Source organism: Ceratosolen solmsi, unplaced genomic scaffold (assembly GCF_000503995.2).
Source record: "Ceratosolen solmsi marchali unplaced genomic scaffold, CerSol_1.0 scaffold7, whole genome shotgun sequence".
In the NCBI taxonomy this organism is placed as follows: Eukaryota; Metazoa; Arthropoda; class Insecta; order Hymenoptera; family Agaonidae; genus Ceratosolen; species Ceratosolen solmsi.
Window position 1 is genome coordinate 11,206,152 of NW_011948413.1, and position 72,089 is coordinate 11,278,240.

General features: G+C 22.4%; 6 protein-coding genes across 6 annotated transcripts; all 6 read left to right on the forward strand.

The window, feature by feature from the left end:
- The first annotated feature begins 5,026 nt into the window (after positions 1-5,026).
- On the forward strand, positions 5,027-6,892 carry LOC105367686 (chymotrypsin-2-like). Its single transcript, XM_011506453.1, has 4 exons — positions 5,027-5,122; positions 5,797-6,045; positions 6,696-6,794; positions 6,887-6,892. Exons 1-4 carry the CDS (start codon positions 5,027-5,029, stop codon positions 6,890-6,892), a joined length of 450 nt encoding a protein of 149 aa, XP_011504755.1.
- Positions 6,893-12,289: 5,397 nt separating this feature from the next.
- LOC105367687 (trypsin I-P1-like) lies at positions 12,290-14,501 on the forward strand. The gene is made up of 4 exons (XM_011506454.1): positions 12,290-12,340; positions 13,224-13,546; positions 13,937-14,185; positions 14,343-14,501. The coding sequence occupies exons 1-4, from the start codon at positions 12,295-12,297 to the stop codon at positions 14,499-14,501; spliced, it is 777 nt and encodes a 258-aa protein (XP_011504756.1). The 5' UTR covers positions 12,290-12,294.
- A 1,966-nt stretch (positions 14,502-16,467) lies between these two features.
- Positions 16,468-18,490, forward strand: LOC105367688 (trypsin-7-like). Its single transcript, XM_011506455.1, has 4 exons — positions 16,468-16,480; positions 17,108-17,433; positions 17,637-17,885; positions 18,310-18,490. The coding sequence occupies exons 1-4, from the start codon at positions 16,468-16,470 to the stop codon at positions 18,451-18,453; spliced, it is 732 nt and encodes a 243-aa protein (XP_011504757.1). The 3' UTR covers positions 18,454-18,490.
- A 190-nt stretch (positions 18,491-18,680) lies between these two features.
- On the forward strand, positions 18,681-24,750 carry LOC105367689 (chymotrypsin-1-like). Its single transcript, XM_011506458.1, has 4 exons — positions 18,681-18,684; positions 23,585-23,910; positions 24,120-24,368; positions 24,607-24,750. Exons 1-4 carry the CDS (start codon positions 18,681-18,683, stop codon positions 24,748-24,750), a joined length of 723 nt encoding a protein of 240 aa, XP_011504760.1.
- A 3,909-nt stretch (positions 24,751-28,659) lies between these two features.
- On the forward strand, positions 28,660-30,515 carry LOC105367462 (trypsin beta-like). Its single transcript, XM_011506181.1, has 4 exons — positions 28,660-28,776; positions 29,301-29,626; positions 29,830-30,078; positions 30,342-30,515. Exons 1-4 carry the CDS (start codon positions 28,731-28,733, stop codon positions 30,477-30,479), a joined length of 759 nt encoding a protein of 252 aa, XP_011504483.1. The 5' UTR covers positions 28,660-28,730; the 3' UTR covers positions 30,480-30,515.
- Positions 30,516-56,898: 26,383 nt separating this feature from the next.
- Positions 56,899-61,397, forward strand: LOC105367691 (chymotrypsin-2-like). The gene is made up of 5 exons (XM_011506460.1): positions 56,899-56,953; positions 58,376-58,692; positions 60,337-60,585; positions 60,668-60,800; positions 61,354-61,397. Exons 1-5 carry the CDS (start codon positions 56,911-56,913, stop codon positions 61,395-61,397), a joined length of 786 nt encoding a protein of 261 aa, XP_011504762.1. The 5' UTR covers positions 56,899-56,910.
- The last annotated feature ends 10,692 nt before the right edge of the window (positions 61,398-72,089 follow it).

Sequence of the window (72,089 nt, forward strand, 5' to 3'; positions counted from 1 at the left end):
CAAATGATAATCTTGTCGATATGTGATTACGATATACTTAACATAATATCCAAAATGGAATATATATAGTAATCAACACGGTGTTATCATAATCCGTATAAAAGTATTTATACGTTTTTAAATTACACTCATCGCATGGAAAATAATAATGCATATGTAATATTTTAATTTTTAATGATGAAAAAAAAAACGGTTGATCATATAAAAACTTGGATGGAGTTTCAAATAAAAATATAAATAGATAAATTTATTATTAGAATAATTAATTAATAATATATCCTCTAAAAATATACCTATTGTATTTAAGTTATTAGATTAAAAATATAAATTCACATCTACATATTAGTTTACATACATGGAATAAACCATATTTTATTGTATAAATATTTTTAAAACGTCTATATGTAAAAGGTATATTTACTTCTTTTATAACTATTTTAATTATAATGATTGAGCTATTTTTAATGTAAAAATAAAAATCTATACTATTGATATTCAAATATAAAATCACTTGAATATTATATTTTGTTATTACGAAGACCATTAATAAATTAACACACCTATAAATATTTTTACACAATATTTAAAAATAATTTTAATTATATATTACAACAAATATATGCACATATATTCAATTATTAAATTAAACATGAAATAATTATATCTTTTATAAATAATTCTGTCTAAATTATATAAAATTTATCAAAAACTTTTATATATTCACTCATAATTTACTTGAAGCATCATAATGTATGTTCTAGTAATAATATTTACAATTATAATATCTTTCAATATAAAAATTGGAAAAATTTTATAATCCACTTCACATCTGAATAAATATCAGTAAATTAAGCATTAAATTATCTAAATTTTATACATTTTATTTTCAAATAACCTGTATTTAAATTGTTCATATAGGGAATGTAATTAAATTTAAATACTTTGAGAATTGCTTTCTCATTATTGTATAACAAATTTATATGAAGAAACAAAACTTGGATAGAATTTAATACTCACAGTGTTTTACGTACAAAAAGTAATATTTCATTCACCCACTACTATCACTTTTATTATGCACTAATCATTTGAGGAATATTAGATATATATTATACTGTTATATGAGAAAAAATTCTAAATAAACATAAAAATATAGTTAAAGAATTTGCCATACTCATAAAAAATATTATCAATGCTTCTGCCTTTTAATTCGGATAAGATATTTTTTATGTACTAAATAGAAACTCATATTCATTGTCACCTTCTATCACTGTCCTTAATTCCTCACTATTCTATTGCGCGTTAGAATTAGCCGCTTGAATGGTATTTCATTGCCTATTACAACTATTCTCTCGTGTTGTCTTCGATTCTTTGAAAATTTCAAATATAACAAATTCTCTTCTAATCTCGACGTCTCAATGTTCGTTGCTCGATAGCAATGCTGTTTCTAATTAATAATTGCGCTTTGATCGATCATCGTGACACTCATTCGATATCATACTTTATGGTCAATAGGTCATTCAGTAAGTTGTTCAGTGAAATTGAGCAAATAAATTTTTAAGTGACAGTATATTAAGTTCCGATGTTTTGATATGACAGCTAAATTGGACATTTTTAATTGTATAAATCACTTATATTATGAAGTCTGTCAACAAAATTAAAAAATTCTTAACTTGATAGAACATGAATATAATTTTTATAATTTAATATAATTATAAAATAAGATGTCATATATATATATATATATATATATATATATATATATATACAATTTTAGGAGAAAACTAATAACATAATAATTCTTATTTAAAATGATAATGATTTTCAGTGTCTATATAATTTACTTGAAATTTTATGAAGTATTCACAAACAAGACAGAACAATGATCACCTTCAGTATAGATAATTGACGTAAAATAAACAGTAATAAGTCATTTAATACTTTTATACGTAGACCTTTTTCTTGTAAAATGTTTACTTTTTATAAATTAATTTGATAAAAATTAGTTCTGTCAAATATGTGAATATACATATTCTGCTATGTGCAAGATTTTGACTCAGATCGCATTTTGCAATAATGATTTTAATATCCTCATAATTACTATCATTTTCTAATTATGTATGTTTTTTACTTTAAATAAATATTTATATTCTCATGTGTGATCACTAAAATCCAATACTCTTATTTAAATTAAAACTAATTTTATTCCGCGTTATTTCTCAGAATGAAATCATATTAACATGATTAGTTGTTTAGGATCAACAACTATTTGCTTATACTTAAATATAGTTAATTATACATATCAAAGTCAACAATTTTTGGAATTGACTATTTCCATTTTGCATCTTCTACTGGTTATACTTTATTTAGTCTCTACAATAATCATTTCATACATTTGTGGGTAAGTCAGGGCTTTATTAATATATATTTATAAAATAAGATTAAAGTGATTCAAATCTGCTCTACGTTAAAATAATCATACATCTATAGATCGCGTTATATCGCATGTATATATCGTATATCTTATTTATTAAATGACTACTTTCGTATATATATATATATATATATATATATATATATGTGTGTGTGTGTGTGTGTGCGTGCGTGCGCGTGTGTGTGTGATCTAATGCATATATAGTAGGTACTTATAATTATATTGCTAATATTCCTACGATAACGAATTTAAATTAATATTCTAATTTAAAAAAAGAGAAACAGTATGTAAAACACTAAAGAATTGTATTATTGAATATATTATTATTACATTATTATTATTGTGATTATATTATTTAAATAACTTCAGAATAGAATTATAATTTTTAATTAAAATTAGAACGATTTTGTATGTCAGAGCCTATAAATTTTAGAATAAACAATTAATATTATGTACCAAAATTTGATTTTATACTAATTTATGTATAGTTTTTATATCTGATTTTTCCTACAATATTCTGTATGTAAACATAATACTTTTATCATATTACGATTGAATGAAATTTAAATATTAACAAAAATTGAAGGCTTGGTAGTATACAAATATTTACTTATTCATTATATATGAATATCCCAAAGATTAATGTAGATTTTATTTTTAAAAATATTAAAAAACAGTATTTATATAAGAATTATTATTTGTCAGTCAACATCTTTCTTATTCTATATAAATCAAATGGCAATATTAAGTTTTTGACTCACTTAAATGGCTTTTCAAGTTGTATTCTACTTATGTTTAGCACTATGTGCTGGTAAGATATTTCTTTACATGTATTATTTATGATTTTTATTTACGTCTTATGTACATACACGTATTTAATAATAATATTATTATTATTAAATAATAATAATAATAATAATAATAATTAATAATAATAATAATTAATAATAATATTATTATTATTAAATAGTAAATAATAATATTCTATTATTATTATATTATAGCATAAAAATTGAAAAAAAAAAAAATTTATTTCATGCAATCAATTGTTTTTTACTGTTATTAAGCGAACTACAATTAGATGAGAAAAAAATTTTTTGTCGCAGTATTTATTAATAATAAATTAATTAAATATCATATACCATTATTAATGCTGGCATATATTGTTCAGATCAATTAAAATTTCTCATAATTTCTCATAATATACATATACTATAATCTCGTGGGACTATATTTAATTTAAAATTTTATTTTACACGTGTAAACAATATTGAATTCAAATAAATTTTTTGTCAGCAATATTATAGTTTTAAAATTTAATATTTATCAAATTTATTAATTTTTTATTATTTTACCATTTATATTTATTTTGCAAATTTTATCTACACAATAGACTATTATTAAAATAATGTATTCTTATTTTCCAGATTAAATTATTTGATAATTTCATTAAGTTATATTTTTATATTAAATCTTAATATTCAAAAGTCTCTTAATATAATAAAAATTTGTTCTAATATAATTGTCTCTTCCATTATATAAAATCTATATAACCAATATCATTAAGAGAAGTATTTATTATTTAATTTTTATAATTACTTCGCGTAATTAGTATACTTCTACTGTTGACGAATGTGTATTAGCATTCTTGTTATTTTCGAAATACATTATAAACTTACGCTACTTCGATTAAATCAATAATTATTGTAAATATATAAATATCGATTGAAAAATCATAACTTATATTTCTAAAACTACATTAAAATGAATTTTTTTAAAAAATTTCTTAATATTTATGTTTAGGATCATGCTAGAATTAAAAATCCATAAGAAATTGTAAATATTTTTCAAGTTTTAACATTGAATGGTTTTTACTTCAGAAAATATGTTTTTAATTTCGTTATTACTAAAAAAAACTTTTAATAATTTACTCAAATGATTTCATTTATAACGTATCCTTTATTTGAAAATGCATTTATATGAGTAATCAATTATAAACTTTATTTTCTTAATAAAACTTTAGCTATTGTATATTTAATCAAGCAATAAAATTTTAAGTTTACATGAAATTTGTATAAAAATTCAACCGTTTAACATACATATGTATTTTCAAAGGAATTGCTGTTCAACGTGAAAAATTATTTTACATGATGCAAAATATTGACTAAGTAACGTACTGTTTATATCTATTGAATGCACTAAGCTCCGATTTAGCTTTTTGATTAACACCAATTAGTATCTGCCCAATTATTAACGTTTATGCACATACACATTGTACTCAATTTGAATTTATTAATGTAACAAAAGCTTTTAATTATAATGCAATATTCATCAATGTATTAATGAAATTATTAAAATTATAAAGGCGTCTTGGGAAAAGATCTACGGATCATCGGAGGCAATGATGGCAACAAAATAGAATTCCCGTATATAGCATCACTCAGAATTGTCCATCAAATCCAACACATATGCGCGGGTATAATTGTAACTAAGAAGCACATACTATCGAGTGCCCATTGTATTTACGGCAAACAAATGTTTTATCGATACATAAGAGTCTATGTGGGAATTGACAATTTATATGATTTTTCGGAAATGCCGTATAGAGTTGAGTCCGTTCACATACACCCGCAATATAATGGAGAAAGAGTAGGAATAAATGGATATCACAATGATATTGTTGTTTACACGGTAAGCATAAAACTATTTATATTTAAATTATTATTATTCTATGTAATTATCTATTTATATACCATTACTTGCGTTACAAAATTTATTTATTAATCTATATTAATTATACAATATTAATGTATTTATTAATGTGATATTAATAATTTATTTATATAATGTATATATAATTTATATATTAATGTTTAGGTAAAAGTAGCCAACGATGTAATTATTGAATGTAGGCTAATTGAGCTTTCAATGTTATTGTTAACGTTTATTCGTAATTCAGCTATGATTGTAAATAAAACTTTCACAAATTTCTTCGATACAATAAGCAATTTAAATATTTCATTGTCAACAAGTATTTTAATTATTGCATACCTAGATTTTTTTTTATCTTATATAATTCATCGGTATTGAAGAAATGAACTTGGTTTTTAAATTTTCTCTTAGTATAAAAATTAGAATATGCTTTTTAAATATTTCGCTTATAATGAAATAAACGTCAATTATTGAAGTTTCAAAGCGCAACGTAAATTGTTTACATTAATATTTTGTGCATTATTCAATCGATTAAAAGATTTTTTCAATTCAATTTAATTATAATAATAATAATAATAATAATAATAATAATAATAATAATAATAATAATTTCCGAAAGATATTATTTTAAGGCTAATAACTCTTCGTTGTAGCTTGAAGAGAACATCGTATTCAATGAATATCAAAATAAGATAAGTCTTCCAGTGAAAAATGTCGGGCCCGCAACGAAAGTTGTAGTAAGTGGCTGGGGTATAACATTCTATCCAACGAAAAGGATCCCAGAACAAATTCAAAAACTTTCATTAATAGCGATGGATCCAGCCAACTGCTATAAGAAATTCAACATAAGTATTGTTGCCGATGAAATATGCACATTCACAAAAGGAGCTGGTGTATGCAATGTAAGCCACCATCTATAAAGTTCGTGCGAATGTAAATTGTTAAAATGAATTTGTCACGTGTTACATATCCAACATTTTTACATGTATAACTTGAGTCATTAAAGCAATGAAAGAGAATTTGTAGAGGTAGAATGAAATAGATATATTAATCTACTTAATCATTTTATTTTAAGTGCAGATTATTATTAATTAAAACGTAGTATATAATTAGCTTACATGAATTACATTGTATAGATTAGTATTAAATCTTATATTTAAATTATATTATATTGTAGACTGAGATATAAAAGTGATTTAATTCAAATATATATAATTTACATAAATTTTGTCAATTGAAACCTAAGCAGGTATATTATTGTTAAGAATATTATTGAATGTCATAGATTGTTGTATTGAAAGAAATGTTACACATTGAACATCTAATTCAATTATTAAATAATTTAATTACTTATATTTCTTGGAAACGAGATTAAACTACATTGCTAATTTAGCGAATAATATTAATTAGCATTACTATATCTTAGTAATATGTCTGAGTAAAGTAATAAACTATAAATTTATTTAAAGGAAATTTTCTCAGATACTGCATTGAAGTTATATGAATAACATGTATTAATTTACTAAATACGCGTTTTTCTTTTATATTACAGGGCGATAGTGGTGGTCCAGTGGTCAGACATGATAAACTCGTGGGTATCGTATCGCATGGTTTTCCCTGTGTCATGGGAATGCCCGATATACATACAAATGTTTATATGCATTTGGATTTTATTAAATCTATTATTGATTTTAATAAAGCTCTTTATTAAAGATATAGTGATTGACAAAATGTAATTGCCAGATTTAAGATCATTTTTTGTTTATGAATATATATATATATATAATTGTTAATAAAAATTAATTAAATGCTGCACGATTCAGTATTACGATTATTATGATATTTTATGTTACCCTGTTTTATGAGATATAATATTTGAAGTTTGAAATACGACTTATAAACTAATAATATTATTTGTTGTACTCTGTAGTATAAATATTATTGTACTAAGAATATCTCATCTCATAATTTTCAGCTTTGTAATATACAAAATAATCAATTTCAATTCAAAAACTATATTTGATTTAATAAATGAACAGAACACTGCCATAAATATTTATAATATTATAAATAAAATTATTTGGATTACGTACCAAATATATATTATTGAGCTCTTAATTTTTTTAAATAAATTAAATACATTGTTATTAATTGATAAATAACTTAAGTATGCTATTAATAAGTGCTAAGATAATTCGTTTTTTATTTTATATCATAAATGTATTTACGCTAGAAATATGTGGCTCTCCATAATTGAATTAACATTTATTGTAATAACTAAAATTTAATAATTTCATAATAAATTAACGTTTTTTCACTAGAACTTCTATATACTAAATAAGTCTTATGAACAGATACAAATTTATTCGAAAATATTTCTTTAAACGTTCGATAAAAGCTCAATAATAATAATAATAATAATAATAATAATAATTAATAAGAAAAATTAATTAAAAAAATTAATTGAGTTTAAATTAAAATAAGAATTTACAAATTCAAAACCTTGGTCAAAGCAATTATAATCATAATAATTAAAGTAAAATGGACTTATATATATTTATTTACTCTAGACAAATACGTCCTTTTTTTAAAAGCAGTTTAACTTTTCTTTTTCAACAAAATTTATGCACATACCATTATTATATTATAAAACTTATCTATATCAAATTTTACAGATTTCACGATATCATTAGCATATGAAGCGTTAATTTAATTCTGTGAAATATTACTATAAATATATCTATATATCTATTTTTACTATTATCTTCAATATAGAATATATTGTAAATATATAATATATGTAAATACATTATTAATAAATAGACAAAATTTAATCAAATTGCCTATAAAATTAAATTTTTATTGAAAATGACTGTATAAAGATTCTATTTTAAATAAGCTAATTGATGTGGCAAAATAAATGACAATGTCATTAAAATTCAATTAACTAAAAATAACATGATTAAGCATTACCAATAATTCTATATATAAATATGTAAATGATTTAAATTCGATTTTTCCATTGTATTTATTTTCTTTATCTATATTTACCTATTTGCATATATTAAATAAATATAAATAATAATCAATATAAATAACATTTTTTAATTTTTTTACATTTTTCCTCTGCAAAAAATTATGTACCCACTAAAAATTTTTAAACTTTTGAAATTTATTCATTACTATTCCATTAAATATTATAAACAATTGTTTACAATAATAATTTGTTGATAAATCACTGAATTTTTTAAAAGAAATTTCCATATTGAATTTATGTAAGTATTAACAGTTACAATATTATACGCTTAATAGCTTTACAAATGTAGTTTATTTTTTAAATTACTTAAACTATAATATGTTTTTTTTTATTTTGAACCAAATTTAGATATAAATTTATTATCTCTATTTACTATTGTTTACAAGCATAAAAATATATCAATATATATTGTCGTTTTATTCTATTTATATGTATATAATACAATTCATTATGTTTATATTCATAAGAAAGTAAATAGATGACTTTTAGTAATTAATGATTATCTAATTTTTATACCATTCATTATATTTTCTTGCAGTGATTAAAATTTTAGTATTATTATTTTGAATAAAATGATACTTAATTATTACGAATTATATGATTTTTACATAACTGAGTTATATATTAAATTTCCTATAACAAATAAATTAATAAAATTATTAAGTACATATAAATAATTATTTATTTTCAAACTTATGTAAGTTATAATTTGCATTTTACATACCATACAAATGAAATAGCATTCATAAGTGCAGCACTTAGTAGCTTTTAAATCAATCTCATGTAAATTTTTCTAAACTACGCATCATGTATATAAAAAAAATAATATTCATATGCTGTTAGACAAATACCTTAAAAACTTGTTATTATATTTAATCAAACAAACTTGAAGTGCAATTTTTCACTTTGTATTTCAATATATTAAAAATTTTAAAAACATTATAAAGATATACTAATTATAAAATTATATTAATTATAAGTTTAAAATAATAATACTCATTTTCATCACGCAAAACTCTTTTGAAACATTATGTTGTTGAGTAATCATAACGTTTTTAGAAACATTTCTAACGTAGTTTCATAAAGTTAGTTGTTTTTCACTATTCTAAAATGCAAAGTTTAAACACGGCTGCTTATTGTTTCAAAGAATTGTAAAATATTTAAATGTTCTATGTTTATTAGTTAATTTTATAATATATTCTGCTTTTTCAGATACAAATTCATAATTCATGGTAATTAAAGAAATATATTATAAAAATATCATTTAATGTGAAATTTATTTTTATGGCAATGTTTTCAAAACGCTTTAATTACCCCGTAAAAATTACTGGCACAGTTTTAAAAAACTTTAAATAATGTTTTGATTTTTTACGTTTTAACAATTGTTTTTCGTAATGGAAGATTACTGCACTGAACTATTTTTAATATATATATATATATATATATACATATATACAATTATAATTTTTTATTTATCCTTGGGTTACTTTCGAATATTCATTTCTGTTTATGAGAGTAATTTAGTATGTAAATTATTTCTAAATAATATGTGAATTATTTAAAAAAAGATACGGCGTAATAACTAAGAGCTAACATTATTATCTTGAATAAAACTTATAGTTTCTTAAAAAATGTATTGAAATAAAATTCTATAATCAATTTAATTATTAAATTTTTTAAAAATAAGTTCTGTAAAAAAAATGACTAAGTTTAAATTATTTACTTATTTTTATTAATAAATATGTACATATTGATATGGATTTCGTAGGAGGAGGATGTCGGAGTAAATATAGAATTATTGGATATTTTTTACTTTTAATTGTTAACTTCGTTCATCTTATAGTCGAAATCAAAGTAAGAAACGTTATAATTACATTTATCTACCATTAAAATGTAAAAGAGTTGGAAAAAATGTATTCAATAATTTTTAAATGTGTTTCTAAATTTTTGAAAAGTAGTAAATAAGTTATGAAAAACATAGTATAGATTTTTTTTATAGTATATTATGATATTAAATCATCTAACGTTATCGATTATTATTATTATTTATTTTATTTTATTTTTTTTTTTTTGTAACTATGAAAATCTATAATATTAATTACATTTTATGGAATTTAATTTTGGATGCATTGAAAAGTAAAAGTACTAATTGCTTGAATAAGAAATGTATATATTTTATTCATATAAATTAAAGTTTTAAAATTATAAAAAACATATCATTTTTAATTAGTAATTCAATCATATAATTCTGATAATTATATGAAATTTATATGAATTTAGCATATAATGTATAGCATATAAGTTTTTCAAGCTCTCAAAGTAGGTTAATTTGGAAAAGCATCAGATTAGGTTTCTAATTTCGTTATAATAATTATCATTTGATTTTTAAAGCAATATGAACTATTCAACAAATTATATTCGCCATAATAGGATTATCGTGAATGGCTGATATGAAATAAAGAGACTGTTAATACAATATTCTAGTGGGATACTAAAGCTTATGTAAAATAATATTTAGCTTTACGAACTTTTAACAGATCATTTCACATTTTAGATCATGAAAAATTTAATTTCTTTTTGGTATTTGTAATACTAATTTTATTAGTTATTTATATTTTATATTTCACATTTAATTTTGCATTTTATAATATTTTCCTTCACCCTTCGTTATAATTTACTTTGCTACATTGTTAAGAAGGTTTATCATATTTAATATTATTAAAATGAATTCCAAGAGAAACAAGCCGATTATTTTTATATTATGAAATCTAGTACTCATTACTTTATCTGAGTAAGTATGTTAAACTAGTTCTATTGTCAATATCTTTTCAAGTTCTTTAAAAACAAAAAAAAACAAAAACAAAAAACAAAAAACATATATATATATATATATAAAGCAATATTGAGACGTTATAGATTCGTATAATCTTACAATTTGAAATTAAAAAAATCATTTATTTTTATATTCATTTCATTCTAATTTTTTAGTAATTATATATTCCGAAAAGATTTAGAATTTTTAACTAAATACTATTTATTTCAAACGTTTCGAAATATATGCAATGAGACTTTTAATGATAATGAATTCCCAGAAATAAAAAGAAATTACTATTTCGTATTTAATTAAATTCACTAAATCATGATAAATGGAACATTAATTTTCACATTTGGTTGAACTACGTGAAATATTCTGGAGAATATTGATTAATTTCTTATAAAGTAGGAAAATATTAGCTAATAATTATATATTAATATATATATATATATATATATATATATATATATATATATAATCTATAATGCTACTTTATACAATTTAAATATATATATATGCTATAACGTATAATGAACCTTATTAATTATAGCACAATATTAAAATTTAGAAATTCCTTAATTCTATTAGAAATGGAAATGAACGCTAACAGTTTTATTAATTGTAAATTCATGAAAATTATACATTTTTGATCTTTGAATAAATGCAGTTGGATAAACGAAAAAAATGTAGTCATATTGCACATCCTCTACTATTTCAATTGAAATGCACAATATATTAATTAAATCTAATATGATAACAAATATAAAAATGACTAAAAAGAAATATAGAATATCTATCTGACTTAATTGTAATACTAAATTGTAGAATTTGTCTGTAATTGTAAAACTAAAATAATTGTAGCATAAAAAAAAACAGCGTCCAAGTAAATCATCGTATATCTTTTGCTATAGAATATATATCTTACATGCGCGTGGAGTGTGTTCGATTAACAAAATTAACATAACAATTAATTCTATTTACTCTTCTAGATATATAGATGGTAAAATAAGTCCATATATTTGTTCAAACAGTGTGTACAATTATATTTATTGTAATATTTTTATATAATCCAACAATTCGAATAGAATAAAATGAATTCTCGCATTACTTTATTTGATAATTACAATAAATTAAATTTCGTTTCGAAATATGAATTCACATTCTGTTCAATATCTATTTACATTATCTTGAGACGTTTGGAAATATATGTAATATGAGGAGTAGAATATAAGTGTCAATTATCTATATAATGTTTATAATGAATTTAGACTATCAGTCTAGTCTTGGCAACCAATCTACATGGATACTAAAATCATTATAGGTGTTTATACGGTATTAATTATTGGTAAGCCACGTAAATTGCAAGTATTCCTAACTATGAAGTCAGTCGGTTAAATAGAATTCTAATGCAAATAAACAAATGTAGAAAAAATTACAAAAATTAAATTAAAATAACTTAGTCGTTTTATATAAATTCAATTATCATTATGATTATATAAAAAAAAAAAAAACATCTCTAGTATAGTTTAAAATTACAATGTATTTATTTATTTAATAAATTAATTTTTTTAAGAAATTTTATCGTTTCATTACTATTTATTATTCTTATTTTCTATTTATTTGTAGTCGTTATATAAACATACGGTTTAAGAAGTTACCAAGTTTAATGTCAATTATTCACTATTTATCATTAATAATCTGTTTATTTACTTTCATTGTATAGTTAGTTTAAAATGAAAAATACAGGTACGGAAGACACTTTAAATTTGTTTCTATAGGAAATCTATAACAGTACATTTTTATTAACATAATAAAAATGTTTTGTTTTTATCTTTCGTAATTATTTTAAAAATTCCAATGAAGTGTAGAATTTCACAATAGTATTAATAGTTATTTAAATACTAGTTGCTAAATAGGTCGAAATAATTAATTTTATCATACAATATTAATACGCATTAAAAGTATTATTAATACATTGCGATAATATCAGTTAATGTGCATGTATGTTTGTGTATTATTATTAAGTATTGAATTACAGTTTCATGTACGTGTATCGAATTTTTAAAATATATTATTACATAATCAAAAATATAATGTTAAATGATACATTCTACTGCAGATGTTCACATGTAGTTCTGTCGCCTGATGATGAACAGTTAATGGGATTTAATTTATATGTTTTAATGCTTAAAAATATTTTCTTCTAATAAGTCTCGTAAAACTTTCAGGAACTCTTGGTAAAAATGTACGAATTATGGGGGGTCAAAGCTTAAGTGTCCGGGAATGCCCTTATTTGGTGTCAATTAGAAATTTGGTGCCTAGCATACATGTTTGTGCCGGTGCTATAATTACTAATAAACACATACTTACGGCCGGTCATTGTTTCTATAGAAGAAAAAAATACGAAAAATTAATTATTAACACTGGAAGTTCAGATTTACCTAATGTTTCTAAAACTCAGTTTACCATTAAAGTTGTAAATGTGCATCCCGAATTTTATGGCAAAATTGATAGTCCAGGTGATTTTCTCAATGATATCGCTGTTATTACAGTAAGTACAGTAATACTTACGTACTAATCGAATGTGTGCACATACATTTATATTTATATGATTATTTTGATTTTATAATATATTCTAAAAACAAAATTCTATTCATTTTAGCAAAAATTTCAATATTATTGCAACAATATGACAATATAAAGAATTCAATTGTATTTCTTTAATTGAAGGTATTATTAATGCAAAAAATAATAATATTATGAAAATAGTAAATTTTTAATAGTGAATATCAAGAAAGGTTTCAGTTGTTTATTAACAAATGAAACTGTATAATGTATTAAATCAAAATGATATTTTAGATAAGAATTTTTAAGTTCTTCGTTAGAAATAAAATTATTTTTAAACATGAACATGAAAATTAATTAATTTTTTCTTTTTTAGATTAACGAATGTATCGAATTTGATGAGTTTCAAAATAAAATAGACCTTCCGACCAATGATATTCTGTTCGACACTACTGTTATGCTAACTGGTTGGGATTTGACCAACAATGAAAGAAAAAAATATTCTGATCGTGTCTTACAAGCTCCAGTGAAAGTCATGAAAATTTCTGACTGTTTAAAATATTTTCCATTTCCTATTCGAAATGATTGCATCTGCACGTATGCGAATGGAATTTCTGCATTAAAAGTTAGTTTATCAATTTTCTTATTAATATTTAAATTAAGGGGCTATAGGAATTAAAATTATTAAATACATCAAAGGGGTTTGAACATAGAGATAAATTTTTTTTAATTTGATGCAAATTAATCCAATTTAATTTCTAATATTTTCAATCGTGTTTTAGGGTGATAGCGGTGGTCCCGTGACTGAAAATAATAAAATCATAGGTATTATATCTTTTAGTAATAGTGACGTGAAGAATATACCTGATGTACATATTAATGTTTATAAACATATGCAATTTATTCGATCGACAATAGATACAAATTTACAGTGTCAATAGAGAAAATATTATAAAATTAATTAGAATAGAATAAATACATTATAATTTAATAGCTAAAACGAAAAAAATTTTTTAATATAGTATATTTAAAAGTGTACTACATTTAAAATGTAAAATGATTAGATAAAAAATATATAATAAAAATATCGTGTTAAATTATGGGCGAGTAATGTTTATATTTTAACACACAAATGTAATCAAATTAATGCCATATCAGTAATATTTTTTATTATAATAAATAAAAAAATGTGTCGAATTGATTTACACATTGTATAACGAATTATAAGGTATGTAAGTAACATTTAAATCTCATTTCGTCATAAGAAATTTACATGAACCGTACTCATAATTCAGAGAGATTTTTTGTTAAAAAAAAAAAAAAAAAAAAAACACTTTAGCATTCCCAGTTTCTTACTCGCAAGTGGTACAATATACGTAAAAAAATAAATAAATTAAATCAAAGGAAAATTTATTTAATTATTATAATACATTTCAATTGTCCAGTCATAAATTAATACATACCGTCCATATTAATTTGTTGATACATTACAATTAGAAATATTCAATAATAATATTCAATTGAAAATTGTTTAAAATAAATATTTTATTATTTGTTTAATCAAATGAGAATGTTACTTTTTTATTTTTCATAATTAATTTTCATATTAACCACTTTATATTAATAAGTATTTTAATTGTTAAATTAATTTAATTATTTTAAAAATTGTCGAAGAGTATATAAATATATTGTTGAAATACTTTTACAAGTATTCTATATTCTTCTACTCTACAAGTACTCTTTACAAGTATTTTACAAGTATTCTAAGAATAATATCATTTAAAAAATTAAATAGTAAAATAGATTTTCCAAATATTTTTGGAAATGATTTTATACTCGAAATTCTTTATAGAAGAATATTTGCATCTAAATATTATGCGAGCATGACTTTTGCATAAGCAATTACTAATAAAAGGTGACTTCTTCTTAGAAATTAAAAAGAAATTATTCAATTTTTAAGTTTTTCAAATTTTTAATTATAGTACATTTCATAATTGTTTAAGTTATTACAGAAACTCAATAAAATAAATATTTAATTATTTGCTTTATGACATACACATTATATTAGAAATTAATTAAATAATTTGTAAAATAATATTATTATTGTATTAAAAGTTTTAAATATAATAGAAACCCTAGAATTATTATTTCTGATTTATTAATTTTTCAATTAAACGTATTAATGTCATGCAAATCATATAAACAAGTTATTTTACTATAATAGAAAACTTACATCACGTTAAAATAAATGATTGATTAAATTATTAAAATCGAATATAATTTAGCTGATTTACTGTGAACAGTATTTTAAAATATTTGGTCAATAAAAAAATATCTTTATTATAAAATGAAAAAAAAAATCCAATCCTTTTTCAATAGATTCCTTAATAATAAAGCATAAATTAAATATTTTAGTATAAATATATCTATTAGTTAAGAGCTATGTGACATGAATAATTACTTATATTCTTATGAAGCGAATGTCATTTCAATCATAATTAAGCATTCCAATAAAAATAATTTTTAATTAGTGATAATAAGGAATAAACATATGATAAATGTATGAACAATATCAAAACTTTATTATAATAATTCATTTTCTCACGGTATTTTTCATAAAGCTTTTTATTTGTACAATATGCACAAGATAAATAATGTAATCTTTCTATAATTAAAAATATCTTTATATTATTTTATTCGTTATTGCATATAATTCAAGTCAAATTGTAGTCGAATATTTGTATTAAATGGTAATGAAAACAACGGATTTTTTCAAATTTTTATTGCTATATTATTAAAATTAATTGATTCAATATAATTTTATACGAACAGCATAATTCACATTAGTTCATTAATATAATTGCTTTACACGATTGAACTTTATTATCTGATTATTTAATGTGCTTAATGACATCTCACAGTAACAATAAACATACGTAAAAGTTTACAACTCTGTTTTAATTTTTTTTTACTCATATTTAGACATTTAGATAATAAAATACTCTTTGATGAAGCTGTTTTAAATAAATATTGAAGTAAGATTCAGACATGTTTCAATAAAGAATTTTGACATCATATAAAGCAAATCATTGTAGGCAACTTTTTATTGTTAACTGACTGACGTACAAATGAGAATTCAAATAATTAATTTACTTTGGATATTTCTATTTGTTGGTATGTAATTTTACCGATATTCCTGTCTGTGGATCTTGCGAAAAATTATAAAAAATCTCGAAGGAAGAAATTATTTTGATTTTAAAATTGGTATAAAAAGAAAAACTGTAACTATAAAGTACGCCTTCGTTATTTTCGAATGGAATAATACAAGCTACATTGAATAATAAATATTTAATTTATTATCCACATTATTTTATTGAAATTATCTGTTTCAAAAATAGAAGCATAGATCATCATCAGTTGAATCATATTTATGTTATTTTTTATAAATCTTTATTAATCAATTGCTATTAGTATAGTTTTCGTTAATCTTATTGCATATCATATTTGATTGGATAATCCTTTTAAAAATTAGTTAAAAATATTTCAGGTGCTTATGGAAAACGAGAAAGAATTGTAAATGGAGCTGTAGTCGACATACGCAATTTGCCATTCATTGTCTCCATAAGATTTAATCCAACGAATATTCATTTATGTGGCGGCATTATACTTAGTCAAAAACACGTACTCACTGTTGCTCATTGTGTTTATGATTTTAAATACGATTGGTCCAACCTAAAAGTATTTGCTGGAACTTCGACTTTGTCTGCGACCGAAGGTACTGCGTATGCGGTAGAAAGTATTCGGTATCATCCACGGTATAACGCTGTACTCGTGGAAATAACTCGTTACCGCTATGATTTGGCCATTCTCAGTGTAAGTTGCTCGTTCATAATCTCAATAATAATGAATTTCATTTGAAAGATGTATGTATTTATTACAAATACTTTTAAATTTAAATGCGCCACGTGCAGTAGAATTTAACAAAAATATTCAATTTTTTATATGCGAATAATTAAAATTACATACGCATTGCTTATATTATAGAATTTTAAGGAAATTTTTTTTCCATCTATTAGGTCGAAGAAGTTATTAATTTTAACGAAGTACAAAAACCAGCTTCTCTTCCAACAAGAGATATTATTCCAGGCGATGATGTTATAATAGCTGGTTGGGGACTACCAACGCCTTTAAAAGGATTTTTTTCTTATAATTTACAAAAAGCTACGGTGAAAGTTGTTACATATAAATACTGTAGAGAAAATTTCCCATTTCCTTTATATAATGAGCAGTTTTGTACATATATGAAGAAAACTAGCGCAAGAGATGTAAGTATTTAAATATTTTCCTATACATAAGCTAACAAATATGTCGAATAAAAATAATTCTATAAAGCTAAAACTTCCATACCTTTTATGAAATGTAAACAATACCTGTAGATAGACAATAGTAATAAACAATTTTCCACATAAGACTGATCATCTTTTCAACACATTTGAATCTAATAGTAAAACGGAATCCGAACGAATCATTGTTTTCTTACAAAAATATTATAAGATTTATTAAATATCAATTAAAAAATATTAAAAACCACTTAATTGAGCTATTATTTTTATTATTTTTACCATATGTAGCAAATTTCACCGATAAATTAATCAATTTTTCTTGATCGTGCCAAACAATTGATCCCTTTGCAGCCGAAATAATGGATCAACCAATTGTGTAAATAATATGTTTTTGGCATATTCACAGGGTGACGACGGAGGACCGGTAATTAGTAATGATACAGTAATTGGCATTATGATTTATAGAAGTTCATCAGTCCATGATGCCTGTGATATTCAAAGCAATCTTTACAAACAAATGGATTTCATAAAATCCGTCCTCCAGCATTAACATCTTTATGTTTAATTTACTATTTAATAATTAATATGTCACATTTATCGCTTCTTTGAAATGTATATAATATTTTTCATAAGTTAAAAAGAAATTGCGATTCACAAAGCACTTTTCTAAACATGGGAAATGTGAACTACTTAGTCATTATGATACAGTGATACTACTACCATACGCTTATTTCATGATTTTTGCAATCGCCCAGTCGTGGAAATCACCGTGACAAAATGAGTATTCGCAATCAAAATATGGACAATACGTACCTATGCATTACAGCGAACATAGCTCAGCTTATCTTGTACATACAGCTGATACGCATTTGTTCAACTAACTTCGAGCTAACGAATTGACGTAACGTTGACGTACATTGTGCCACCAACCGGAATTCACGTTGATTGAACGAAGATACTTGGAACTGCGAGAACTCCACTCTATCATATAAATATTACATGTAAGTGATATCGAGCATAGTAACTCCTACTAACGAAATGATTACACTCTGTATTAAAGTTTTATTACACCGAATGGGAAATTCATTTATAACGACTATGCCTTTTTTAGGGTCATCCGATGAATTTCCACCGACTCTCGAATGTAATTACTTTCTAGCTCTAATTGCGGTATACTCAATTCTATTGTTATTATTATTATTATTCAATTAGAGTAATAATGTTTATACCGTTAATACTGTTATATAAATATATATATATATATATATATATATATATACGCGCGCACATACAACACAAATACTAACTGTTCTAACTAATCGATGTAATAGCAATGTATACCAATTAATTATAAATAAACCGCAATGAATAAAGCTAAACAAATTGTATGAATAACATTTTGCATCAGAAAACATTCTGGATATTCTGGATAAGCACGTTACTCGAATACTACAATAATATATTGGAAAAAAATATATCAACCGTATTTAAAATAGATTGGTTTTTGATTACTCGATGAATTTCCATCATTTTTTTTCACTAATCGAATAATACTGATTTAAAATAAAACCTATACTGATTGAAAAAAATAATAAGCACGAAAAAGTAGGGAACGGTAGTAGATAACGGCTGATGTAGTGCTAATTTTAATTAGAATACAAACTTACAAAACTTGAATTAACAATATATTACAATCAAATGATAATCAATTTACGAAGTCTAAAAAATATTTCAAGTGTACAGTCTTCATAATTAATACAAAATTTATAATTCATAACAGTAAACTAGATTTCTTAGCGATTTATATACGAAGAACAAACACATAGTTATAAAATATATATATATATATATATATATATATATATATATGAAATTTTCTCTAAATGTAAAAATTAGGGGAAAAACAATGGAATTTAATGAGATTTTAAAGTCTAATAGAAAGTGTATACTTGCAGATTTACTTTCATATCTCCTAAACCAAAAATTTCAATACATATTCTCTAACTATAGCAGATATAATTTCATTATCAATACTACAATCCTAATCATCGACATCGGCATTATTATAATTATCACTAATTTCTAAAATTTATACATTTTTAGAATATTTTACACATACATCATTTATACATCATTCGTGCAGTTTTGTTATATTTCATATAAATAATATAAACATTTTTCTTTGTTTGTAGTAATTTATTGTATTGGATAATTAATATAATATATGGTAGAAAGAATTTTGGGACAGAAACTATGAAATTAAAAATGAATTTTTAAAGAGATTGGAGATGAAAAAATGTGCTGCTATGATACTAGAAATTAAAAAATAATCAGTAAATGGATTTTTATTTTTTTTTTTTTTGAATATTAAAAGAATATTATGAAAACAGAAATTAATTATTAAAAAAGATTTTTTGCGTATTATTGGAAATAATTACGTAAAAATGATGTACGCGGTATTACTTGATATTGTGTCTTTCTATGTAATCAATGATTAATTATAAATATTTGCGAAAATAAATAATTAGTGAAACAACAGATTATTTTAATTTTAGGATTATTTTATAAATTAATTCAAGAATCTATATTTTCTTCAAACTTTCACATCAATCAATAACATAATGAACAATCGATTACTACTCCTATTAGTTTGTTCTTAATTGTACATTAAGAATAAAGTTTCTATACATGAACATTCGGAATATTTTAATAATTTTTATGCATAATTTCTGTAGAAATTTATAAAGAAACTTCTATTTTACTTACATTTTCTAAATTTTGCTGTAACAAAAAAATTTTTCTGCATGTAATATGAATATAATGTTATAAAACATAATTTATAGTAATTTACAATTATTATTTACGAATTATTATTATTTTCGGTTTCATCTGAAAGATAAGCAATATAATATATTTCTGTTTAATTAATATACATATAAGGAAAAGATGCATAATTTTATTTTTTTTTAATATTTAATTGCATAAACTTATTTTACAATTTATCGTGAGTAAATCATATATTAACAAATTGATAGGTTTTTTTTTATAAAATTATAATTTTAATTTTTTTTTAAATGTTTTTATATCTCGTGTATTTATATTAATTCATAATTTTCAAATATTACATTTGCTTTCTATCGAATCAAACCTAAATAATCGATCAATATTTATTTCTAATATAATTTTGAAAATATGTATATTTAAATGCCTGCTGATTTTTGAGAAATTTCATTATTGTTGACGAAATTCAAAGTGAAAAATCAATTAATATTCCAGGCATTAATTATTATTGCAAACCATTTTCCTGATAATATTATCGATGTGATCATATTCACTATCGTTTTACTCAATATTGTATATCTATTGATTGGCAATTATATCCAATTATAATTTATCGTAATTGAATTGTCGTAGAAAAATTTTATTCTTATGTATCAGTGCCAATTAGAAATTAATAAAAATCAATATGAATTAGCAACTTCACATTATCCAATGCAATGACAATTTTTATGGAAAATTTTTTTGGCGTATATAAAGAATTTTATTTAACTATTGGATTGATCCAAATTACCAAATACGAATTTTGATATGAGAATTTTGTTATATTTTTACATATTATCATTTGCTTATTTATTTTACTAAGTTTATTCAGCTGACTTTGCCTTATAATCCAATGGTTAACTAAAAACTATTGATTCAGTATGTTTATATCGCAACTAATTTTCATATTTATTTGTTATTAAATAGTTTTCAGATTTAAGTAGATTACTTGGCTTTGTTTGAATTTTTGTAATTTTTTATATAGAATTTTCCTATTCGGAAGAATAATATATACATTTTCATTGGAAAATATTTTACCGTCCAATTACTTTAAATATTTATTGCATGATGAAATTATTTTTTTTGTAATTTTTAATGATGTGACATATATTTTTATCGGTCAATAATAGTTTTTGTTTACTTTATAATAGAAAATGCATTTCGATATAATTACCAGAATAATTCAAATGTTCTCAATTTTTCTGGCCGTATTTGCATAGACTTGAAGGTTCTCCGTTTTATATATATTTTTGTCAATTACTTTATTGATCTTATAAGAGAAAATTATGAAATTTATAAAAAAATATTTTCAGCAACGCTATTTACTTTTATAATACTATTAGAATGATTATCATTTTATAAATATAATTTATTAGAGTTTTATCATTTTTGTTGATATATATTATTATTGTCGAATATTTAAAAAAATTGTTTGTTTGTATTATTAAATTTATATTTCCAAAATATATATCTTATAATTACGACTATAACTAAGCAATGTTTTGCATTTTAAACGTTCAATTACAAATTAAAAAAAAATATTCTTTTTTAATAATAAATATATTCTTAAGTGTATATATATGTATATATATGTATGTATATTATGTGTGCATGTATATATATATATATATATGTATGTATGTATGTATATATATATACATATATATATATTTAATATATATAATATATATTTATATAATATATAATATATAATATATGTACATATTATATACATATATATATATATATATATATATATGTATGTATGTATGTATATATATATACATATATATATATATTTAATATATATAATATATATTTATATAATATATAATATATAATATATGTACATATTATATACATATATATATATATATATATACATCATATATATACAAGATATGTATGTATATGTATGTATATATATGCGTCATTTCATTGTCATAAAAAATTAATTCAACTAATTCTTCATAAATTCATATATGTAATATTTTCTTTTTTCTGTTATTAAATAATGTTATATAATTATATTATATATACATATAATACGTATAATGATTTTATGCTATTTGTAATAAATTGAAATATCTAAATTCATTAACCTGTTGATATTATATATTCATTAATCTGTTTATGAAATTTAGTTCCTACAATTACATTTTTTTATCTGATATTTAAATTGTTTGAATAAATAGAGACTAATGTAAGAATATATAACCGTATATTTTATATATTTTCATGAAATTATTTGAAATAAATATTTATGTAGCATTTAAAGTTAAATTTAAAATTTAAATTAATTTAGCATTTAAAACATTTTAGAAGTTTTTTTACTTGAAAATTTATGTCATATAAAGTACCATATTCCAGTCAATTTCATCTTTTTGACACTATTGTTATCTGTTATTGTTATCAATTATTTAGTAATTGATGGGTGTAAAAATGAAAATTCAAATAATTAATTTACTTTGGATATTTCTATTTGTTGGTATGTAATTTTACCGATATTCCTGTCTGTGGATCTTGCGAAAAATTATAAAAAATCTCGAAGGAAGAAATTATTTTGATTTTAAAATTGGTATAAAAAGAAAAACTGTAACTATAAAGTACGCCTTCGTTATTTTCGAATGGAATAATACAAGCTACATTGAATAATAAATATTTAATTTATTATCCACATTATTTTATTGAAATTATCTGTTTCAAAAATAGAAGCATAGATCATCATCAGTTGAATCATATTTATGTTATTTTTTATAAATCTTTATTAATCAATTGCTATTAGTATAGTTTTCGTTAATCTTATTGCATATCATATTTGATTGGATAATCCTTTTAAAAATTAGTTAAAAATATTTCAGGTGCTTATGGAAAACGAGAAAGAATTGTAAATGGAGCTGTAGTCGACATACGCAATTTGCCATTCATTGTCTCCATAAGATTTAATCCAACGAATATTCATTTATGTGGCGGCATTATACTTAGTCAAAAACACGTACTCACTGTTGCTCATTGTGTTTATGATTTTAAATACGATTGGTCCAACCTAAAAGTATTTGCTGGAACTTCGACTTTGTCTGCGACCGAAGGTACTGCGTATGCGGTAGAAAGTATTCGGTATCATCCACGGTATAACGCTGTACTCGTGGAAATAACTCGTTACCGCTATGATTTGGCCATTCTCAGTGTAAGTTGCTCGTTCATAATCTCAATAATAATGAATTTCATTTGAAAGATGTATGTATTTATTACAAATACTTTTAAATTTAAATGCGCCACGTGCAGTAGAATTTAACAAAAATATTCAATTTTTTATATGCGAATAATTAGAACTATTTAAGAATAGATTTACTCGTTCTACGAGGTTTAGCGAATGAAATATTTTTGCTCTATTAGGTCCAAGGATCGATTCAGTATAACGAAATACGGAAGCCAGCTGTTCTTGCAACGAGAGATGTTATTCCAAACCAAAATGTTGTGATAGCTGGCTGGGGGCTACTAACACGTTTGAAAGGAAGATTTTCTTATAATTTGAGACAATCTACAGTTAAAACTGTTACACATGAATACTGTAAAAGTAATTTCCCCTTCCCCGTATATGATGATGAATTTTGCACATATTTGCATGAAGGAGGCTTTGGAGATGTAAGTATTCAAATACTTCAATGAGCATTAAAAGGATAATTTGAAATAAACATAATTGTATGATGTTTAATTAAACGTATATATTTAGAATTTCCATCAATGCTACAGCGAAATCTTAATAAATGTTTGTCCAGTTACAAAAATATCATATCACCAATTTAATTCATAGACGAACGGGCGAAATGTATATTGCTTCGAAACAAAAATAATGTCATAATAAATTTTCATATTTTCACAGGGTGACGAAGGAGGACCCGTAATAAGTAATGGGGTAGTAATTGGTATTATTACCTACAGAAGTTCATCGGAAAATGATGTATGTGACATTCATAGTAATCTTTATAGACAAATGGATTTTATAAGGTCCGTCCTGCATCGTTAATAGGTTTAATATTATTTCTTCTTTAAAATAATTTATACAGAATGATTTACTAAATCGTCAAAATATGTATACTAAAGTTTTCATGAGTTAAAAAATTGTGATAACGCTAAGCCAATTCCTATATCTTTATGTAAACTTCAGTAGTTTGAAATAAAATAAGTTGTTGGAAGAAAAGACGAATAGCTTATCAATCAATATTCTATCATAAGTTAAACTCTATTGTTTAATTAAATTATCATATTCTATACATGTGTTCTAGTACCCAATAATATAATATCCGAAAAGACTTCTTTTATTTATATTTTAAAAATAGTCATATATAGTTAGTACAGAAATTAAAAATTTAAATTATATCATAACTAATTTATTATTAATGCTAATTTCGATGATATTACCTTCCAAAATTTTGCTTGAAAAGTTCCGCATTATTGACAATGAATGGATACATAAGATATTTGTATTATATTAAACAAATAATGGCAAATATAAGCAACATTTTTTCAATTTTTCAAGCTTCATAATTCATAAATGCGTGTTGTATTTTTCAGTCACAATAAAAGTAATAAAAAAATTCTATGTAATATATTATATATATCGAACTCCTTGGTATGTAAAAACTTACAATTAAATTAATAATTAAACAAAATTTGAATCGAATTATTTGCAATATTTTAAGTTTTGAAATATATTTCAATTATATGGTCGTTATTTTGACTTATTATGCATGATTTATTCAATTTATCAGCAATTCATATATTAAAAAGATATTGTTTATATATTTGCAATTTTTTCTAACGCTAAAATGAAAACCACCATTTCATTTAATAAGATTTTAAAGTTGTGATTGAGAACGCACTGATTCATTTTAATTTTCACTAAACAATGAAACTTAACAACTATCGATATTACTTGAATAGTATTATCTTCAAACTTAGATTTAATTTTAGAAATATTGAATAAAATTATTGTAAAAATTGATAGTGTGTAACTGATTAGTGATCAAATTGTTTGAAATAATATTCTATTGATGATTATAAAAACAGTCAATTGAATTTAAAATTAACATATCATATTTTTTATTTGCAATCATTTAATTAAAATACATAAAAAAATCCTTTCCGGTATTCTGTTTATTCAAACTGTTTTTATTGAAATGAAAATTATTAAATTTATTGTGTATTCTTCAAAACATTATCATGTGTCAATATGTTTTACTCAATATTGTATATTTATTGTTTTGCAATTATATCCAATTATAATTTATCGTAATTGAATTGTCGTAGAAAAATTTTATTCTTATGTATCAGTGCCAATTAGAAATTAATAAAAATCAATATGAATTAGCAACTTCACATTATTCAATGCAATGACAATTTTTATGGAAAATTTTTTTGGCGTATATAAAGAATTTTATTTAACTATTGGATTGATCCAAATTACCAAATACGAATTTTGATATGAGAATTTTGTTATATTTTTACATATTATCATTTGCTTATTTATTTTACTAAGTTTATTCAGCTGACTTTGCCTTATAATCCAATAGTTAACTAAAAACTATTGATTCAGTATGTTTATATCGCAACTAATTTTCATATTTATTTGTGATTAAATAGTTTTCAGATTTAAGTAGATTACTTGGCTTTGTTTGAATTTTTGTAATTTTTTATATAGAATTTTCCTATTCGGAAGAATAATATATACATTTTCATTGTAAAATATTTTACCGTCCAATTACTTTAAATATTTATTGCATGATGAAATTATTTTTTTTGTAATTTTTAATGATGTGACATATATTTTTATCGGTCAATAATAGCTTTCGTTTACTTTATATTGGAAAATGCATTTCGATATAATTACCAGAATAATTCAAATTTTCTCAATTTTTCTGGCCGTATTTGCATAGACTTGAAGGTTCTCCGTTTTATATATATTTTTGTCAATTACTTTATTGATCTTATAAGAGAAAATTATGAAATTTATAAAAAAATATTTTCAGCAACGCTATTTACTTTTATAATACTAATAGAATGATTATTTTCTCATTTTATTATTATATACTCGATGAATATTTACGAAATTATCGAATACAAAGGTTAGAGTTGTGTAATTTTCTAATTTTACTTACGTTTTTATAATGAGTTCAATTAATATGTTAATTATATATATTTATAAATTATGAAATTAATTATAAAAACAATAAATGCTTATAAAACTTATTTACAAATACAATGCACTACTAATTAATTTCCATTATTATATATATATATATATATATATATATATATATATTGCATTATTTATAGAAATTACATTTATAAATTAATTTTATGGATTTCTATTATATTAGAATATGCTGTTTTTATCTGTTTCTATTATTCAATTAAATATTTAAATCTCATATTTACATAATTAATACCGTAATTAATAGAAATTCTGCGTATTTATCTTAGTCGATTAAAAAATTTTCTTACTATTTTTTATTTTTATTCTTATAAATTTTATAAACAAGAATTATATTCATTATCGTATATTTTTCATACCAATTGGTTTCTCTGTTTACGCCAGTTAAAATTAATTTGATAAATCATTGTCTTTTTCAAAATACATACTATATTTCAGATCTATAGAATAAATGACACTCAGTTTGTATCGATAAATATATTTATTGGATCAACTATTATCAATAAATCTATTGCTTAATATAAATGTACAAAGTACGATACAACAATCAAGTATATTAGTCATATGAATTCTTGTTTAACTAATTTTAAAAACTCTGTGCTAAAAAAATTGAAATTAAATTATTTTAGAATTATTTAAATACTTTATACTACAATGTTATTAAGATTTTTATTTTATAATTCAGTAATTTATTTATAACTTACTTTACGAATTGACAGACTATTTTCAAGCCAGTTAGATAAAATTACAATTGTAACTGTAATTCAAAGAACCTATAACATTCATATTTAATTAAACTGTAATTGAATATTAAATACTGTTAACAAGATTTTAAAAAATCATGGCTTAATTTATTAATAATAGAATTATCTCTAAATTATGAAACGGAAAAAATTAAAGTCCTTCGATTAAGCCGCTTGTTAATTAAAAATAAAATAAGAAACATTTTAATAGTAGTAACTATTATTCCAGCAATGTGTGGATGATTTAATTCCTATTTAAAAACTCAAATATAAAAAGTAGAACAGGTGATAATTAGAAGCTCAAATGAGATGTTGCAATGATTAACAAATATAACATCTTTAAATGACAGAAATATTTAAATGAATTTTGACTACTTCAATACAATTGATACCATTAAAGTATAAATATAATGATAAACGTAGCCTTAATTAAAAATAAATATACTATGTATAAGTGCAAATTTTGGGTATTATTAGAACATATTCTATCTGAAATTACTTTGATTGCAGAAATATAATAATGTGAATTCGAATTAAAAATCGTTGTTACCTGTTAAATATAGCAACAACGACGAAAATGCCTTTACTCTAGTAACATTTAAGTGAATTAATAATTTTTCACTTACATGCGAGATAAAAGACATTATACACATATTATTATATTTCAAATATATAATAATAAACATCATTAGATTAGATTTATTGTATGATGAGGATTTTTAAATTTTATAAAATTAACTGATCAAAGTGTTTTAATTGATCGATTTATTTATATTATATATTTTTTAATGTAATTGTATAATACACTTGGCAGAATTAAATATTCTTATCAGATATTTATTCATTAGGTCTCATAATAAATATACAAATATGTTGAAGGATAAACCCTGTCTTTTATTTAGTTTTATTCAGTTTTTGACATTTATGAAGTACTGTAACCTTTTGCTTTAAGTAAATATTTATATAGGATTCATGTATAATTTAATATAGAATTTTGATGTGATATAAAGCTGGTAGCAACTTTTAAATTGTTAATTGACAGACCTGAAAATGAGAATACAAATCATAGCTGTACTTTGTACATTTCTATTTATAGGTAAGTCATTCTCCTGCCTATCAATCTATTGAAATTGCCAAATAATAATAATAAATGTTCGTAGGAAGAAATATTGTTGAATTGGAAATTTGTCTTAATTATTATTGTTATACATATCGTCTTCTTTAATTTTTAATGAAATAGTAGAAAATTTATTCATGAGTGTATGTTTAATTTATTATCAAATGTAACTATCTCAATTAAATTCTTGCTTATTTTATTTTAATTTAATTGAATTTTAGTAAAGCCTGTTAGGCTTTTTTCATTAGAGAATTATTATTATAATTTTACTCAAAAATAATATTGAATATTTATGTAAAAGCGTTCTTTAAAAATGCAATTAATTAGAATATGAAAATATTGGTTTATTTAAAGTACATTAACATAAGATTAATATATAATAAATAAATATGGCTAAATACTTAAATAAATTTAGCTTGTAATATTTGTATAATTTTGCTAGATAGTGAACTATCTCTTATAGATCATAATGTTATTTTTAATATTATTTCAAAATGTTTCAGGTGCTTTTGGTAAAAATGCAAGAATTATCGGTGGCAAAGCGGCAAAAATACGCGATTTTCCCTTCCTTGTCTCCATAAGGTTTCACATAAATAATATTCACTTATGTGGAGGTGTTATTATCAGTCAAAAGCACGTGCTTACTGTAGCTCATTGTGTTCAAGATTCTTTATCAAATTGGTCTAGTCTAAAAGTATTTGCTGGATCATCAAGTTTGTCTGCAGTTGAGGGTACCGCGTATGCAGTGGAAGATGTCAAATTCCATCCAAACTATAATGTAATACTTACAGCTGAAGATCATTATCGCAATGATTTGGCTATTGTATTTGTAAGTTAATCAATTATAATCTTAATAACAACATTGAACTTATTCGTTAATTTTATTCAGAAGATTTTATTACTTATAAGATATATATATATATATATATATATATATATAGCTTTTACGGCATAATTTTAATGAAAATAAAAATAGACAATAAAGAGACAAAAAAAACGGTGAGAAATTAATACGAATGTTTATTTTGTCAGGTTATCGGATTTATTCAGTTTAGTGAATTACAACAAGCAATTCCACTTCCAACAGCTGATTGTACAATAGGTGATAAGGTCACAATAGTTGGTTGGGGACTAGCATCAGTAAGGAGAGGAGTACCCATATTTAGTTTACGAAAAGATAAATCCAGTATTCTTCCTCGTGAACATTGTAATCAAGTATTCAATTTTGCTTTGTATGACGAACAAATCTGTACATACTTGAAGGCATTCAATTCAGAAGTAGTAAGTATTCACGTGTAACTAAACATATTGACAATAATAATCAACAAGTATTTTAATCTAACGAGTTTTAACTCTAACGAATAGTGTAGCATAAATTTTTTTTTTTTTTAATAAACGTTTATAGAGGTATCATTTAATGCTTTTCAAAATGAAAGTGAAACAAATTAATAAACGTTATATATAATAGAGGTATCATTTAATGCTTTTCAAAATGAAAGTGAAACAAATATTGTACGAATAATATGTGTTTCATATATTCACAGGGTGATGATGGAGGACCAGTGATAAGTAATGGAAAATTAGTTGGAATTATATCACTTAGGAGTACATTATTCAACGATAATTATAATGTTCACAGCAATGTCTATCAACAATTGGATTTCATAAGATCCGTCCTCTAACATTAACAACATTATTTTTAATTTATTATTTAATAATTCATACACAATTGTTTATTGAATTTTCAATCAACTCTTAGATCTAACTGTACTCTCACTAATTTGAAATAAAATAAGACAATAGCTTAACCAACAAAATCTTATCATTGATTAGAAATAAGTAAACATATTATTTGCATTGTATCGATGAAATAATTATTAGTATAAACAACTTTTTTTTTTTAAATTTTTCTTCTACTATAATTTTAATAACTTTTTAATAACATTAATAACTTTCTCAATGCTTACCAGCTAAAATTATAAGGAATATAAATGCATAGTAACAAGTATGAAAATATTAAATACATTTATTATTTGAGAAGGATTGAATAATCCATTCAATACTCATTGTTCGTATGTCGAAATTTCTTCAAACCATGCAACAATTTAATTTAAGAGCGTATCATTATTTAAAAATTCTTATATTCTCCTAAATAATCGTCATTTAAGCCTGAAAATGCTCTTTTCTTACATAAGAAACGACTACAGATTGGATTCTATTGGAATTCCATGAATTCTATTGGATCGATATTGTTCTAAATTTTTTAACAACTTTTTTCAAATTCAGTGCTTTCGATTTGCGATGGTCAATTCGTAAATATTTACTATCTATTTTCTCTCTCATACTTATCATCTGCGACGCATCTTGCTTAATGATTTCGTCACAGTTAAATTATAAACACAATTAATTTAAAGATATTAAAAATCATATTCAAATACGTGTTACTTCAATAATAATTTGAATATTAATTACAACATTATGTTGAAAATTGATATTAGTTATACATTATTTTCTAAAATTTTAAAAGGCTCTAAAACAATTAATTTCCAAAACCATCTAATGCGTGATATTTAAATTCATATATATATAATAATTATTTTTAATAATTCATATATACAAATAAACATATTACTTCTTATATAATTCACATATTTCATTCATATTATTGTATTACTCAGAGAATTCATACTTCTTATATAAAGTAAGTGGAAGTCTTTGATTTTGAATTATAAACTTACAAATTGAAAAATAAAAACTGAAATCATAGTTTTATTCACGTATTTACTATTTATTTATCATTATTATGAATTATTTAATTTCAAAATAAATTCACCAAAATTTGTACTTTAAAAATTGCCTATTATTATTATTATTATTATTATTATCACTAATAAATAACAAAAATTATGGTTATTTAAAATTTTTTTTGCTATCTAATAACAACATGTAGTGTATATAGAGATTTATTTATTTTTTAATTTATTATTAATATCAATATGTCTATATTAATTATTATAATAAATAAAAATCTTATATTTAGTATGTTTTTGTCTTTTTATTTAATTTAATGTTATTAAATCGTAGATTTGTATTCGTTAGAAAAGTTCTAAACTGTATATTATCTAAATTATATATATATATATATATATATACATATATATAATTAGCAATTAATAATCTAAAAACTTTATTTCGTAATTGTATCTATAGTTTATAACGATTTTGTTTGAATTATGTACGTTCCAAACTACTTAAATTTAAGCTATAAATACTATAAATCGTATCTTGTTTAGTATCGTATGTTTAGCTTTTCATACATACACTGTTAATGACATTATTATTACTTCAGTGATATCTAAAACCATTACTACCTCTAATTTCAATAATAGATATGGTAGAAATTTATCTATCAATTTAAAACTTATTATGGATTATGACTTTATAACCTGTTATGGATAAAGCAAATATGTTATTCAGAAATATAAACATAGAGACTAAATTAAATATACGACTTACTAATTAAATAATCGAAAATATTTAAATATTTTGGAATACGAAATAAGAAAAAACGTACTGTGCGGCTGATTGAATTGAAAAAAGACACGTGAACTGAAACTGTAAGCTTACTAAAAATAAAAATGATTTTTTAAATTGATTTTTAAAGAAATTTGTTATCGAAAAAAACAAAATAGTTGAATAATAACAAAAAATTTGTTTATCCCAATTAATATTAATAATTTATTACTTATTTATAACAGTTTTACTATTAAAGTCTATTGTATAGACTCGAATTAATATTCGAGTACATATATTATATGTAATTTTAGATAAAATTAATATATTTTATGAAATTAATATATTATATGTAATTTTAGATAAAATTAATATATTTTATGAAAAAATAATTGAAATAAGAAAATATATTGCACGATCACTGTAAACTCGGGTATTTATTAAAAAATTTTTATTTTTGAAGTATTATAATTATTTGATTAAATTATTTGAAAAAATGTAATTTTAAAAGAATTAATCACAAATGGTTAGCAGTCAAAAAATCCATTTTAAATATTTTTTATAAAATTGAAGATTAATATGCTCTTATCGAATATAATATTTAATGAATCTTGTGGTCTCTTTCTTTTATTTTTATTAGTTGATGGAAGTAGAAATTTTGTCTAAAATAGAAAAATTTTAGTTTTTAATAGCACTTTATTTTGATGATAAAATCATTCTAAAATGTCAAACATATTTTATTACATAAATTTCTTTTTATTAATAAACTTCTGACTGAAAATGTATAAATGCTACTATTTTTATTTCAATTTTTCTAAATATAAAGATGAATTGAATTTGAACAAAGTTTTTCATGGTAAATTGTAAATTCGTATATAGAATTAAAAATGACAAAAGCCACGCATATTTACATATAATCTTAAAACTATAATTAAGATTTATTTGATGAAGTAATTAAAAATTTATCTAATACATATATATATATAATTAATTTCTGAAAAGTTATTATCAATAATAATATAGTGGAATCAATTTTAACCTATTTTCTGTATTCCATAATTGTTTTCAGGTAAATTATTTTAAATCAATTTCAATATTGAATTGATATAATAATAATTATATGGTATTATTAATTAATTATTTCAAAAAATTAACCTAGACTATTTTTAATAAATGATAATCACATATTTACTACATACATTTGAATGTAATTAATTAAACTTATATATTATTATAAAACATTTCCATATAATAATCTGTAAAATTCGAATTAAATGTCTTACTAATAATCCAAACATTTATATATTTTTATTTTTTATAAGAAGGTATGGCGAAAAAGAAGGAAGGTGAAAGATTATCAATTTTTTTACTAGTTTGCTTTTATATTGTCTTTGCCTTCATATCAATCAATTATCTCTTTAATATTAGCAGTCATATCAACTTATATCGAATTATTTTCTTCACAATATTCTCTAAAATCACTTATATTTATCTATTAACAAAATTAGAAATCTATACAGCAATAATATTACTTCTTATCATAAATATTATATAAAGTTGAAAAATATTTTCATGTTTATTTTAACTATAATATTTTAAAAGTAGAAGAAAACTATTTAAACAAAAATACACTCTGCATAATAAATTTTGATTAAAATTATAAGATTCGTTTGAATACGATATTGAGGAAATGGATTATATTAGTAACTAAATAAATTTTTACCAGCAATTCAGTAATCCCTTAAGTAGATTCAGATGCTAAATGTACGTATTACTAAGAAAAAGGACACACATATTGTTTTAATATTACAAACTTAAAATAATAATTGCATGTATTTATAATTTTCACCCAAGTCTATATTTTTATTCAAATTTCTTGTCCAGATAATTCTAATTCAAACTCAAATTAACAATAAAAGAACACACGATATTTCTCAATGCAAAATGTATTTTTCTGATTATTAAAAAATTCTCCAAAAATGAAAGAGTAATAGTTTATTGTCATTTACTAAATTATTAAAAAAAGTATATTTTAAAAAATTTACAAAGATGATAAATATTCATTTTCAACTAAAATTTTTTTTATATACAAAAATATATTATTTCCAAATTCCAGAGTTTGAAAATCACTTAAAAGATTACAATTTAGTAAAACATGTAAGAAATTGAAAACACTGTACATCAAAAGTATATCTCTATATTTAAAAAGTAAATAAAATTTATATTTTATCTTACTTATATATAAGTACTTACTTATTGTATAAGCTTAATTATATGTATAAAATTTAATGTTTTATACTTGCTAACTATGAATTTTTATTGGAAAAAAATTTCTCGTAACAATTAATTTACATCTAATAAAGAATAGGTGAGTTATTTTAATATATTACTTGAAATATTAAAAATATTAGCTGTACATGTTATTGTTATATACATTCTATTCTATATTTTATTATGACCATTATCATTTCTTAACTATAAATTGTTAAAATACGTTCATTATTATTTTTTGCAATAATGCTTATATTAATACCATAATTTATAATGAAAAAAGTAGATATTATCACTTATTTAATCTTATTATCTAATTTATGAATTATATAATTTACAAAGAAAAAATTTTAATTAAAAACATTATAAGTGTTTATTCAGATTTTTTTATTGTATATACTAGTAATACCTTATTTTTCATTTGTACACACATAAATGTGGGATATTTAAGAAACGAGAAACAAATATTGAAATAAGATATATAAAATGAACACGTTACAATATAAAGTACTAAGCAATATTTAATTGGAATAATAAACTTACAGATTGAGCAATGGTGAATCGATTCCTGATTTTATTTTCTATATTAGTAATTTCTGGTAACTGGTCTTTAATTTTGTAATGATTACATAAATTTTGTAATGAATGGTTAGTGTGTATTAACTGGACCGTGTGAACATTTTATACGACTTATTTTTTTATCGCATAAAGAAAAAAATAATTTAATTTTAATTTGGATAACACGATCGGTATGATTAATATTAACTACTAAGTACATTCGTTTAAATATACCATAAAAAAAAACTATTTGTTTATTATTTTATCGTTTAATTTGTACAAGATTAAAAAAAATTGTCGTACACTGACTAATCATCTAATTTCTCCTTCAGTTCAAATACGTATTTCTAATTTTACGTTTTTAAGCATAAAATATGAAAAATTATATCATATTTCAAATAGAAATTGTCGAGAAAAGCCTCTAATGGGGTTTTAGTATTATATAAACAATATTAGCTAGATTAAATAAATTATTGATAACGACAAAACTGATTTAAGAAATGCTTATAATATAAGAAACTTTTCATCATGCCTTCAGATTAATTAAGCTTAAAAAATTAATGCGATAAAATAATTATCATTTTGTTGTAGATTATTATTATGTATACTTCGATAATGTCATCATTGGTTTTAAACATATCTAGTGTAATTAAAAAGAAAAAATTTTTGATACAAAGCAATTATTTAAACATGTTATATTACTTTATTTATAAACTTATTTATTCAATTATTTTCTACAAATTTTTTTACATTATATGCTTAATAATAACAAAATTAATCAACTCATAGTTTCATTGTTGTGCCAAATGACGTGAATGTAATAAAATTGTTATGAATAATTTGGTCTATTTATATGATACGATTATATAAGGAATAATCAATGCTTTCTTATTAATTATTAAAAAAATTTTCAGGTTCATTTTCTAAAAATGCACGAATCATTGGCGGTCAATTTACCGATATACACGAGTTTCCTCATATCGTATCGTTAAAATTTTATTCGACAAATGACTTTCTATGTGCTGGTTCAATCATAAGTAATCAACACGTACTCACAGCAGCTCATTGTGTCTATTATTTGCGGATAAATTTTTCAGACTTGAGGGTTCATGCAGGAAGTTCGACGTTATTAGGTATACACAGATCTTCGTATTTCATATTGCGTATCGATACACATCCTGAATTCGGAGGATTACAGACAGGACACGAACGAAAGCAAAATGATATTGCTATTCTTACTGTAAGTAAAATATTTTTTAACGTAATCACTCGATATTTCTTAAATATTTTTATTTTTGTCTTTTGGAATTATGATTGGGTTTTCTTATTTTCTCAAAGAAAATATATATTGTTAAGCGATAGATTGTTTTTAAAATAAATTTTATTTCATATACATGAATTTCATATCAGAATTTGCCTATAAGAAATATAATCGGATAATTTTCAAAACTAAATTTCAATTTTATTATTCATTAAATAAATTAATTTAATAAGAAATAATGTATTTAATAATCTTGTTCCATTATCATTTTCTTTATTTCAGTTTAATTAATTGAAGCATTTTTATTCCTTAGGTCAGAGGTACTATACAATTTAACCTCCGGCAGAATAAAATTGATCTTCCAACAGAAAATGTTTTCGACGATAGCAGCTGTGACGTGTGTGGATGGGGTTTAACAGCGGCTGTAAATGGTCATTACTCCAATCAATTACGAAAATCTATGGTTAAGGTACTTAATACAACTTATTGTCAAGAAAAAGTACCATTTTCTATACTTGACGATTATATATGCACATTTCGAAGTAGAAGAGGTACAGCAACGGTAGGTATCATCATGTTTAACAGCTTCTAATTAAAATAATATGACGTAGTGACAGTAATTCGATGGTAGAAATTTTGAGAAATAATTATGCAAATTATATATATATATAAATGATAGAGAAAAGTACATATATTTCAGAAGGGATATGTATCTGATTAAAGAATTTGAAAATATTTTACAAAAAAATATTTGTTAGTATTTAGTATAATATCAAGTGCTTTGAAATATTATATAGACATATTGATAAATCATATTTTGGTATTAAAATTATAATGAAATATACGATAAAAACTGTAATACAAAACCGTAAAAAGCACATTTTTTTTACAGGGCGACAGTGGAGGACCACTAACATGTAATAATAAAATATTTGGAGTAATTTCGTTTAGTATTTTATTCATTGATGATGGCCCTGACATACACACTAACGTCTATAAACATTTGGATTTTATTAACTCTATAATAAATCGTAATCAGACTACTGAAGGAAATGTATTACAGTAATTCATTTGACAGTCTTAGCCAACATTTAACTTAAATCAATTAAGTCAACAACATGGAGACAAGAATTAGCGATGAAACTGTATAAATTTTACATAAAATTGATAATTACATAAAAACTTTTTAAAAATATTTTAAATAAAAAAATTATATAAAAATTAACGATAGTCCATTATTATTGTATTAGGTCAGTATTTCCGTTGCTCCTTCAAATATTATCTATTTATATTAAAACCGTATTTTTTGCTATTTGTATTTATAAATTTTCTATATATTATATTGAATATAATAAATAATTTATAATATTAATAAGCGTTTTTTATCTGCCTATTAACAATATTTTATTTTATTTATATATTGTAAATTAATAAACATAATGTAGAAAAATTGTTATATTCGTTCGTTATATTCCTATGCAAAACTATAGGTACAAGATTTTTTTACTTACTTCGTTGAATAGACAATTAATAAACAAAATTACAAATAAAAATGAATTAATATTCTAAGAGGTAAAAATATCTATATAAGCAATTATTATTATATCTTTTAACTTTATCGGATCTCTTAATATATACGTATATAATATATATTTTATATAATATTTTCATTTATAAGAATTAACGTGTAATTATTATTTAGTGTAAAATTTAAAAAAAATTCCAAATTTGCAAGAATGTTAATATAATAGTTAAATTAGATTTTAAGATAATCATTGTTATTAATATATTGGCATTGTACTTTTAATTTAAAATAATGTAATACCCACAGAAGCAAAGTAGAGTATTTATTCTATTATCAATTATTATATTTCGTGTATTATATTTTATGAAATATGCGATTCATATTTTCTTTTGGTTTATCATTTTATTTTGTTTTGAATTTAGTACGAATTTTGTTTTGTGTGATTATTTATCAGGATAAAATAACCGTTAACAGTCCACATACATATTGATATTTATATGAAATAATAATACATATTTATCAACTATGGAAGGCTATTAATTTAAATATTTTTTATCGTGTTTACTTAAAAGAATAAATATGTCCTATTTAGTCAATTAATTATGAAATATAATAATAAATTTAATTATTCGTTTAAGGTGATCTACTTAGAATTACAATACCTTAAAATATTCTTTATAATAATGACAAATAATATTAATATAATGAGACAAAAAATGTTAAGCTTCATTTTATAATTCCTTATTTTTACTTTTTACTAATTTTCTTGCCATTGATTAATATGAAATTTTGAGATTTAAATACTTATATTATTCTTTGGATATAATTAACCTAATAAAAAATTTTACTTGTAAAAAAATATTTTAAATGGTGAAGTATTAAAATATTTAAAGTCAAATACTTAACATAATTTTCGAATTTTAATTCTACGGTGTAAAGTGTTTAAATTAGATAAAAACACTGCATAATGTATTCTATAATGTAAAGTGTCATATTAGATAAAAAATACTGCAATATATTTATTTCAGATTTAATATTAAACATATGAATAAAAAAGTAAGAGTTTACAAGTTTTTTATCTATTTATTCAGATCTTTCAGACGTCTAATTGTAAATATCATACTATATGTCATTCTCAAAAAGACATTTTGTATTTATTCTTAAGTGTATTTAAACATTTTCTAAAAGTCTTTAATCAAATATTTAATAAATATTGAAATAAGATTTCCATAAATTTAAAAATTTTTAATTTTTAATTTCTTATATAAGGCAAATCATAAAATTTAGTTTCCAAACTTTAACTTATGGATTTAAGAATGAAAAAACTAATTGTGATATTTTTTTGCACATTCTATTTTTCTAGTAAGTGATGTTTATGATTTTAATATCTATTAGTAGAAAAGAATTAATATAATTATAATTTTTTCTTAATTCTTAAATTCTGTTCTGTCTTAAAAGCAGTCTTTTTCTCTCATTCTTCTATGTCTAACTTTCTAAGAAAAATTCTAATAATATTGTACACATAATTTCATCCATGCAATTCGTAAAATACAATAGATTAATATTCTAAACAGATTTATTTGAATCGTATTTTATAAATTCGTTAAAATATTTGATATTATTCTTGATATCATAGTATTGTTGATACATAAATTACTTAATAATATACTTAAAAATATTTTGACATCTAATGTAGTACTTAAACTGATTATAAATAAATATAATTATACGTAATTGTAATTATCATAATCAAAGACACGAATATTGAAAATTCTGGATATTAATAAATTCATTTATATAATCTATTTGTATATTACTGTTTTACATATTTTATTTCGAAACCTAATTACAGGTGATATATAAATATATAATATTTCGTTATATCTAATAGATATATGAATTTTATAACAATCCTAATTATATTCCATTATAAATTATCATATTTTATTATAATGAGTGCATTTAAACGGCATTATTTCATATCAATCATTAAATGCAAAAAAAATAAATAGATTTCCTTAAATTGAATTATATAGGATTCGAGACAAAATTTTCATAAACCATTATTGTGAATATTTCAGATGCATTTGCTAAATATTCAAAGATCATCGATGGGCAGATAACCAATATACAATCAGCTCCTTATATTGTATCATTTCAATATCGTTCGACAGGAAGTTTTTTTTGTGCTGGCTCCATTATCACCAATCAGCATATAATTACGGTGGCACATTGCATGCACAATATAGTATATGATGTAACAGATGTTATAATCAAAGCAGGAATATCAACATTATCTGAAACTCGGGGCAATTCATATTTCATAAGTAAAATCGACATGCATCCTGAATATTACGAAACATTTACAGGCACACGAGAAAACCTGAACGATATTGCAATTGTCACAGTAAATTGAAATTTTTATTTTTCATTTCATACGCAAAGAAATATTATAATAAAATTATAAAGAATTGATTTCAATTATTAAAACAGTCGAACATATTATATTATAATGCACTTAAAAATTATATTATAATATCTAACATCGAATGTGAACTTGAGTATTACTAATTTTCTAGGTCATTGGAACTATTTCATTTAACCAGCGACGGAATAAAATTGATCTTCCAACCGAAAATGTTGTCGCAAATAGCTATGCTGATTTGTATGGCTGGGGAACGAATGTATATCCAGGTGGACAATATTCAAACAATTTACAAACAGCAAGGGTTCAAGTCCTAAATGCAACTTACTGTCAGGACACATTTCCCTATAAAGTTCTCGACGATTGTATATGTACAAAAGATATTTCGAGTCGTGCATTATCTGTAAGTATTTAAGAAAATGCTTAAAATACATAAGCTGAATATACCTACGAATAAGAAGATTTTTAGAATTACATGATAATGTTTTATAAAAATTTATCCTTATGAAAATATAAATAGCACATTCAAATTATCAATGCGTTCTAATCAATGCAACTAGCATTTAAATTCAAACATTGCGTACATCTGTACATTATTAGATTAAAAAAATTGAATAGAAGTAATTTAATAATGAGTAGCCATTTGGAAATACCTAAGATAGATTAAGAAAATTGTAAATACCAATGCAATGAAACCGGTAAAAAAACAAAAGAAAATATTTTACCTAGAAATATTTGTTCGTGAAATAGTGCAAACATATATTTGAATGTAATTTCGTAATAACTAAGTAATAAGAAAAAATTAAAATTAAATTATTAATAGATTCATAAAAAAATATGTATAAAAATAATTTATCAAATACTTACAGGGTGATAGTGGAGGTCCAGTGTCCCAAGATGGGATATTAATTGGTGTTATAGGGTACGGTACACCCTGGATCATTGAAACACCCGATATACACATCAACGTCTTCAAACATTTGCATTTTATTCATTATGTTATAAGTAATTAGCAGCAGCATCATTTTAATAACTTTAATTTAAATTATTATTCACTATATTTATTCACGGTTAAAAACACCAAAAATATATTATTATTTTTACTTATAGTATTTTTCTTATTCTTCTTGTTCCTATTATTAATATTATTATTATTATTATATGATATTGTAAACTGATTCAATATCGGAATAACCTGGTGTAAAACATTATTTTTTATAATAAATTAATAACCTAATCAGTTATTGGTGAAAATGTTACGATTTTTTATATTATTTTAGATAATATATATTGTAGGTAAATCATATGTAATAAAGTAAATTACTTATATTCAGTAAAATTCCTGCTACTTTGCTGAAAAACAGTAATTACATTAAATGTGATGTATCAGTAAGAGAGAATATATATTTTAAAAGTAGATATAAGCACCTAAGTATATTATATTTTATTCCTGAATATTTATGTATTTGAGGAATTTGCATTTTCTATACAATAGAAAAGAGTAATCAATGCATAAAATTATTCTATATTTGTTAATAATTAATTTATAATAAGTAGCTTTTCTACTTTTAGAATTAGCTTAGAATTCTGTTGGAATAATTTTTATAATGTAATTATGAAAGAGAAGAATATGTAAAACTCGTCATTATACACAAGAAAAAGTAACTAATGTGCAATAATAATGTAAATTATATATAAATAAATAATGTTAACAGACATAGTAAAAATCTATTGCAATTAAAAAGGAAATATTTGCAACTAAATGCAACTAAAAAATAGGAAAAATATAACGAGCATTAATATACTTATTTTTTATGAAGATTTGACTCAACTCATGTATATCTTACTAAGTAAATTTCGAATTTTTAATAAGATTAAACTACAAATTATTCACAATGTATAATACTAAGTTTAACGAACTGAAAATTTTAAGATGATTTCATAATGAAATCAACATATAAAATGATTTACTCGTCCATTATATTCATTATTTTTATTCACACTCATATGGAATAATATGTAATCATAAAACATTCTACGTATGAAACAAAACATCATACACAAGTGGAAGATAATAAATATACAAGATAAAGCTACGGGACCCGTAAGCTTATGTCATTTAATTAAAGGTATTTAACAATTAATATAAATAAATCTCATTTAGCTTAATACTTTGTAGACCAAACTAACGTAAATTATAATATAATAAATAATATACATACATTACAACAACAAAATATTTATCTATAAAGCAATTATCTTAAAATATATATATTACAGTGTTAATTTTTAATGGTATTTTATAAAAAAAAATACCAATTATACTCCTACTTATTATTGTAAAATATATAAATACAAGTAACATATATATAATATAATTAAAGAGTAAATATAAAAATAATTATAAGCATATGTACGAACTGTTTATGTAATTTGTATATGTAATTGTCGATTGTGGGTAAACTCTGCTTACTTTTTACTCTTACCGAACTTTATATAAATTTTGTACTATTTTTGGAAATTGTTATGTTGTTTGAAACGAGCGATTCTTAATGCTTAAACTACTACTAATCCTGTAAGCTTATTTTACACATGAAAAAAAAATTTCATGAAACACAATATGAATAGTATAGTGACATTTTATATCCCAAAATGAATAGTTATAGTTTAAAAGTATTTTTATTTCATTTGTAAGAAATAACTTTTGAAATAATATACACCTTATTCTACTTTATTCTACTTTTTCTATTTTCTCTATTTAGCAATATTGTTGATAATCGATTATCAATAATCCAAGATATATCTTGCTTATTTAAATAATCCTCGCAGAAATCTTACATGTTTATTATATATTGTATATTATTTAAATAAAAAATACCTTTATTTTTTTAACTTTATATGAATTTATTATTTAAAAGAAAAATCGTTTATTTAATAACAAACACTTATTAATTTATGTCAATTGAGTTAGTATATTTCTACAGATTCATGCTTTCAAATTATTATTTACTTTATTTTACTTGTTTTTTTTATTCTACTTTATCTAAGGTAAATAAATTTTAGTATTTACTATTATTGAATTAATTTTTAATGTCTTTTAATCTATTATTATTAAAATTTTAAGTTTTTCAATAACAAATTTGTGATACTTTATGTTTGAAAAATATTATTAAACTGTAAACTAAGTTGATTGTACATACTTTTATTGCGTTCTGATTAAAATATATAAAAATCCTACACTTTTATACTCTGGTGACTACTTTCGATATGAAATAAGTCAATTTACATAACAGTAAGTTAATATGTATCGACTAATTTGAAGGTAAATTAGAAAAAATGAAAAATCAATATTTTATCTTAACATAGAATTATTTCTGCTATTTTCCTGACAAGTATAATCTCAAGTGTTATTCTTCAGTTTCATTAATTTTTATTCATATTAGAGATTTATATCATAGATAACTCTAACTATTATACTGCAAAATAATTAGAAATAAATATTGAAATAAGATTTATACCTATTAATATTAAAGAATTATGATTTCTTATATAAAGCAAGTGTTGAGGTTCAATTACTTAAATTTTATTTAATTTCCTTCTAAATGGATTATCATATTGTAATTTCCCTTTGTTCATTATTTATTATTGGTAAGTACTTGTATAATATTTATATACATGCAAATATATAATTGTAAGTAATCCTGATAAAATAATAATATTGAGAAAAGAGTTGAATATATATGGAATTTATATGGAACAGTTATCATTGAATATACCATACAAAGTAAAAAATGAAAACAGTTTATTGATAATCTAAAATATAGAATATTATTAAATGTGTATGCTGATAATATTTTCTATTCATTTTAATGAGATTTATGAATTATTTTATTTATATTTTATTTTTAACCTCTTGTGGCTAAAAATCATTAAGCGATTAAATTCATCTGAAATAAAAGAATTTTTATAAAACTGATCGTTCTGTACAATACTTCTGTTAACTGGTGATATTCAGAAATTTTTACAACAAAATAGACTTTGTTTTACACAAAAAAATATATATATATAATTTCAAAAATTTTCCGCTGTGTAATATTTATTGATTTAAACTCGTATGTAATAATTATTTTTGTAGAACGAAAATATACAAAATGAAAAATTATAGCCTATATGTAAGCTTTTTTCTACTCCACTCTAAATCTATTTATTTTCAGGCTATTATTTTGCCAACTTTAGAAGCATGATTTTAAGAATCTGAATGACGTAGACAGTAAGTTTTAATATGAAAGCGAAATTTTTTCAATTATATCGAAGAAAAATTGTAACCTCCATATATATATATTTATATATTGGGCTTTATTCATTATAAAAAATATAACATAATTTATTTATTCGGTGCAGTAATTTGTTTGTTTTTTTATTATTACTACTTTATCTAAGGTAAATAAATTTTCGTGTTTACTATTATTTATATGATGTTTCGCGTTTTTTAACCTATTATTATTAAAATTTGATATTTGTAAAGAAAACATTGTGTAACTTTGTGTTCGAAAAATACTATGAAACAGTAAACTAAGTTGATTTTATAAACTTTTATTGCATTATGATTAAAATATATATGAATCGTGCAGTTTTATACTCTGGTGACTACTTTCGATATGAAATAAGTCAATTTACATAACAGTAAGTTAATATGTATCGACTAATTTGAAGGTAAATTAGAAAAAATGAAAAATCAATATTTTATCTTAACATAGAATTATTTCTGCTATTTTCCTGACAAGTATAATCTCAAGTGTTATTCTTCAGTTTCATTAATTTTTATTCATATTAGAGATTTATATCATAGATAACTCCAACTATTATACTGCAAAATAATTAGAAATAAATATTGAAATAAGATTTATACCTATTAATATTAAAGAATTATGATTTCTTATATAAAGCAAGTGTTGAGGTTCAATTACTTAAATTTTATTTAATTTCCTTCTAAATGGATTATCATCTGCTTAAAACATTTAAATTTAAACAATTTCTATTTTTATACACTAAATTATGAATTAAATACTTATTCTCTTTTTAGGTGATTGGAACTATTTCATTTAACCGGCAACAGAATAAAATTAATCTACCAATAGAAAATGTTGTCCAAGATAGTTATGTTTATTTGTATGGCTGGGGAAGGAATATTTATCCTGATGGAGAATTTACAAATCACTTATTATCAGCAAGGGTTCAAGTCCTGAATGCAACTTACTGTCAGGACACATTTCCCTATAAAGTTCTCGACGATTGTATATGTACAAAAGATATTTCGAGTCGTGCATTATCTGTAAGTATTTAAGAAAATGCTTAAAATACATAAGCTGAATATACCTACGAATAAGAAGATTTTTAGAATTACATGATAATGTTTTATAAAAATTTATCCTTATGAAAATATAAATAGCACATTCAAATTATCAATGCGTTCTAATCAATGCAACTAGCATTTAAATTCAAACATTGCGTACATCTGTACATTATTAGATTAAAAAAATTGAATAGAAGTAATTTAATAATGAGTAGCCATTTGGAAATACCTAAGATAGATTAAGAAAATTGTAAATACCAATGCAATGAAACCGGTAAAAAAACAAAAGAAAATATTTTACCTAGAAATATTTGTTCGTGAAATAGTGCAAACATATATTTAAATGTAATTTCGTAATAACTAAGTAATAAGAAAAAATTAAAATTAAATTATTAATAGATTCATAAAAAAATATGTATAAAAATAATTTATCAAATACTTACAGGGTGATAGTGGAGGTCCAGTGTCCCAAGATGGGATATTAATTGGTGTTATAGGGTACGGTACACCCTGGATCATTGAAACACCCGATATACACATCAACGTCTTCAAACATTTGCATTTTATTCATTATGTTATAAGTAATTAGCAGCAGCATCATTTTAATAACTTTAATTTAAATTATTATTCACTATATTTATTCACGGTTAAAAACACCAAAAATATATTATTATTTTTACTTATAGTATTTTTCTTATTCTTCTTGTTCCTATTATTAATATTATTATTATTATTATATGATATTGTAAACTGATTCAATATCGGAATAACCTGGTGTAAAACATTATTTTTTATAATAAATTAATAACCTAATCAGTTATTGGTGAAAATGTTACGATTTTTTATATTATTTTAGATAATATATATTGTAGGTAAATCATATGTAATAAAGTAAATTACTTATATTCAGTAAAATTCCTGCTACTTTGCTGAAAAACAGTAATTACATTAAATGTGATGTATCAGTAAGAGAGAATATATATTTTAAAAGTAGATATAAGCACCTAAGTATATTATATTTTATTCCTGAATATTTATGTATTTGAGGAATTTGCATTTTCTATACAATAGAAAAGAGTAATCAATGCATAAAATTATTCTATATTTGTTAATAATTAATTTATAATAAGTAGCTTTTCTACTTTTAGAATTAGCTTAGAATTCTGTTGGAATAATTTTTATAATGTAATTATGAAAGAGAAGAATATGTAAAACTCGTCATTATACACAAGAAAAAGTAACTAATGTGCAATAATAATGTAAATTATATATAAATAAATAATGTTAACAGACATAGTAAAAATCTATTGCAATTAAAAAGGAAATATTTGCAACTAAATGCAACTAAAAAATAGGAAAAATATAACGAGCATTAATATACTTATTTTTTATGAAGATTTGACTCAACTCATGTATATCTCACTAAGTAAATTTCGAATTTTAAACAAGTTTAAACTACAAATTATTCAAAAACTGTAATACTAATTTTAATGAACTAAAATTTCATCAAAGAAATCAGCATATAAAAGAATTTACTTAACACTTATATTCAATATGTGTATTCACAATCATATAAAACTACGTTTAACTCAGTACTTGTAAAAAATTCTATGTATAAAATGAAATTATTAAATATTAGTTATGAAATGTGATACAGAAATAAAGTTAATGAAGAGACCCGAAAAATTATTTATTTTTTATATTCAATTTAAAGTATAAATTAATTAATAAAAATCAATAGTATTTACCTCAATGTTTCATATACACGGACTTATGCGAATTATTGGAGTGATAATAAATAATTTATATATATATATATATATGCGTGTGTATGTGTGTGTGTGTACGCGTGTGTTTTTGTTTGTTTGTTTGTTTGTTTGTTTGCGTTTGTTCAAATACAAATTTTTAACTTTGTTTGAGAATAAGAGACTCCGTTTAGTAAGGCAATAAAATCTTGTGTTTGTTCAAATACAAATTTTTAACTTTATTTTAAAATCATAATAATGAAATTATTCCAATTTTCTTTGAATTTCATAAATGATTTAATAAATTCCTATTTTTCCATATTACACTCGAATTTTTTAAAAAGAGTTTTGAAATTAATTATGTAATAATATTTAGATAATTCATGAATATTAATGTAATAATGATAATTTATTAATGTCATCGATAAATCTATTGTGCATTGAATATTTCAAAATAATTGTAATATTAAGATGTAACTCGAATCAGCTTTCTACATGCGCTTATGGCAAAAGGACTGATTGTAATCAAAATTTTTAATGAAAGTATATAATAATATAAATTTAAAAAATGAAAGATTTATAAGCTTAAATGGAGGAACTTATAGAATTAACTATTTTGTGCGAAATAGTTGAGCAACAACAAAAATATCATAACCACGGAAGATATCAATTATTAAAAAAAGAAATTAATATTTTAACTAACTTATTTGTTAAACATATAATTAATATAAAATCGATATTATATGTCGAGCTAAAAACAGCAGTGAAACATATTGAACATCGTCGTACTCACTGCCAAGTCACGTATATCACCTCCTTCAAGTTCATATTAAATCCCAATAATTGAAAATTTCTGACATGCATTATGTAACTTAAAACAATATTCCATTCCATCGATGGCTGGTTTGTTAAATTTTTACAATTTTATTTCGCCAAATTACTGATGTACCCTGCAATATTCTTACGCCGATGTGGTTATCTTCTATATTCACAATCATGTTTCATAAATCCTGCAAATCACCCAGTGTTTTTAGTCTTAATCTTTGTCAAATTGAAGTTTTTCAATTTTTCGTCTGGCACGTGTCGTTCTTGCTTGTAGTGTATACATCGCCGTTTTCGGTTATCTCATTCTCTTGACTAACCACCACTTCTCAACTCATAATTTGGATTTAGAATTATATATAAAATTGTATATCTAGAAAATATTTTTTTATGTACAAACATCAATTTCGATTTAATCTATTAGTCTCGTGAATCTAAAATGAAACTCTAAATGAATAATAATGGGCGACAACGTCGAAAATTGTTTTCAAACTATTAAAAATATTGGAATACGATTTTAACTAAGAATTTTAATATGATGCTAATTCATTGGAAATATCGCAAACAATCATAATTTGATTCTATTTTTCAATCTAAAATTCGATAAGCAAATATAAAATCACTATTCATCTTATATTTATAAATTCTATTGGCAAGCTTATATAATTCCAAATACGGGTAAAATCAATCGTTTGAATTAAACTTTTTATTGCTTATTAGCGTTATTTTATTGTAAAAATTATGTTGATTATACGATTAAATTGTAATGAATTACTACCAAGAAAATTATGAAATAAATATATATTTTTGGCATATATTTATAAAAATATTTACATTACATTTATTAATTCTCAATAGTATTTCACTACTAGTACTGTACCACTGCATATACTCTAACTTATTAGCGTAAAATAGAAATCGATATAATTAATTCAATTATAATTATATTTATATTATCTATTTCTTTCTATTGATTTAAATACAAGTAACATATATATAATATAATTAAAGAGTAAATATAAAAATAATTATAAGCATATGTACGAACTGTTTATGTAATTTGTATATGTAATTGTCGATTGTGGGTAAACTCTGCTTACTTTTTACTCTTACCGAACTTTATATAAATTTTGTACTATTTTTGGAAATTGTTATGTTGTTTGAAACGAGCGATTCTTAATGCTTAAACTACTACTAATCCTGTAAGCTTATTTTACACATGAAAAAAAAATTTCATGAAACACAATATGAATAGTATAGTGACATTTTATATCCCAAAATGAATAGTTATAGTTTAAAAGTATTTTTATTTCATTTGTAAGAAATAACTTTTGAAATAATATACACCTTATTCTACTTTATTCTACTTTTTCTATTTTCTCTATTTAGCAATATTGTTGATAATCGATTATCAATAATCCAAGATATATCTTGCTTATTTAAATAATCCTCGCAGAAATCTTACATGTTTATTATATATTGTATATTATTTAAATAAAAAATACCTTTATTTTTTTAACTTTGTATGAATTTATTATTTAAAAGAAAAATCGTTTATTTAATAACAAATACTTATCAATTTATGTCAATTGAGTTAGTATATTTCTACAGATTCATGCTTTCAAATTATTATTTACTTTATTTTACTTGTTTTTTTTATTCTACTTTATCTAAGGTAAATAAATTTTAGTATTTACTATTATTGAATTAATTTTTAATGTCTTTTAATCTATTATTATTAAAATTTTAAGTTTTTCAATAACAAATTTGTGATACTTTATGTTTGAAAAATATTATTAAACTGTAAACTAAGTTGATTGTACATACTTTTATTGCGTTCTGATTAAAATATATAAAAATCCTACACTTTTATACTCTGGTGACTACTTTCGATATGAAATAAGTCAATTTACATAACAATAAGTTAATATATATTAACTAACATGCAGGTAAATAAGAAAAAATTAAGAATCAATATTTTATTTAAATACGGAATTAGTTCAGTTATATTTCGTTACAAATATAATTCCGAGTATTTTTATGTAATTGATTTTTTTTCATATTAGAGATTTATATCATAGATAACTCTAACTATTATACTGCAAAATAATTAGAAATAAATATTGAAATAAGATTTATACCTATTAATATTAAAGAATTATGATTTCTTATATAAAGCAAGTGTTGAGGTTCAATTACTTAAATTTTATTTAATTTCCTTCTAAATGGATTATCATATTGTAATTTCCCTTTGTTCATTATTTATTATTGGTAAGTACTTGTATAATATTTATATACATGCAAATATATAATTGTAAGTAATCCTGATAAAATAATAATATTGAGAAAAGAGTTGAATATATATGGAATTTATATGGAACAGTTATCATTGAATATACCATACAAAGTAAAAAATGAAAACAGTTTATTGATAATCTAAAATATAGAATATTATTAAATGTGTATGCTGATAATATTTTCTATTCATTTTAATGAGATTTATGAATTATTTTATTTATATTTTATTTTTAACCTCTTGTGGCTAAAAATCATTAAGCGATTAAATTCATCTGAAATAAAAGAATTTTTATAAAACTGATCGTTCTGTACAATACTTCTGTTAACTGGTGATATTCAGAAATTTTTACAACAAAATAGACTTTGTTTTACACAAAAAAATATATATATATAATTTCAAAAATTTTCCGCTGTGTAATATTTATTGATTTAAACTCGTATGTAATAATTATTTTTGTAGAACGAAAATATACAAAATGAAAAATTATAGCCTATATGTAAGCTTTTTTCTACTCCACTCTAAATCTATTTATTTTCAGGCTATTATTTTGCCAACTTTAGAAGCATGATTTTAAGAATCTGAATGACGTAGACAGTAAGTTTTAATATGAAAGCGAAATTTTTTCAATTATATCGAAGAAAAATTGTAACCTCCATATATATATATTTATATATTGGGCTTTATTCATTATAAAAAATATAACATAATTTATTTATTCGGTGCAGTAATTTGCTAGTTAGTTATCAAATTCTATTTGAATATTTTTATCTTCATTATTTAATTTCCTTTACTTCTCAATTACACCATAATATAATTTTGAATAGTATTTTTATTTGGTAAATACATTTGGTTATAATATATTCCTGATCACTATTCTAATAAATGTTTCATTAGAAAAATGTGCTTTGGATAATGTTTGAAAACAATTCTTCCATTAGTTATTAATATCTGTTTAAAATATTTAAGGAGCCAGTTGTAAATATACGCGAATCGTTGGTGGCAGAGAATCTCATATTGAAAATTTCCCGTACATAGCGGCAATCAAATTCATAGATACAAACCTTCTTCACTGTGCTGGTAGCATAATCAGCAATCAACATATTCTCACAGCAGCTCATTGTTTTTATGGGCAAGAAGAATTGTATGAGTTATTACGAGTATATACAGGGATAACATATATATTGGATACCGATGGGTCCGTATTCGAGATTGATAAATTTCTTTTACACCCTCAATTCGATGGAATACTTTTGAAACCATCGCCGAGCGATCGTTTTAATGATATTGCTGTTTTGAAAGTGAGTAAAAAATGTTCACCTTCAATATGAAAAGCTTTAATATTTTTATTTATGAATTATATTTATGAGAATTTTCTTTTATACATATACAGATAATTTATCACAATTTATTATAATTATTTTTGTTTAATTTGATGATAAGACTTACATTAAATTTTAAAACAACGTGAAAATACATCAATTATGTTGGAAATATCATATTATACAATTTCCGTCATAGTTATATGAAGTTTAAAAGAATTATAATTCTTTATATTTAAAATATAATTCGGTGTATGTTTGTACAATTGTAATAATATTAATAAACTGAATCACGTATGCAAATACTTTTAACTATAATATAACTCATTGTTTATTAAAGCATTTCATATTTACAATTTTTTAAAAGTATTTTTATATCACAATAATTTTTATTTTATAAAAAATCGAAACTTCTGAAAGTGACTTGTGCATTATGCTCTAGCGATTATCACTTTCATCCATAGTTTTTCACAAATAAATTATCTATATGTTGAGGAATGAGATAATTAAAAAAATTTTCGAGGCCAATTGCTCCGTCTTTTAAGTATGACGAGGTCACCAGATTTTCGTCCTGAAAACACTAGAGAATTTTAGTAAATAACTGTTTCATCGACTGAAGAAGAGTGGATTATCATCGAAATGCATTGAGAAGTTTGTTACTTCTCATCTAAAGCTGGAGATTAATGGCGCACTTCACGAATGAGGGAAGGAAGCATTGACAGTAAAATCTGGAGTATTAACAACACTCATTTGAGATTTTTTTACATTTTTTAGTTGCTACTCCCAATTGCGTTCAGTAAGTCTGACAGTCGAAATAATGTTGACAATGTGTTGGCAGTACGATTCACCGGCTCTTTCAATTAATTGTCTTAAAGTTTTTTCTGCTGTGAACAGCTATATTCTTGAATCGAAGACTCGGTTAAGGAAGATCTTCCCTACCTTACCCCGATATCGCTAATACAGAGTTCGTGTTTTTTAAATAAATCTAGATTTTTCAACTTCATATTAACATTATTCTTGAATAAGAATTAGAAAGTCATCTTAACACTTCAAACTTCAATTCATAACATGCAGTGCCTCCTGCCCATTCTTTACTTCGTTTATTCTCATTCAAAGTTTTCTTTATCTTTAGCAGATAGCTTAGTTCATTAATTAGGTTTAGTCAATAATAAAAAAAATATAAGGAAAGGTTAGGTGTATAGAACTATGTGTCCTCTTTTCATGTTTTAGATATATAGAAGAGCCTAAAAAATATATAAATTTGTAAAAATTCTTTGATAATGTACGATTTTTAAAAATTATAAACAAACAATATAAATGAACAACATTAGAGTAATGTCTCGTTACATGATTATTCAATTATTAATTTACAATCAAGCCAGGTATTCAAAGAATATAAATATGAATATAAATATGAATATAAATATGAATATATATATATATATATATATATATATATATAAAATATCTATTGAAGTTAAATAATAATCAGTAGGAAAACTAAAATGAAACAATTTAAATATATACAATACCTTAAATTTAAATTAAATTGTCTCATTTTTATTTTCATAAATTTAAATAAGATATTTAGTTTTTAACTATGACATAGTATTTTCTAAACAATAATTTTTAATTCTAATACCATTTCAGCTCAATGAGACTATTGAATTTAATCGATTTCAAAAAAAAATAAATCTTCCGACAGAAGATGTTCACGACATTCTTGACGTTATATTATGGGGGTGGGGTGTAACAGCTAATCCAATTGGATATTTTTCGGATAAACTACGACAAGTGACAGTAGAAATTCTTAACTATGACGAATGTGTGAAAGTATTTACACATTCTATATCAGAAGATCAAATATGCACGCAAACACCTAGAAAAAATGCATCAATTGTGAGTATTTGCAAAATGCAATTCAAAATTGTACTGATTTTATGAACTTAATTGTTTATGATAATGAACAGATTTTGCACCGTAAAGAATTTAGTATATTAATTATTATATAATTTTTATATCTTAATAATTCCTATCGAGTTTCATATAAATATAATTTAATAAAGTTGTTTCAACATTTTCTAAAACATGAAAATATAATCACATAAAATCTATTTCATAAGTATATTAATGAACATAAATAAGTAATAATATTGGAAATAATTTATAGGGGGATAGTGGTGGACCAGTAACAAGTAATGATAAATTAATTGGTATTATTTCTTTCAATATGCCATCGTACGATGTTTGTCCTGAAATACACTGCAACATTTTTAAACATTTAGATTTTATTACAGCGATGATGAACATTTAGCTTATGTACTTTTTTTTTATACGAATTATTTAATAAATACTATATCTATATAACTTTTACATTATAAATTTCCCACTGTACCGAACATCAAAATAAAAAATCATATTTATATACAAATTTTATAACACTGTATTTATATTTATTTACTTAAAAATATAATATCAATTCTCATATGGTCATACGATAATATTTTACTAAATTTATAAAAACTATACCATCTATTAATGTATATTACCGTATTATTTAATCGATATAAAGTTAATATAAAATTTTTAATTTTTTTAATTTACGAAGGATGAAATCTGAATTTCAAAATTTTATATAATACTCTATACTTACGAAAGTTTATGCAAAATTATCATTCAATAAATTATTTCGAATAGTTTATGAAGCTTAAATACGAGATAATACAATACGATAATAAATAAATAAAATGTTTAATAAAATATAGGTAATTTCATAAATATATAGATAATTTCCATAGAATTACATTTCTATTTATATTTGTTGATAGAATATAATTTTATTTAGGAAAATTTATATACAAAATATACAGATCAATAAAGTTTCTAGATAACTCATACATATTAACTTCATAATTTTTATGTATAAACTATAATTTAGTCGTATTTTTTCATCCGTTAGAGAATGATGGCAAAATTTCATTTTGATCTGAACTAATTATTAAAAAATATGAAATTTCGTGTTACAGAATTCGAACACAGAACTCGAATTGCAGAAATGGAATTTTTAGTAAAATAAATCTACTTTTATAATTTTGCACAACATATACATTTAATATTAAATACTATAATTTACGTAGATCATCCATATAATAATTATTATAATACTAATTAAGTGACTGATTTTTAAAGATTACAAGAATAAACCAGTTACCAAAATTAATTTTCATTAATGTTTTTATAAAAAAAAAAACTTGATATTTTTTGGCAATTACTTAATTAAAGTATGATAAAAAAAAAATAATATTTTCAAAGAAGCAACGATGAATATACTGCAATAGAAATTTATTACAAAATATAAAATTATATATTAAAATATGGACATATAATATATTCGTATTGTGAAATAGTTAGGTTTCTAATTTTTTTAATTGCATTCTAATTTTTCCTATATAAATATAATTCAATTGTCTTATTGCAAATTATTTAATTTATAATTTGTAATTAATTTTCAAATGAATTGCTTCAATGTTTTATAAATGAGATATGCTAAATCAATATCATATTTTGAATTCTTATCAAAGTCACGTATCATATTTATATTTATGTGGTATATGAACATTTTAAACATAGTCTTTCTACTTTCGAAAACAGTCAAGTAAGTCATTATTGAAAATCTGTGTTTGTATTTTATAAAACAAGTACATTTTGTTAGTATATTATTTAAAAAGTGATCAAATAAAATTTTCAAATTTTAAAATAATATGATTATAAAATTAAAAGAAACTTCTAAAATGTTAAATTGCATTGAGAAATCAAGTGTGATATAATTTGATATAAATATGTAATGTATAATATTTTAATATTGAGAATTAAATAAATTTAAATGACCATAATTAAAATTATTTGAATTACTATTGTAATAGTAATTATAATAATATTATAATAGTTTTGGTTATCATTTGTACAGTATTTGAGTTCAAGAAATCTATTGTATTACTGTCTATTAATGATAAATATATATATTTATGTGCGCCTGCGTGTGTGTGTGTGTGTGTGTGTGTGTGTGCGTGTGTGTACGCGTGTATATTATACAAACATATATATGATTTACAATTTTTTTTAATTATCTAATTAATCCAATAAAGAACTAGTAAGAAGATAAGATTTCAATACTTGATTATATATACAAACATATTTTGAAAAATGATAGTAATAAATTATAATATTGAAACAGCTAATATCTCGTTAATTCCTTTTCTTAGGCGCAACTTTTTGTTTTTTAATATTTAGTACAATATTGTATAGTGTTAAGTATATATAGAGAAATTCATAAATCTACATTTTGAAATAAAATTTACTGGTATATGTTTTCTATTTATTACCATTTTTATTATAGAATTAAATAATTATTTAAATTATATTTATTTTACTTTTTATAAATGATATGTGTTAAAAAAAATAAAAAAAATAAATGTAAAGCTATTGTACGGAATGCTTGTATTTGGTTGAATAATTAATGGTTGAAGAATTTAGAATGGATTAGTAGCATTATATAAACCACAAATTTATATTACAATTCACTAAGCAAAATAATTTATTTTATGAAATAGTAAATTTATCTAAATTATTTAATAAATTTCTTTGACAAAAAAAAAAAAAAAATTAGGTAAATTTGTATAAGATGAAATGATGATATTTTATTAATAAAAGTTTAGATTTTATCAATTGATATTTAAAGTGTTTTAATTATGTCAACTTATAAAAAATAAAATAGACATGATTGTTAATAATAAATGTTATATATATATATATATATATATATATATATATATAAGGTGTTTACTATTTGACATTTTTCATTCGTTACTTTTCAATTTTTAAAGGATTTATTTTATAAAATATTAAAAAGAAATAAACAAATTATGCAAATAAAAATCCAAAAAAATTTAAACGAACATGATCTTGTTTCTATATAAAGTAATGATAAGAGTTTTAAACATTTAGTTTCATATAATCGACGAGATGGATAGTAAAATTACAATTTTCTTCTGGATATTGATAAGTGGTGAGTTAATAATATAATGTTAAATTACTTTTAATATTCAATTAATATATTGATAAATATATTATGTGGATTGAATTCAATGTTGTATAAAAGATATTTAATCGAATGAACCTATTTAAATCTGTATATTGTATTAAACGAATTTCGAAGATCTATTATTATTTTTAATTATTTATTGTAGGCAATGATATTTTGAAGATTCAAAACTACACTTGTAATTTTGAAAAATTATACTTATAAAAATTAATTTTTTGTTACTATTGATAAAGTTTATTTACTGTTCGGTATTTGAGTTTTGTATGATACTAGAAAAGAGATATTTATTAACAAGAAATACGGAAATGAAATGGAAAAACTAACTGAGCAAACAAAGAATGAAAAGGGTATGAGATAAAACCATATTTGGACATATTATTGACTAAATATTTGCTTATGACCCACGAAATTGAAACTTCAAATCACTGTAAGAATCAGCATTCCACAACTAATAAATCCTGTTTCTTTTTTATGATATTCAATTCTTTTGCTAATTGGTAGAAATTATTACGTGCGCGTAACGTATTCACCCATTGTTACTTAAATATCTTTATTTTTTTACTTCATTATCTACCATTTATGAAATGAACGTTACTTACCTAAATTATTAAATATATAAGATTATTATTTGTGTATTTTCTTACTATTAAAGTATTTCCTAAGGACAGAAGTCTTTTTTTTTATTGCTGATTTTAAATAATGAGATTATCCATCATTGTCATACTACATCGATGAATTTATTAAATTTTTTAATAATGTAACAAACTATGTAATAATTCATTCCAAAAATAAATGGCATAATATTTAATTGATTAAAATTAATTTTGAGTACGTCAGTAACTAAGATGCTATTTAAAAATTTTTTTTTTTTATTTATACAATTTAGTTTTGAATATTTAAAATATACTATTAAATAAAGATATATTTTACATTTCTTTATCTATTCAATTATTGTTTGTTTGTGGTTTTAAATGTCCCTTGTTATATTACCCTATAAATGTACGGTTATTTAAAATGTTTAAAGTTTGAGTAAATATTAATTTTGTCTCTAAATACCATAATGATATTAGTATTTCTTAGAAATAGTAGCATCGTTTTCTTGGATGTTTAATTAATCTAAATTTAAACATGAAAATAAACAAGTCCAAAGTAAATCATGAAATGCTAGCTTTGAAATGTGAATTTGAAAAAACAAATAATATCATTGATATTGATTAAATTAGTACAATATTACTACAATATACAATAATATAATAAATATAATTGATATACTTTTTCTATTATGTTTTGTAATTTCGTTTTTCTCACATTTATTTATTTATCATTATATTAGAATTTTTGTTCATACTTTTTACAATTTTTATTCCCACTTAAATACTTATTCAGCTGTTTGCGGCAAGGATGTACGAATTATCGGTGGTCAAGATGCGGAGAGATCAGAATTTCCATATCTAGCGTCGTTTCGAATTGCTGCGACGAATCAACATTTTTGTGCTGGAGCAATTATAACAACTCAGCATATTCTTACGGCTGCTCATTGTTTAATTCATGATTATGTTAACAGAGTGACAGTTCACGTGGGAGCTGTAAATGCAACTGAAATAGGATCGACATATACAATCAAACAGTTTATCGTGCATCCTGATTTCACAGGAGTGTCAGCTGGAAACAATGGATTACATAATGACATTTCTGTTGTCATAGTACGTTAAATAATTATATTAATTCTAATAAAACTTTAAGTTTCTAGAAATTTTACATTGATAATACAATTGCATAAAATACAACACAATTACTGAAACAAATTAGGGAAATACTATAAGTTCTGATGATGTTAAAAATTAATTGTAAAATCATTGAATTCTTTGGCTTCTTTTTAATGAGAATTATACTTTATTTAGTAGATCATTTCTTAAGTATTTTACATATTTTTTCGATTCTTCTCGTATACGCACATTAACACAGATTTATAATTTTAAGCTATAAGATATAGAATTTTACTTATCAGCAAACTTATTGAGATAAATTATTATGTAAGAATACACGCTCTATGTTAAAAATAGTCTTGAGACTATATTTATTATTGAATTAACAGGCTTAACTCGGGTATATATTAAGTATCAAATGTCTAATGCATAGAAACATGTTCTCAAATACAGCTTGCATGGGTGCGTGTGTGTGTGCACATCATTATCGCTACTGCGGTAAAACGTTATTCAGGTAGAGCAACAAATACCAACACAAGTCGTTTATAGTCTCTTACTTAGATTTTAGATATTGAAGTCGTATCCCATGTCGAGGTTTGACCTATCATTTAGACATAAGACTGTAAAAATGACAAAAAACATGAGTTTTAGCGGTGCTTATTGCTTATTCCAACCACATGATAGACCACTTCAGTTATTTTATCGATAATTAGTGAGAATGCAAAATATCGATTGAACACTATAAATTCAACGTTAAAAGTATTTAAAACCTTTATGGCATTAAAATATACTAAATTAGATAAATCAAGATTAGTATATATTTTTGATTGAATATTAATTAATAACAAAAGAGTATAACCATTTTCATACTAATCAATAATAATATATTAAATGATTGAAGCTTAGTCGTTTACTGTAATGTAACAGTAGTTTTTATTTTAACTAAATTTAAAACTTATTGCTCGTAAATCACGAGAGCTTATTGGATGAATTTCAATTTTTCTATTTATATTATAAATTTCGGTGAATAAATTAAACTTCTATGTATTGAATGAAAATATTAAAGTACAATTTTATTTTTTTAAATATCTATATCACTTTGCATTAGACACCCATAGATATAAAATATAATACGCATTCAACTGCATAGTATTTTAATGTTTTATCATAAGAAGTTCATATTCGAAGAATACAAATGCATAAATTAAACTATTATATAACTTTACTATAATGTTTAAATCATACGTTAAAATTTTACAAAACCTTTTATTATAAATTGCAACTACAAATACAATACAATACAATAAACGTATGTTGCATAGCCTTTTAGATAGACAGCTTTCATTATTTCTCTATTTACTTACGCATACTTTACTCATATATTTAGTGATGCGTAAAATAAAATAATTCTACAACTTTTTTTACCAATTTAAAATTTTCACTGAATAGTAAATAATAATCATGAGTTGATCCAATAAATTTCGAGAATTCAAGAATACGTTAAATACATTTTCAATTAATACGAACAAATAAACGTTACATATATCGAAATGCAAACGAAAGTAAGAAGTACAAGATTATAATAAATATTAGAAATTGTCGAATGAAGTTTGCGAGAAAACTAATAATAACATTTTTTAGATTAATGGAATAATTCAAATGAATACACTTCAACAACTTATAAATCTTCCAACTAGACGTATTACGATAGGAGAGAATGTTACTTTATGTGGTTGGGGTTTAACATCTTACCCATCGGAAATTTTACCTTATAAAATTCAACATACCGAAGTAAAAATAATGGATCGATACGAGTGTACTCTTTACTATGAATTTTATCTCGCTGCGGATCAAATGTGCACGTATCGGGAAAATGTTGGCGCATGTATCGTAAGTTTATGAGAATCAGAAAAACTTATTGAATTTCATTTGATACTTTATATTTAATAAATTAATGATCAATATTTTACAGGGTGATAGCGGAGGCCCAGTAGTTAGGAACAATGAAATTGTTGGCATAATTTCATTTAGTAAACCCTGCGCAACAATGGCACCCGATATACACACGGACGTTTTCATACATAAATCATTTATTCTAGATATTTTAAATCAAAATGAATCTTCCTTTTTTTAATAATTATTATTATTATTTTAATGTATAAAATAAGAGCCTATTTTATTTTGGAAACGAAAAAAAATAAATTATTATTTTAATAAAATTATATTTAACTTTAATTCGAGCTCGCAATATAAAGCTCCGACACTTATGTATCCTGTGACATTCTCACGTACATACAGTCAAGCGTGTGCTAGTGTGTGTACATGCGTGTTCGTTTTTGTGTGTGTGCGTGTGCGTGTGCGCGCGTGCGTGTGTGTGTACATGCGTGTTTGTTTTGTGTGTGTGTGTGTGTGTTTATGTGTTTACGCGTTTACCATACAGATTCAGGAAGAGAAAAAGCGAGAGAGTGTGAGAATTCGATTTGCAGGATAGCACTGTCAAGATTTTTCAAACAATAGTTACGTAAATTTTCAAAAGAAGTAGACGATAAATCCATAGTATATACATAATCTTATTATTATTATTAAAGAGTCGTAGCAAGATCTCGATAATAGAATTTTTTTTCATTTATAAAAATGAGTAAAACTAAACAAATACAGTTACAAGTTACAATGAACTATATTCTCATATCAATGCAATGTAGTTACAAATTTTCACCAATTATTAATAATAATACAAAAGACGACGATAATTCAAAGACAAATTCCTTACATCATTAAACTGAGCAATTAAAATTTCATTAAATATACATAAATATGTAAGGGATGTATTAAGGTATATAAATTTTTTATGGAAATTTGTATTGCCTGTAGTAAATAACAAGTTGATATATAATTTGTAAATTTTAATATAAGATTTTCTTTGAAAAGTCTCAAATTTAAAAAATAATTATCTTATTTCTTCCGGTTATAATGATCAAAAATAGTGTTTCATTTAAGTTAACATAATAGCGCAGTGCGGTTCTTTAATCTATTAGACTTGATTTTTTTAATTAAATATCAATGTAACTTTAAGATATGACGTTTATACTTTGTGAATTATAATCAATTATAATTATTATATATTGAAATATAATAAATTATATATATATATATATATATATATATATATATATATAAATCAGAGCTTCTGCTAAATAAGTTATAAAAGATTATTAGCCGTTAGGTCTTCCGGTGAAGAAATACATAACAATTAATCTAATAACTTAAATGACCTTTCATCGTTTGTTTCAATCATATAATATTAATTTTCTGAAAATCTATGGATACACAACTGGACAATGACATCGTCAATAACGTAGTTGTACTAATTACAGTTACGTGTGTGTTCCTTTGCAACTATTTGTCCATTTTGTGCTATTTATTTGATTACAATTGGTTCTGCGTTCATGAGAATAAGCAAAAAATGAAGGGGAATGAAAATAAATATTTCTAAATTAAATTTTTTTTTAATAATTAATTTCTACATTAATATAAAATTTAGAAATTTACACAACTAACATATGTTTTCAAACATATACTATGAATGCTTTTGCATTCGTTATAAATAAACACATGATAAAGTTATATTATCCATTTTGTCAAAACTCTTCTACTATTCATAAATTAGCACCAGTAATTCAAATATTAAAATATAGAATAATATATAAATATTAAAATTAGAATTTAAATGTGATGAACTATGCCTTTCTTTTTAATTCCATTAAATTATTTAAATAAAATTTTCATAATAAATTTGGTTTTATTCCAATTCACTCGTTAATGTAAAATAATACACTTTTTAATAACTCTAAATTTCAATTTAACTTTTATTTAAATATTATATTATAACATGGATGAAACTATAGACAATATTTGAATATTAATAATATATATTATAATTATTCATTATGATGTCTACAGTTTACGAAGAAATTATGAATAAGAACTATCAGAACAAATGTTATATACAAATCATAACAGAAACTATCAAAAATATATATTAAATACCGATAATGATTCATTATTTATATATCTATTCAAATTTACACTTTATAAACTTTATAAAGTATCATAGAATATCGTTATACGTACAGATTTTCTGAATAATTGCGAAAGACTTTTTAATCTTATGTAAAATTAATTGATTATTTACTTATAAATAATCTCTGAAATTTTAACCGTAAATTATAAATGACAATCGCCAAAAACATTATTAATATATTTTGATCACATAATATTAAATATTTATAATTATATTTATTTTATGTCAAAGCATACGTAACATATACATGATTATTATACCATAATTTAATTAAACAAATGATATATTCTTATTGTATATATTTTATAATGAAATAAAACAATTATTACAATAAAATTTTTTTAAAGTATGACTAGAATTAATATTAAAATTACACTCTTATAACTATTTTTATTTGTAAAAATTTTAATTTTTTTCAGAACAATTCAATAGATTTTTATATATCAAAAAACGATAAAGCTCGTGTATAATTTTCAAAATGATATACTTCTCATTAAAATTTCAAATTAATTTTTTTAATATAAGTTTCATTTCAAATATCGTATTTATTAATTATAAATTTAATATTTATAACAATTGTTTCAAAATAATTGATTCATTTTAACGTCATTATCATGGAATAATAATATCTGCCTTGATATTTTTGTAATAAGAATAATGAAATATTAAAAATCAAATTTTATGGTCTAGATGCATTTTTTTTCATTATTGAATTTATCCACTAATTAGAATCAAGTATTTGCAAACTTCTGTAATAAAAAACTCTAATTTATTAACACAGAAATGAAAATATAATGTCTCGTGTAGTAGATATGAACTTATATAATACGATGTACTGTTTATTTGAATTTGAAAAAATTTAAAAATGAAATTATATACTTTTATTTTGGCAAAGATGAAGAAAGTTATAAAAATATTCTCCGATAATTATTGTTTTAATTATGGAAATATTTATTTCTCTCTCCCGGCTATACTGAAAATAAATTTTGAATAATTAAAAATCAATGGAAAAAATTATCAAAACTTCGATAGCTTTGTAAATAATTGGATTAATTGGGAAGAAATACTATTATAACTACTATTATTAGATGCTATTAGTATTTAGCAGTTCATTTTTCAGAAAATAGATTACTTTTGATTTCAAATACCAAAATTCATACAAATTTCGACATATATATATATATATATATATATATATCCATGGAAAACGGTTATATATTAAAATTTTACTGGTAAATGTTCTCTCATATCTTTTCTAAATGTAATACATCCATCAATGTTTATAAGTGCCAACTTTAAACTACAGTGACTTATTACCATTTTGATAAAAGGCATATTCATCTTTTCTGTAACTTAATAAATCGTATCTTATAATTCACCCGAAGATATTATAATAATGTATTCCATAGTTCCTTATCATCGTCGTTATTATGGATGCATATAAGATTACAGCAGACTTCTTAAGTTACGTCATGCAATAATCGAAGTTCATCGGTATAATTGAATGGCGAAATATAATTTGCAAAAAATTTTAAATACATATAACAATTAATGTAAATGATTAATGTACATTTGCACATATTTATAAGTACATAAGACTCTGTATTTTATACGGAATACTAAAATTTGTAGTTGATGTAATATCTTAACTAATTAAGTAATTAAGTAAATTATTATTTTTTATTGATTAAGATAATTGATTCAGTAATTAATTGTAATTAGATTCTTGAAAAATTGTGTAATTTTCATATTGATAAACATAAGCATAATGATGTAACGTATGTATATTTGATAAAAATTACATTTTTACATATACTCCATATTTCTTTAAAAATTTTAAAAATACATTCAATACTCCATATTTCTTTAAAAATTTTAAAAATACATTTATTATTTTCATGATATTATATAATATTTAGTATTGAGTTTTATTGTGTTATTAATTATATTATCCGAGGGTAAACAAATATACATGAATTATCGATATACGTGTATGCTATTCAAACAATATAATTATACAATGAGTAATTGATTTTTCTATTAATTCTTTTTATGATCGATGAGTTCGTTCATTCATTTAACAATTTAATTAAAATTTTATGTAAATTATTAAATTATTAAAGTATAATTTCATGTTGAAGATGAAAAAAAATATGTCTCTCTGTGTTGCTACTTATAGTTTGTTTATAAACATAATATCGGAAAATCTCAGGTACAAATATATTTTCACAATTTTTAATACTATTCACAGTTTTATGTATACAAATATTTTGTGAAATGACTATGAATTACAGATTATGAAATACAAATATTTTTTAGATAATATATACTCATTGAATAAGAGTAAATATTAATAAATACTAGTAAATATTAGCTTCTAGTGTGCTAGTATTTATTATTTTCTGGCAAATCGAAGGGCAAACATAAGATCTGTTGTATTTTATGAAGTCAGTGATACTTTCATTAGCTAACCTCTTTGCAATTAATATAAATCTTTGATTTTGCCTTATTTTATCCAACCCTTATCTGTCATATAAACAAATACGTACGTTCACCAGTCAATAAAATTAAATATGTTTGCAATGATTACAATGATAAATTATCTTTTCTTAGTTCTAATTAAAAAAGATATTTGACATTCAGCATTATCTATCTCATTCTCTATTCTTTCGTTTCAAGTTTCGACTAATAAACTATCAATATTAAAAATATCTTTAATATTACAAATTTTATTATGATTTTCTAATAGCGGCATATTTTTCAGACGTATACATACACATAAACTTAGAACTGTTCATATTAAATAATAAGACACAATGTCTACTAAAAAATCATATTTCCTAATTTTATCAAATTACTTTTTACAATAATTACAATACTATTGGTCTAGCTACATGAAATAAAAACTTATCTCATACGATGATAATGATTTTGTATTCAAATTTAATAGATTTAATATGATTATTTTACGAAATAATTTCAGCAAGTGTAATATAAATTATATCTGATTTATTGTTTAATTCAAATTTAATATTATTTAAAATTACAACTATATTATAAAAATAAATGATATTTTTTTTGCATTTTGGAATTAATTAATTGTTATAACTTGAGAATTAATATATTTTATTATAATTGGCTTTAATAAAGTAATGTATATATAGTAGAATGAAAAAAATCATTCCTATTACAAACGGCGAATAAATGTTTATATATAATGAATAAAATATTAATAAATATATACTGAATTTCGCAAGATAATTTAAGACAATTACATTTCCTCATTAATACTAAAATATTCGATCTTATAATTATATCTATACATTTCTATGAATTATAAGATTATTAGAAAACAATAGATTGTTTTAAATTATTTTTACAGGTAAATTTTCTTGAACAATATTAATGTACTTAGGAATAAATTGAAAGAAAAAAAAACAAATAGATATTTATTTGATAAAATTCCCTCTATTTACAATTTCATTACCTTCAGTAGCCATTAGGGATTAGCTACTAATTCTAACTACATATATATCATATATTATGCGTTCTTGTTTGAATAATGAATTTAAATAATTCTTATTCATAAAATATTATACACTCTATGGACTAGATTGAATAAAGGATAAAATGTAAAAAGCCACACGATTAATTTGATATAAACTATTTAAGTTTTGCTCATTGATCTAACGTAATATTATATAAATAAATAATATTTACATATATATATATATATATATATATATTTACAGATGCTATCTGATTTACCGTGTTGCTTTTGTCGAAATCACGAAGTGTATGGAATATTCATATCGGGCTTACACTGTATATAGTTTAGAATTTGTTTGCTTCGAACGTGTCCTAAATCAGTATATTTAATGATTAATTGCAAACTTGAAGGTACTTGATTATCAGATAAGACATTTGTAAATGCAATGCGTACAAGTTCCAGTCTGAGCACTTAAAAAATCTTGCCAATTCTTCTCCTGGCATTTCTTATTTAAAAGGAAAATCTTATGTAAATTACGATTTATTAAAATACTTCTGATTTTTTTCCAATTTCATTATATATTATCGTGTTATAGGCAAAGAAAAATACAACAATTATATTTCCATTATAAATAGTTATTTGTAATAAAACAAAAAAACTAAATAACTTAAATATAATTGTTAACTTAGTTTATAGATATAATAGATTCTTCAAATTATGAAGAGCTATACAAATATTTTTGGTAAGAATAAGAATAAAAATATTTTCACATAATAATTAAATTAATGTGAACTAATTTTATAAAATTTATAGTTTATTTATTTAATTTAATATTTGAGATAGATTAGAGGTTTTGAAAATAATTATATACTTAACTGATATTGACAAATGAGGGAGCAGCAAGTTTTATTTTTAAATTTATAGTGGCCATGTATTAAAATATTTTAAAATTCAATACAATATTATTTTTTGTATTTTTATTTACTAATTCTAATGACATTGTATGTCACCACAAGTACTTTATTATAATCATAAAATGAATTACGTATTGAGCCTTATTAATATTTAACATTCAAACATAATATTATGCCGAACTACACGTCTTACCAAAGCAAACACATTATTGGCTTCTAAATGTCGCTTTTTAAATTCTATATTTACATTAACAATGATAGCCTTTAAGACTTGCGCATGAAAGGCATTTCTTTGTACTTTTTAACGAATCAGTAGCACTTACATAATAATCAAGCGATAGTATTACGAATCAGCTGCGTCTCGAAACGCGTTGTAAAGCTGATCGATCATTTCTTGGGATTTATTTTGTCAAGTCGTTCATTACTTCTTATACAAGAGAAAGAAACGGGACGACGCCTCACAATTAAGTGCATTGCATTAAAAGATGGCGTAATGAATTATTCGACCCTGCCTAAGCATGGAGTCACACCTAAAATTATTGTACAAATGTTGATAAAAATATATATTGGAAGCGCTAGTAGACGATTTTTTGTTCTATCTATTTAATTAAAAAAATATTTATTCTATTACAGAACATACTGATAAGCGTTTGAAACGAGTTACATGTCTGATCATTTTATGAAAAATTATTTAAATTAATATTGTACAATAATATCGTTGTTTAAATAGATAATAATACGAAAATTAATATTATCATTTTCATATTTGATAAGAACATTTGATAAACTTATATTTGGTCAACTATTTAATTTTTGATATTTTAAAACGAATAATATTTGATAAAAACGTAATATTAAATTCTTTAAAACTATAATTATTTCAAAGCAAATTAAATTCAGGTTATTAATTTAACATATAGAAAATAAAAAATCTTATTAACTAATTGAAATACATTAATACGACAATAATCTAAAACGCTTATCTAAGAGGCATTTGATTAATTTTATAAAAACTATTTAGATTGCAAATCATAAATTGACCTAAAACTGATTATAATGTTTCTGAAATATTCAAAAGCATTGAAACGATGACAATGGAGTGTATAATAAATTTTTATATAATACATTTTACAAGTTAATATTAATTATAGCTTAAGTGTAATAGAGTAACAATAATTTAATAATTACATTGAAAAACAAATAAATGCTATACAAAATAATAAGGCAAAGTATGGAAAGCACGAAAATCAATAAAAATGGTTTATTTAATTATTCGAATTATGAATATATCTCAAATTATTGAATAAAAATTATTCAATGTTGAGTACAATAATTTTCTTAACATTATAATTTTACGTATTCATAATCAATTAAATCAATTAGTTAAATTCATAATCAATCAGTAATCAATCACTTTTACAATGTTTTATGGAAGTTAATATTTTACAATTATTTATTAATTTCAATGTAGAAATTATTATTATTTTTATTGTTATTCGGAGATATAATACTACATTAATTTATTTTAAGTATTCATATAACAAACTTTTATGGTAAATAAATTATCAAGAATATTACGATATTGATTATAAAATTTACGTAGATTAAATTTTATTTAAAACATGTAAAGCGTAAAAAATAATTTGCAATATTATTTTTAATACCAAAGAAAATCAGTAATTGGTCATATTGTATATATGATTTATCATGTCATTTATATATATGTATAACCATATATAATATATAAAATTTCATTAATATTACGTATTTTAATATTTAATATTCATATTATTGTATTACATTACAGATATTTTATATTATTTTATTAATATTTACAAGAAAATATTAACATAATTTCATATCTTATATATATTTAAAATTTATATATTTATATGCAAATATAATATGAATTTTTTATATAAAGCCCAATATATATATATACATATATATATATATATATATATATATATGTTTGTGTGCCTATTTTTAAATATTTTATAATACGTATTAATATTTAGTTATATCTAAATATGAAAAATATAAAATATACATAATATGGTCTCATAAAAAATCAAGTCTTTTAAGCAGAACGAGATATGGTACACTCATATTTAGACTTCTTTGTTGAAAATTAATGCACGTGTCTTGAGAAACGCAATGAATGCTTATGTGAATGGCGATAATCGGAATGAAAAGTAAGAATATTAAATGGGTAACATTAAAAGTCTGGATAAACTGGATTAGCAGAACATAATATCAAGAGAATCTTACACGTGCGTGTGTTTTTGACTGCCTCCGACACGGTCTCGGGGGAAAGAAAATCTCCAGTTTGACGATACACGAGCGCGTACTAGCACTATTGACCTTGGACAGAGAGACCTCTGCAATGCGGTCCAGAATCAGCCTTGTGATCGTATATTCAGCGTCCAACTCAGTCTCCCCTCCAGAAGTATCCGCATCTATACCTGTATGCATGCGCGCGGACGTGCAGTAACAAACTTCCCAAGTGACGTTCCGTTTAGATTTACATTTATATTCAAAAAAACTTTGTTATTCTACATTCAATGTTTACAATAATACTATTTTCTCTAGGAGAAAGTAATTTTGATTTTAACGAATAGATGAATTTACCGTACTTCTTTTCGTTCGTGATTTAGATAGCGAAAAATGCAGCTACCGAAGAATTTTCTAATGTAAGGAGAGTAATTTAACGATTTACCGATGTCAGAAGAGACAATACAACCTTTCCTTTAAAAAATAGAGTCTTCGCATTGAACATTAAACGAGACTAAATGTTAATTGAATGCACCATAATTGAATCGTGATATTACGATTGTGATGAATGTTTTACTTGCTAATTTTATGATATTTTATCAACATTATGTTAAATTAATTATTGTTCGAATAACTATAAATAGTAAAGTTTTTATTTTTATTATTATACATTATGAATTGATATTGTTATTTGGTGGTCGGCGAGAGAATGTGGAGGGGGGGGGGGAAGAGTGTTAGTTTAATATATCGTGTTCAACATTAAATTTGTACAAATATTTGATCCAACATAATGGACATTAATATTTGACAATGATGAAATAAAAGCAAATTAACTTGGGAGTTGTTAAGAAATTATTAATTATACATCTTTCGATTGCTTTCAAGCTAAGTTAAATGAATGTCATCTTGATAAAGTTAATGTGTCAAGATAAGCTACGAGCTTCGATGATACTACCTGATCAATATGATTGCACAATTGCTTATCGCTTCAAACGGTGACTCCTTGATAAAAGTACCATCCAGGCTGATATTAACACTATTAAAGGATAAGTTTGCAGCTTTTGCAGCGCTTTTGGATATTCACCTTTATTATTGATTTCGAATTAATAGCGATGTGTACTAAAAAAGAGGAATTTATATCAATTGAAATTGACTTATTCCTACGGCAATTCAGAACATTTAATTGTCTACTTAATTAAATGAGATTCCAGACGCATAACAAATCAATGCTACGTCATGAATTAATATAAACTAACTTAGTTTCTGTCTTAACAATCTCGAGAAATATTCATATTTATATAATACTTATGCATTATTTTCATGAATTTTTTTTACAAATGCTTTTCGTATAAATAAAAGTAAAGTAATATCATTGAGAATATATAATTAGATATAATTTCTGTCTGTTTTCCAATATTTGTAAAGTATACAATAATAGCATCGGTATGCTGAGATCGATAATTCTTAGAATGATAGATTTAATACTCTAACATAATTAATTGGTCCAATTAAAAAAATGTGGCTTTTTAATAAATTTTTCTAATATTAATAAAGTATTAATTATACGAAAATATTTAGATGCTTTTAACAATGGTTTTGTGTACGATTTAGAGTATTTTGAAACATATTACATTTATATTTATCTGCCATCAGTGAAAGTCCATAGTATAATTAATGAATAAATCATACTATTTTCATCTATTTATTTCATCGAATAAAAATAAAATTGGAATATTTAATCAGATAATGTTTAAATATTTCGCGTGATTCACATTTTTCAAATAAAATTCTTGTTATTGGTACTACTTTACTATTGTGTTATTTTTGCTATTAATAATATTTTGACTCTTTTAACTCTTATTGCTATTTTATATTATTTTTCTTTGTTCATTTAATATTAATTGTTTTCAACATATTATTTATGTTTATCTCAAATTTAATAACTTGATGATAAATAAATTACACGTAATAAATAACTTTAAAATGAAAAAATGTTTCGAAAAAATTGTAAAAAAATATGTCAGTCAACAATCTCGATTTCATATAATACAAATACGGAATAAAGTTCATTTAAGCTTAATAAAATCTAATGCAAATTTTATACTGCAAATTATGAGAAATCTTACGATTATGTCAAAATACATATGTCCATAACATACATGATTTAAAAAAGTGTTATATTCATTTTAATTAAGCGTATAATTTAGTTTGTCACTTTGCTTTTGATTTATTCATCATAATACTTATTTTTTTATCGCGTTACCTATAATTCAAAGCACAGTTTAAAAATACCTTCTACACCTGTTATACCATCAATATAATCCCCCTTCCTTTTACCATTTCACTTGTGTTACGAGTTGCAGAAAACGATATTAAAGCTCATAATATTAAACTATAATTCATTGCTTGTCTCTAATACAAATTCCTTTTTTAATTTATTATACACATATTTTAAATAGGAAATCATTTACATTTCATATAAATTCAGATTTAAAAATTTCTACATATTCTGTGCATATTTGAATAATTGTAAATTTCCATATAATTTTTTAACAATTATTTATTTAATTTTTAAGCGCATTCCAACTACAACTTATATCATAACAGTTTCAGTAATTAATCTAAGCTTCTTTAA

Coding starts and splice junctions, on each gene's coding strand:
- LOC105367689 (XM_011506458.1), top strand. Junction 23,911..24,119: donor ATGATTTGGCCATTCTCAGT/GTAAGTTGCTCG, acceptor TTGCTCTATTAG/GTCCAAGGATCGATTCAGTA. Junction 24,369..24,606: donor ATGAAGGAGGCTTTGGAGAT/GTAAGTATTCAA, acceptor ATATTTTCACAG/GGTGACGAAGGAGGACCCGT.
- LOC105367686 (XM_011506453.1), top strand. CDS start 5,027: ATGCCGTATAGAGTTGAGTCCGTTCACATACACCCGCAATATAATGGA. Junction 5,123..5,796: donor ATGATATTGTTGTTTACACG/GTAAGCATAAAA, acceptor TCTTCGTTGTAG/CTTGAAGAGAACATCGTATT. Junction 6,046..6,695: donor AAGGAGCTGGTGTATGCAAT/GTAAGCCACCAT, acceptor TTTATATTACAG/GGCGATAGTGGTGGTCCAGT.
- LOC105367687 (XM_011506454.1), top strand. CDS start 12,295: ATGGATACTAAAATCATTATAGGTGTTTATACGGTATTAATTATTG. Junction 13,547..13,936: donor ATGATATCGCTGTTATTACA/GTAAGTACAGTA, acceptor TTTCTTTTTTAG/ATTAACGAATGTATCGAATT. Junction 14,186..14,342: donor ATGGAATTTCTGCATTAAAA/GTTAGTTTATCA, acceptor ATCGTGTTTTAG/GGTGATAGCGGTGGTCCCGT.
- LOC105367691 (XM_011506460.1), top strand. CDS start 56,911: ATGGATAGTAAAATTACAATTTTCTTCTGGATATTGATAAGTG. Junction 56,954..58,375: donor CTTCTGGATATTGATAAGTG/GTGAGTTAATAA, acceptor ATACTTATTCAG/CTGTTTGCGGCAAGGATGTA. Junction 58,693..60,336: donor ATGACATTTCTGTTGTCATA/GTACGTTAAATA, acceptor AACATTTTTTAG/ATTAATGGAATAATTCAAAT.
- LOC105367688 (XM_011506455.1), top strand. Junction 17,434..17,636: donor ATGATTTGGCCATTCTCAGT/GTAAGTTGCTCG, acceptor TCCATCTATTAG/GTCGAAGAAGTTATTAATTT. Junction 17,886..18,309: donor AGAAAACTAGCGCAAGAGAT/GTAAGTATTTAA, acceptor GCATATTCACAG/GGTGACGACGGAGGACCGGT.
- LOC105367462 (XM_011506181.1), top strand. CDS start 28,731: ATGAGAATACAAATCATAGCTGTACTTTGTACATTTCTATTTATAG. Junction 28,777..29,300: donor TTGTACATTTCTATTTATAG/GTAAGTCATTCT, acceptor AAAATGTTTCAG/GTGCTTTTGGTAAAAATGCA. Junction 29,627..29,829: donor ATGATTTGGCTATTGTATTT/GTAAGTTAATCA, acceptor TTATTTTGTCAG/GTTATCGGATTTATTCAGTT.